Genomic DNA, 72,089 nt, shown 5'->3' on the forward strand with positions numbered 1-72,089 from the left:
ATAACAATCTCCTCTGAAGCCACCTTCGGGTGGAATACCAATCTCCTCCGAAGCCACCTTTGGGTGGAATACCTATCTCCTCCGAAGCCACCTTTGGGTGGAATACCAATCTCCTCCGAAGCCACCTTTGGGTAGAATACCTATCTCCCCTGAAACCACCTTTGGGTGGAATACCAATCTCGTCCGAAGCTACCTTTGGGTGGAATACCTATCTCCTCCGAAGCCACCTTTGGGTGGAATACCAATCTCCTCCGAAGCCACCTTTGGGTGGAATACCAATCTCCTCCGAAGCCACCTTTGGGTGGAATACCTATCTCCTCCGAAGCCACCTTTGGGTAGAATACCAATCTCCTCCAAAGCCACCTTTGGGTGGAATACCAATCTCCCCAGTAAAATATCTTGAAAACATGGGCAGTTAAAGAAAACCATTAGGGGCTCCCCTCACAGGCAACTGGTTCTTAAGGAACAATAATATTAGGAGTACAAAGGGCCAGTGTATGTAGATGACATACTACTACTGGGTGTGGCATAGGCCACTGGTCACCAATACAAAGAGCGTGATATAATGGCAGGAGGTCACGAAAAAAGAGCGCAAAGGAATTTTACAGTAGGGCCATGAGACATGTAGTTATGTTTATACAGAAGGAGAACATTTTTGAAAATAGATATGCTGGCAGGGCTACTACCAGTTTTTTCTTTGTCCATAAAAATAAACCCAAAACTGGAAAAAAACACTTTTATTTACAGGTTTATTGCACCATTGTGAAGCATGTATTAAAATAGTTTAACACACGTCCAGGAATTCAGACTCCAGCCCCGAAGTTAATTTAGCTAATATATAGTCTAGAATTTTTTCCGCTCCCAGACTTTGTAAAGGCCGGGAAATTGTCACAGATTCATGCATTCTGCTATGTTTGCTGGGCATGTTCCTGAGGCCATGCTTGTGAATCTGGGTGGCAGACTCCATCTTGTTTGCAGGTGTGATAAAATGCGTTGAGGTGGTTCAGGATTAGGACAGGATTCTACAGATCCCCACAGTGAGCAGGAGATGATGCAGGATCACTAAAGAAATAAAGATCAATAAAAGTGTTTAAGGGAAATGAAAACATTATATTCACAACCACGTACAGTATGTCTACAGCAGGAGTCTCCAAACGTTTCCATGCAGGGGGTCACACTCACATCGCATATTTTACAAATATTCACGGGCTGATAAAAAAAAAAGTATACGTAAACATGCATTATATTGCAGCTTTCTAAATCTTAGATGTGATGGCTGCATTCGTTTTCTTTTTTAGGAATCAGAATCCCGCCTTACCACAGAGGGCCGGATAAAATATTAATGTGGGCCAGATTTGCCCCATGAGCCTTAGGTTGGACTCTGGAGACCCCTGGTCCACAGTTTTCTCATTAGACTGCATACGCTACATGGTATTTATTTAAATTGAAACTCCAGTTTGGTTGAGAGGAAAATAATCCCCTCCAGTTTATTTATACACAATGAGGGTTATTTACGAAAGACAACTCCACATTGCACTACAAGTTCAAACTACAAGTGCAAAGTGCACTTGAAATTGCATTGAAAGTGCACTTAGAAGTGCAGTCACTGTAGATCCGAAGGGGACATGCAAGGAAAATAAAAAACAGCATTTTACCTTGCACATGATTGGATGATAAAATCAGCAGAGCTTCCCCTCATTTCAAATCTACCCCTCAGATTTACAGTGACTGCACTTCCAAGTGCACTTTCAGTGCAATTTCAAGTGCACCTTGCACTTGTAGGCCCAGATTCACAAAGCACTTACGCCGACGTATAACACGTTATGTGTGCGGCAGACCCACGAACCAACATGCGCCTAAAAACAGGCTACACCCCGCCGACGTAGCTTGCACACGCCGGCGTAGGGTGGGCGCACATATGGGCTGGGCGCATGTTGCTGCTCCCATTGATTAGCCATTCAAACATGCAAATGAGGGAAATAAGCCGATTCACGAACGTGCGTGTGCCCGGCGCATGCTACGTGAGATGCGCGTAAGTTGTACGTCCGGCGTAAAGTTATTCCCCATAAATGACGTGCAAACCGGCAACAGACATGCACAGGTCTGCACCAGGGAACACAAGCCGGCGTATTGTGCGCTGGACGTGTGTCTGGCTGGGCGTACGTTATGTTCATGGCGTACACGGTGATCCGACGTAGCTTAGGCAGTTGTGCCGGCGTGGTTGTGAGCAGGCGCAGGGGGGTGCTGTGTATGCGTCCACGTCACGGCGCATGCGCAGTTCGTGATACGTACCTGCCTTGCGCTTGGCCCATTATTTGCTTGGGGTCACGCCCACTTCCACCTACGCCAGCGTGCGCCTTCGAAACCTACAGTACACCACTCTGGCGCAGCGTTGGGAGCGCTGGCTTGCTGAATGCAATGCTTGCCTCTCCGCGCTACGTTGGCGTGGCGTACAGTGTTTGCTCTACGGCGGCGTAATGTGCGCCGTATTCTTTGTGAATCGGGGGCCTTAGTTTGCACTTGTCGTGCAAAGTGGATTTGCCTTTCGTAAATAACCCAGTCAAAGAAACTTGAACCCCTGGCACCTCCTTAAGACTTTTAGTGTTCCTTTGCAAGTATCTTATCCTAAAAGGAACTCACGGCTCCATAATTAACCTAAGAATATTGCTGGGAATACCACCTGTTTTATAACCATATGTGCATATGTGCAGATATTTTTGGCTTTGTAACTCTTTACAGTGTCTTGAAAAAGTATTCATACCCCTTGAAATTCTCCACATTTTTGTCATGTTACAACCAAAAATGTAAATGTGTTTTATTGGGATTTTATGTGATAGACCAACACAAAGTGGTACATAATTGTGAAGTCAAAGGAAAATAATAAATGGTTTTCATTTTTTTTTTTTTTTTTTACAAATACATATGTGAAAAGTGTGGTGCATTTGTATTCAGCCCCCTTCTTTGTAGAACCACATTTCACTGCAATTACAGCTGCAAGTCTTTTTGGGGATGTCTCTACCAGCTTTACACATCTAGAGAGTGATTTTGTTTGCCCATTCTTCTTTGCAATATAGCTCAAGCTTTGTCAGATTGGATGGAGAGCATCTGAACAGCAATTTTTAAGTCTTGCAACAGATTCTCAATTGGATTTAGGTCTGGACTTTGACTGGGCCATTCTAACACATGAATATGCTTTGATCTAAACCATTTCATTGTAGCTCTGGCTGTATGTTTAGGGTCATTGTGCTCAAGTCTTTTGTAGACTCTAAGGCCTCGTACACACGACCAAGTTTCTCGGCAAAAAACAGCAAGAAACTTGCTGGGAGATATTTTTGCAGAGGAAACCGGTCGTGTGTACATTTTCGTCGAGGAAACTGTCAAGAAACTCGACGAGCCAAAAAGAGAGCAAGTTCTCTATTTCCTCAACGGGAATGGAGAAACTTGCCTTGTAGAGTTCCTCGACAGCCTGACAAGGAACTCGACAAAGAAAACGATGTGTTTCGCCCGTCGAGTTCCTCGGTCGTGTGTACGAGGCTTCACAGGTCTTCTTCTAAGATTTGCCTGTACTTGGCTTCATCCAGCTTCCTATCAACTCTGACCAGCTTCCCTGTCCCTGCTGCTGAAAGGCATCCCCACAACATGATGCTGCCACCACCATGTTTCACGGTGGGGATGGTGTGTTCAGGGTGATTTGCAGTGTTAGTTTTCAGCCACACATAGGCCTCGTACACACGGCCGAGGAACTCGACGTGCCAAACACATCGAGTTCCTCGGCCAGTTCAGCCCTGAAGCCGCCGAGGAGCTCGGCGGGACGAGAGCTCCCATAGAACAACGAGGAAATAGAGAACATGTTCTCTATTTCCTCGCCGAGGTCCTCGTCGGCTTCCTCGGCCGAAAGTGTACACACGGCCGGGTTTCTCGGCAGAATTCAGCCAGAAACTCGGTCGGAAGCTGAATTCTGCCGAGGAAACTGGTCGTGTGTACGAGGCCATAGCGTTTTGCTTCTATTTTGGTCTCATCTGACCAGAGCAGCTTCCTCCACATATTTGCTGTGTCCCCCACATGGCTTCTCACAAACTGCAAAAGGGACTTCTTATGGTTTTATTTCAACAATGGCTTTCATCTTGCCACTCTTCCATAAAGGTCAGATTTGTGGAGTGAATGACTAATGCCGCGTACACACCATCACTTTATGTGATGAAAAAAAATGACGTTTTTAAAAACGTCACTTTAATTGACCGTGTGTGGGGGAAAACTTCGTTTTATGTCTTCTAAAAAACGACCAAAAAAAATTGAAGCATGCTTAAATTTTATGTGTCGTTTTTCAAAACGTCAACTTTTACTTCACAGAAATTGACCGTGTGTAGCAAAAACGTCGTTTAAAACGACGTTTTTTCATCCGCGCATGCCCAGAAGCTACTTATGAAGCAAGCTTCAATGGAAAAACGTGGTGGAACGTAACCTCGCTTTGCTAGAACATTGTGAGAAAACGATGGTGTGTAGGCAACTTCGTCTTTGAAAATTGAAGTTTCAAAAACGTCGTTTTTTACTTCACAGAAAATGTCGTTTTTTTTCATCACATAAAGTGATGGTGTGTATGCGGCATAAAAGTTGTCCTGCGGACAGATTCTCCCACCTGAGCTGTGGATCTCTGCAGTTCCTCCAGAGTTACCATGGACCTCTTGTCTGCTTCTCTGATAAATGCTCTCCTTATCCGGCCTGGCGTTTTAGGTGGACAGTTATGTCTTAGTAGTTTTGCAGTTGTGCCATACTCTTTCCATTTTCGGATGACTCTGCTCACCCCATATAATGAACAACAATGCTATTGCCATTTTTTATGTGGGTCTAACTAGGCCCTTGCGGGAGGGGCTATTCACGGAGTCTGTCCTCAGCCCCTCTTTACAGCACAGTCCCCCCTTCTGTATCAGTATCCTTATGCCCCGTACACACCATCACTTTATGTGATGAAAAAAATGACGTTTTTAAAAACGTCACTTTAATTGACCGTGTGTGGGGGAAAACGTCGTTTTATGTCTTCTAAAAAACGACCAAAAAAAATTGAAGCATGCTTCAATTTTATGTGTCGTTTTTCAAAACGTCAACTTTTACTTCACAGAAATTGACCGTGTGTAGCAAAAACATCGTTTAAAACGACGTTTTTTCACCCGCGCATGCCCAGAAGCTACTTGTGAAGCGAGCTTCAATGGAAAAACGTGGTGAACGTAACCTCGCTTTGCTAGAACATTGTGAGAAAAACGATGGTGTGTATGCAACTTCGTCTTTGAAAATTGAAGTTTCAAAAACGTCGTTTTTTACTTCACATGAAATGTCGTTTTTTTTCATCACATAAAGTGATGGTGTGTACGCGGCATTAGTTCCCCTTCACATCACAGCCCCCTTTACATTAGATTGCTCCTTTACAGTGCAGTCCCCTTTACATCACAGTGTCCCTTTACAATAATGTAATCACTATAATGTAAAGGGGGCACCGTGATGTAAAGGGGACTGCTCTGTAAGGGGGGCACTGTAATGTAAATGGGGGCTGTGAAGTAAAAGGGACACACTGTGCTATAAAGGGGACTGCACTGTAAAGGTACACAGCAATGATTACAGCGCCCCTTTACAGCGCAGTCCCCTTTATAATACAGTGCCCCTAGCAATCACAACCTCCTCATCACAGTGCACCTGAAGTCTGCCTACCCCCCCACCCCCACCTTTCCTCTCTAACATCACACTTCACAATCTAATCTCTGCCTCCCTTGCTCAGGACTTCTACCTTTGGCAGGGCAGAGGCTGTGACCAGTCTGTGTTGCACACCCGATGATGTCATCCTCTCAGTAGGGCAGGGGGTGGGAGGAGCTCTCCATTCTGATCTGCAGTTTCTCCCGCCCCCTGCCCTGCTTATAGGATGACATCATCAGCTGGGTGGGCAGAGGAGCCGGGAGAGGACACATAGACATGGCCCCATTGCACAGCAGGGGGTGAGTGGCGACCGCGGTCTGTGATAGCTCTTTGCGGACTGCGGTTATTACTCATCTCCTGCTGTACGGCGCGGTAATTAACAGGTCGAGGACCGGCAATGGAGAATGGGGACCCCTGCCCTAGATGATCCTACACTACAGATATACAGTACAGTACATACTTTCTGAGATGGGAATGAGGGACACCTATTAGCAAAAGTATGTAGGCAAAGGACACGCCATGTCCCCTAAAGGAGAATTGTACACAAAAATAATTGGTTGAACCCACAAGTACTTTTTTTTACCATTATTATTCCTTTATACTGGCTTTTGAAACGTACAAATGGAGCAATTTAGAATTTGGATGAAAGGTTTAGATCTGTAAAACACTCTTTGATAGATAAATAGTGCACTTTATATACAACTATATAGATCAGACCAAAATGAGGGACACATAAGTAGGGAAGAGGGACAGAGGGACCTTGGGCCAGATTCACAGAATAGATACGACGGCGTATCCCCTAATACGCCGTCGTATCTCTTGTCGTATCTATGCGGCTGATTCATAGAATCAGTTCCGCATAGATAGCCCTGAGATCTGACAGGTGTAATTGACTTACACCATCGGATCTTAGGATGCAGTACCTCGGCCGCCGCTGGGTGGAGTTTGCGTCGTTTTCCAGCGTCGGGTATGCAAATTAGCAGTTACGGCGATCCACGAAGGTTTTCGCGTTCGTTATGTCGGCGCAAGTCTTTTTTTCCCATCGCAAAGTTAAGTGTGCTATTAACATAGTGTAAAATTACTCCACCATGTTAAAGTATGGCCGTCATTCCCGGACGGGTTTACGTTACACCGCTGCAAGTTTACAGGTAAGTGCTTTGTGAATCAGGCACTTACACTGAAAACTTGTGGCGGTGTAACGTAAACGGGTTACGTTTGCGCCGCCGCAATTGTACCTGAATCTGGCTCCTTGTTCTGAATGAAGGACAGTCCCTCAAAATCACGGACAGTTGGGAGCTATAGATATACAACTATGAGGCTGTACATACAGGCGTGCCTAGGCACCTCCATATGCCAAGCTGTGCACTGCTATCAGGAATTCCAGACAAGAGCTCAATTTTTCAAGGTACTGCTCGGGCATAATTAACATTTCTAGATGCTCCCTATAAGATAGTAAATCTTCATTTTTTTAGTTCAGTTCCCCTTGAATTGGACATCTGTTTGAAAATCTGTCTTATCTTGATGAAAATGTGTCTAATTTCCAGGGGTAATTCTGTTGCAGAGCTTTGCAAATACATCTCAGTTGGCTGCCCAGGACTGCAGGTACAGGGGTCGCAAATATACAGAATACACACGTCACATACTTTGCAGCCTGATTTGTATCTAATGTTATCAATATGCTTGACAACTGTCCCTCAGAATTTGCATGGAATAAGCATGTCTACATTACCTGCAAGTCCGGCGTTAAATAAAGACGCAGCACCTAGAGACAAGAAGACATCGTCCAGTTTGTACTAGTTTTGTATAAAGTGTGTCTCTTTTTTTTCTTTAACATTAGCATTTCAACAATTTATTCATGAATATATATATTTATATACTGTATATTATAATACATAATAGTAATAAAATATATATATATATATATATATATATATATATATATATATATATATATATATATATATATATATATATATATATATAAAAAATACAAATATATATATATATATATATATATATATATATATATATATATAAAAAATACAAATTAAAAATATAGCTACAACAACCATAGAAGTAGATTTATATATTAGGGCTGCGGAAATTAGCGATTAATTCCTCGATTAATCATTCATTTCTTTGATTAATCAAAATAATTTTGATCGGTACGATCCGCAGATTGAGCTCCGCTGTCTCGCCCATAGGAATGGTCGCGGCTTCGGCCTAGCTCTGGAGCGGCGGCCATCTTGGTACACCCAGCGGCGTCCTACAGTATGGGGGGAGATGTGGACATTACAGTATGGGGGGAGATGTGGACATTACAGTATGGGGGAGAGATGTGGATATTACAGTATGGGGGAGAGATGTGGATATTACAGTATCGGGGGGAGACATGGATATTACAGTGGGGGGAGATGTAGACATTACAGTATGGGGGGGGATGTGGACATTACAGTAGGGGGGGGGGTGTGGACATTACAGTATGGGGGGGGAGATGTGGACATTACAGTATGGGGGGAGATGTGGACATTACAGTATGGGGGGGAGATGTGGATATTACTGTATGGGGGGGGGATGTGGACATTACAGTATGGGGGGGGAGATGTGGACATTACAGTATGGGGGGAGATGTGGACATTACAGTATGGGGGGGGGATGTGGATATTACAGTATGGGGGGGAGATGTGGATATTACAGTATGGGGGGGGGAGATGTGGACATTACAGTATGGGGGGGGGAGATGTGGACATTACAGTATGGGGGGAGATGTGGACATTACAGTATGGGGGGGAGATGTGGACATTACAGTATGGGGGGAGATGTGGATATTGCAGTATGGGGGAGAGATGTGGATATTACAGTATGGGGGGGGGATGTGGATGTTACAGTATGGGGGGGAGATGTGGACATTACAGTATGGGGGGAGATGTGGACATTACAGTATGGGGGGAGACATGGATATTACAGTGGGGGGAGATGTGGACATTACAGTATGGGGGGGGATGTGGACATTACAGTATCGGGGGGAGATGTGGATATTACAGTGGGGGAGATGTGGATATTACAGTGGGGACTATATATGGTGGTGATCCAAAAAATGTATGTGCGTTATAATTAATCGAAATTAGTCGATTAATCGATTAAAAAAAATCGATTAATCGAACACGAACATTTTAATCAGTAACAGCCCTAATATATATAAATATATATATATATATATATATATATATATATATATATATATATATATATAAATTAACTATTCTTCTATGGTTGTTGCTGCTATATTTTTCTTTAGTATTTTATAAATATATATATACCCTACTTTTATGGTTGCTGCTGCTATATTCTTCATATATATCTTAACATTTAATACTATTCATTGCCCTCTTTTTTCTAGCCTTTAGCAACCTATCGCTCTGTATTTTTCCTGCCCTGGAACACAATATAATTTTAAGGCTACAAAAATAAAAGATTTACACAATTTCCCATTTCCTCAATATCATTAGATTAGATAGCCACTTACATCCAAAGGGAGGATATGATGATCTTATTACAGTAAATATTAATTGGGGTGTCACCTTTTTTTTTTCTATTTTTATTTTCAGACTTGTATGTCTGCTCCCTTAGATACACAAAGATATAACGATACACAAGATATAAATGCAAAAAAAAAAGTAGAATTGTATTTATTTATTTTAAAATACTAACACATGCAAGGTTGAACTGCAGCTAACCAGCTAAAAACACAGTTGAATTTGTCAACCATTTTACCTGCAAAAACCATTCTGTTCAGCCAGTCTTGTGATTCAGATGCCCTTGCCCTTGCTCACTACAGGCTATGTAGTCCTAGAGGGAATACTTACTCCGCAGGACAAATTCAGCCACCAGGACCCCTCCTGTCTGCTCCTTCTGTTGCCTCCGCTTGTTGCAAGTCTGACAGTGATAAAAAGGAGATATTCACAGTCTATTAGGTTCAAGTCTATACATTTTCAGCAGTTTCTCAGCAGTATTTGTTGGAATGACTAAAGAAAGTAATAAATAGCTTGCAGGCCTTGTTTTTTATAAAGTGTTTATTTTCTGGATTAAATAGAAATTCACATTTAACACCAGTAATGGCACACAGAAACCTAAGGGGTGTATTATAAAATATTTGCAGAGCTATTCAGCCTTTAACTGTATAAATCCGTACTGTGCAAATGGAGACCAAATTGAATGCTTTGAAAATATATTCACACCCCTTGAAATTTTCCACATGTTACAGCCAAGAATGTAAATGTATTTTATTGGGATTTTATGTGATAGACCAACACAAAGTGGCACATAATTGTGAAGTGAAAGGAAAATGATAAATGGTTTTCCAATTTTTTTACAAGTAAATATGTGAAAAGTGTGGGGTGTCAATACTTTGTAGAACCTCCTTTCACTGCAATTACAGCTGCAACTTGCAAGTCTTTTTGGGGATGTCTCTACCAGCTTTGCACATCTAGAGAGTGACAGTTTTGCTTATTCTTCTTTGCAAAATATCTCAAGCTCTGTCAGATTGGATGGAGAGTCTGTGAACAGCAATTCTCAAGTCTTGCCACAGATTCTCAATTGGATTTAGGTCTGGACTTTGACTGGGCATATCTAACACATGACTGTGCTTTGATCTAAACCATTCTATTGTATCTCTGGCTGTATGTTTAGGGTCGTTGTCCTGCTGGAAGGTGAACCTCCACCCCAGTCTCAAGTCTTTTGCAGACTCTAATGCTGAGTACACACGACCGAGGAACTCGACGTGCCAAACACATCGAGTTCCTCGTCGAGTTCAGTGTGGAAGCCGCCGAGGAACTCGGCGGGCCGACTTTTGCCATTGAACAACGAGGAAATAGAGAACATGTTCTCTATTTCCTCGCCGAGGTCCTCGTCGGCTTCCTCGGCCGAAAGTGTACACACGGCCGGGTTTCTCGGCAGAATTCAGCTCTGAACCGAGTTTCTGGCTGAATTCTGCCGAGAAACTCGGTCGTGTGTACGGGGCCTAACAGGTTTTCTTCTAAGATTGCCCTGTGTGTTCAGGGTTAGTTTTCCGCCACACACAGCGTTTTGCTTTTAGGTAAAAAAAAATCTAACCAGAGCACCTTCTTCCCCACATTTGCTGTGTTCCCCACATGGCTTCTCGCAAACTGCAAACAGGTTTTATTTCAACAATGGCTTTCTTCTTACCACTCTTCTATAAAGGGCAGATTTGTGGAGAGCACGACTAAGGCCCCGTACACACGAGAGGATCTATCCGCTGGAATTTATCCGCGGACCGGTTTCAGCGGATAGATCCGCTGGTGTGTACAATCCAGCGGATATTTATCCGCGGATATTTTTCCGGGCGATGGATTTCCAGCGGATCAAAATTTCTTAGCATGCTAAGAAATCTATCCGCTGGAATCCAGTCCAGCGGATTGATCCGCTGGTCTGTACAGACTCAGCGGATCAATCCGTCCGATTCCCTCCCTCGCATGCGTCGTAATGATTCGACGCATGCGTGGAAGTCCTTATATTTCAGCGTTTCGCACGTCGCCACGTCATCATCGCGGCGACGGCGCGACACGTCACCGCGGAGGGAATTCCGCGCGGATTTTGATCTGATGGTTAGTACAACCAGCAGATCAAAATCCGCCAGAGGATTTATCCCCGGAAACGGTCCGGAGCCGTTTCCGCGGATAAATCCTCTCGTGTGTACTAGGCATAAGGCCTCGTACACACGACCGAGTTTTTCGGCAAAAACCAGCAAGAAACTTGCTGTTTGTTTTTTTTTTTGCCGAGGAAACCGGTCGTGTGTACACTTTGAGGAGGAAACTGTTGAGGATCCCGTCGAGCCAAAAAGAGAGCATGTCTTATTTTTCCTCGACGGGAATGGAGAAATTTGGCTCGCCGAGATTCTCGACAGCCTAACAAAAAACTCGACGAGCAAAACGATGTGTTTCGCCCGTCGAGTTTCTCGGTTGTGTGTATACGAGGCTTAATAGTTGTCCTGTGGCCAGATTCTCAAATCTGAGCTGTGGATCTCTGCGGCTCCTCCAGAGTTACCATGGGCCTCTTTTATGATTCTCTGATTAATGATCTCCTTGCCCGGCCTGTCAGTTTAGGTGGACGGCCATGTCTTGGTAGGTTTGCAGTTGAGCCATACTCTTTCCATTTTCAGATGATGGATTGAACAGAGCTCTGTGAGATGTTCAAAGCTTGGGATATTATTTTATAACCTAACCCTGCTTTAACCCCCCTGGCGGTATTCCCGAGTCTGACTCGGGGTTAGATTTCTGTGCTACGATCGGTAACCCCAAGTCAGACTCGGGCTTGCCTCGCAGCATCCACAGGCTTGGTTTACTTACCTTGTCCCTGGATCCAGCGATGCCACCGCGCTGTGTGAGCGAGCGGGTGCTCGCTCGATTCACACAGCGTCCTCCTGTGCCGCCGATCTCCGTTCCCTGCGACGTTACGACGCACGGGAGCGGAGATCGGCGCCAAATTCAAAAAGGTAAACAAACACTTTACATACAGTATACTGTAATCTTATAAATTACAGTACTGTATGTAAAAAAAACACACCCCCCTTGTCCCTAGTGGTCTGCCCTGTGTCATGCATGTCATTTTATATAATAAAAACCTTTTTTTCTGCCTGAAAACTGTAGATTGTCCATAGCAACCAAAGGTGTCTTTTTATATCAAAAATGGTTTTAGATCAGCTAGAAAACAGCGATAATAAATTATAATCACTTGCAGAATTGTGCGATAGCGATTTGTGGGGAAATCCATCATAAAAAAATAAAAGTAATGACAGCGACAATTCTGCAACTGAGCAAATTTCAGTGATTTTGAGTTGATTACATTATTGAATAATTGTTATTATAATTATATTATTATTTGTTATAATTATTTATAATTATTTATTATATTATAATTTATAATTTTGTTTTTAAAAAAAATGTCATACCCGGGATTCCTACAAGACTCTTGTTTGGTCAGATTTAAGTGAGTTATTCCTAAAAATTACAGGCCTACAATATAAAACGCCAAATTTCCTTGCAAATAATGGTACCGCTTTCAGCACCTTTTTTCTGAAAGAATCATACCGCCAGGGAGGTTAAACTTCTCCACAACTTTATCCCTGACCTGTCTGGTGTGTTCCATGGCCTTAAAGCGGTGGTTCACCCATAAAAACGACTTCCCCCTGTTACACTGCCCCCCCGCATTACAATACGATTATGCCTTTAATTTTTTTTTGGCTGCTGTACATACCTGGGTACAGCTATTCACCCGTGTCCTCCGGGTTGCGAGTCCCGCGGGAGTGGGCGTTCCTAACATGGCGGTGATTGACGTTTTGACTAAAAAATGAGCTCCCCCCCGTCGCGTAAGCCACGTCACGACTGGCGAAAGGAGCCGAACTGCGATGCGCAGGCGCAGTATAGCGCCGACTCGCCGTTCGGCTCCTTCCGCCAGTCGTGACGTGGCTTACGCGACGGGGGGAGCTCGTTTTTTAGTTAAAACGTCAATCACCGCCATGTTAGGAACGCCCAATCCCGCGGGACTCGCAACCCGGAGGACACGGGTGAATAGCTGTACCCAGGTATGTACAGCAGCCAAAAAAAAATTAAAGGCATAATCGTATTGTAATGCGGGGGGGCAGTGTAATAGGGGGAAGTCGTTTTTATGGGTGAACCACCGCTTTAATGATGCTGATGTTTTCACTAAGGTTCTCTAACAAACCTCTGAGGGCTTCACAGAACAGCTGTATTTATACTGAGATTAAATTAAACACAAGTGGACTCTACTTACTAATTAGATGACTTCTGAAGGCAGTTGGGTCCACTAGATTTTAATTAGGGGTATCAGAGCAAAGGGGGTTGAATACAAATGCACGCCACATTTTTCAGATATTTATTTTTGAAAAATGTGAAAACCATTTATCATTTTCCTTCCACTTCACAATTATGTGCCACTTTGTGTTGGTCTATCACATGAGATTTCAATAAAATACATTTACGTTTTTGGTTGTAACATGACAAAATGTGGAAAATTTTCAAGGGATGTGAATACCTTTTCAATGCACTGTATCAGGCAATTTGACCTGGGGAAAAAACTGCCTCATACCATTTGAATTTGTCCACCTGTACATGCGGTTTCGCAGGACGAACAGCTCTGCAATTTTCTTTTATAAATACACCCCTAAGTGTCAGTTACAGAGAATAAAACTCACCACCGGGCAGGAAAACTTTTCGCTGTCACACAGGAAGGTCTCGCAGTGCAGCCAGACCTTGGATAGTTTGGGGACATTCTGGAAGCGAAACGCGTTAAACTGAAACGTGGCTCGGCTGTTCTTCCCGTTTTCATGCACAATAATTGAGTCATCTGAGGGGCACCTGGTACCAGAGAATGTCATTTATAAAATAAACACAGCCAGACAGGAAGAGCTGCACACTGCGATATAATGCATGAGTAGGAGAAGCTGATTGGCTGTGTGGGCAATGCCATGAATGAGGTCCATTCTGTGGTTTACATTGAAGATACTTACCCTTTACTAATGAGCTGCCACTGAATGTGGAAGGCGTAGTCCAGAGCTGGAGTGGCCCAGCAATAATTCAGGACCACCTTGAACCTGCAAAATACACAGAGAATAGGTTATAGTGGGATATTTATTATTTTTAAAATAATTTTATTGGGTTTCGATACAAGAATTCAAGAACAAAATTAATACAATGAAAATGCAACATTAAAGCGGAGGTTCACCCTAAAAAGCAAGTTTCTACCATGAAATCCAGCATACTAGCGTGAGCTACAGTATGCCTTTATTTTTATTTTTTGCGCCGTACTCACTGTTTAATCCCGTAGTCAAGTTTCAGACTCCCCGCGGGGAATGGGCGTTCCTATGCAGAGGGGAACATGATTGACGGCCGGCTATGGTGCGTCACGCTTCCCGAGTAGGACTCGGCTCTTCACGGCGCTATACGGCGCCTGCGCACAGACTAGGAGCTGACTGCGCAGGTGCCATGAAGAGCCAAGTCCTATTTCGGCTATTTCTGGGAAGCGTGACGCGCCATAGCCGGCCGTCAATCATGTTCCCCTCTGCATAGGAACGCCTACTAGTCTGAAACTTAACTACGGGATTAAACAGTGAGTACGGTGCAAAAAAATAAAACAAAGGCATAATGTAGCTCACGCTAGTATGCTGGATGGCATGTTAGGAAAAAAAAAAAAAATTTTAGGGTGAACCCCCGCTTTAAGACCGCTAGATGGAGATGACTATTATAGGAAATAAAACACATTAGGCAAATTACATGGACTATTCTTGACAGCTGTTTGAAGGCTTGAGACATTCACGCAGTGATTTGTTTTTTTCATAAACAGATCAGATGGTGTACTAAGATTTACTAATTGTAGATAATGGCAGTACAGTGATTATCATCATCAGAATTAGGGCTGCCACAGCTTAAACATGGAAATGCAATTATTTTAGTAAATATAAACTGCTAAATACCTTTTTTCATCAGCCGTATATATCAGTCTTGTGACTTCTATCAGTGTCCTGCCGAGCACTTGTTAAAGCTTGTAGGAGGGGTTTTCATTCTCCTGTCCTATGATGCTGCATGACCCCTGACCCTCTGTCTGGACAGTGCTGATTGACCCTCCCAAGAAAAAAAAACTCTCTAGCAATACACACCAAACTGAGCATGGGCAGAGTGTCCCCAAAGCTCTGTACTTTCAGGAGATGGATTGAGGACAGTAAAAGAAGGGGAGGATCATAGAAGACACAGGGCCAGATTCTCAGAAGAGTTACGCCGGTGTATCTACTGATACACCGGCGTAATTCGAATTTCCCGCCGGCGTATCATTGTTTTGTATTCACAAAACAAGATACGCCGGAATTAGGCTAGGATCCGACTGGTGTAAATCACTTACACCGTCGGATCCTAAATGCAATACAACGCTGACGGCTAGGTGGCATTTACGTTCAGGTCTCATTTGTTTATGCAAATGAGCCTGATACGCCTATTCCCGAACGAATTAGCGTCGCGTAGCCGTCGCTTACGTCGTTTCCGTAAGCGTAAGGTTACCCCTGCTATATGAGGGGTAACCTTACGCCAGTCCGCCGTATGCCATGTTAAGTATGGCGTCGGGTCCGCGTCGGCTTGTTCCGTCGGTTACGTCGTTTTCCTAAGTCGTCCGCGAATACGACTTTACGTCAATGACGCCCACGTCGGCGTCATTGACGTTTTCCGTCGAGAACTGGAGCATGCGCACTGGGCTATTTTAAGCCCGGCGCATGCGCAGTTCGATCGGCACGGGGGTACGCTTAATTTAAATACAAGCCGCCCCCTTTGAATTACGCAGGGATACGCCGGGCCAATTACACTACGCCGCCGCAAATTACGGAGCAAGTGTTTAGGGAATACGGCACTTGCTCCTGTAAGTTGTGGCGGCGTAGTGTAAATGGCCGCCGCAGGATCTACCAGAATCTGGCCCACAATGACACAATGCAGAGGATTAACCCCCTAGGTTCCACAATGAGTATAACAAGCATGCTTTACTGCATATACAGACTTATGGAGCATAACGTGTTTTTTGTATTTACATGATAGATTTTAAAGCTTAACTCAAGCAAGTATTAAAATCATGACATATGTTCCTCCTCACCTGATAATGTGTCTATTTTTATAGGGTGATGAGATAAAACAATATATTACTTATCCTAATCCAAAGCTTGAATGTCTACCTTGTAGCCATTTCTAGCAGTGACAGTCACCCCCCAAGCTGTTCTATTTGCTGGTCCTTGGCTGGTCTTGTAAGCATCTCTCTTGCTGACATATTCATGTACAATGCAGGACCAGTGGCAAAGCCCCATCCTGGTGATATGGACAAAGGTCCTGCATTGTGCATAATGTTATAGGAGTACTTGCCCATATTCTGGCACTGGAGAAAAGATGACCAGACCATGTATTACTGTATATCAGGGGTCTCCAAACTTTTGAAACAAAGGGCCGGTTCAATGCACTCCAAAGTTTAGGGGGGACGGACTGTGGCTATTGGGAGTTAAAAATGGCCTGACATCGGTGGGAGTAAAAAATACCATAGGCTTGGTGGTCAGTGAGTGTAAAGAAATTACATCATTGGTGTCGGTGTGAGGAATAGCGCCACATCACTGATGTCAGTGGTCAGATAGGGGCAAGCAAAGGGCCACATGTGGCCCACGGGCCGCAGTTTGGAGACCTCTGCTGTATATCATCCTCAAAATGAACAACAGATCAGACATCATATTTGATGATTTTATTACTGCACAAAAGTGAGTACACCCCTAAGTGAAAATGTCCAAATTGGGCCCAAAGTGTCAATATTTTGTGTGGCCAACATTTTTTCCAGCACTGCCTTAACCCTCTTGGGCATGGAAGTCACCAGAGCTTTACAGGTTGCCACTGGAGTTCTCTTTTACTCCTCCATGGGGATCACGGAGCTGGTGGATGTTAGAGATCTTGCGCTCCTCCATCTTCTGTTTGAGGATGCCCCACAGATACTAAATAGGGTTTAGGGAGGCATGCTTGGCCAGTCCATCACCTTTACCCTCAGCTGTTTTAGCAAGGCAGCGGTCGTCTTGGGGGTGTGTTTGGGGTCGTTATCATGTTGGAATATTGCCCTGCGGTCCAGTCTCCAAAGGGAGGGGATCATGCTATGCTTCAGTATGTCACAGTACATGTTGGCATTCATGGTTCCCTCAATGAACTGTAGCTCCCCAGTTCCGGCAGCACTCATGCAGCCCCAGACCATGGCAATCCCACCACTATGCTTGACTGTAGGCAAGACACTCTTGTCTTTGTACTCCGCACCTGGTTTACGCCACACACACTTGACACCATCTGAACCAAATAGATTTATCTTGGTCTCATCAGACCCCAGGACATGGTTCCAGTAATCCATGTCCTTAGTCTGCTTGTCTTCAGCAAACTGTTTGCAGACTTTCTTGTGCATCATCTTTAGAAGATGACAGCCATGCAGACCAATTTGATGCAGTGTGCGGTGTATGGTCTGAGCACTGACAGGCTGACCCCCACCCCTTCAACCTCTGCAGCAATGCTGGCAGCACTCATACGTCTATTTCTTACAGACAACCTCTGAATATGACGCTGAGCACGTGCATCCAACTACCTTGGTCTACCATGGCGAGGCCTGTTCTGAGTGGAAACTGTCCTGTTAAACCGATGTATGGTCTTGGTCAATGTGCTGCAGCTCAGTTTCAGGGTCTTGGCAATCTTCTTATAGCCTAGGCCATCTGTATGTAGAGCAACACATTTTTTTTTCAGATCCTCAAAGAGTTCTTTGCCATGAGGTGCCATGTTGAACGTTCAGTGACCAGTATGAGAGAGTGAGAGCGATAACACCAAATTTAACACACCTGCTCCCCATTCACACCTGAGACCTTGTAACACTAATGAGTCACACGATACAGGGGAGAGAAAATAGCTAATTGGGCCCAATTTGGACATTTTTACTTAAAAGGTGTACTCATTTTTGTTGCCAGTGGTTTAGGCATTAATGGCTATTTTGAGGGGACAGCAAATTTACATTGTTATACAAGCTGTACACTCACTACTTTACATTGTAGCAAAGTGTCATTTCTTCAGTGTTGTCACATGAAAAAATATCTAAAAAATTATTTACAAAAATGTGAGGGGTGTACTCACTTTTGTGAGATACTTTAATTAAAGTTAATCACACAGCTGAATTATCAGTAAAGTGACAACAGTTTCAGTCAAGCTCATGTGTTTTTTACATTTCCTATTCCCAAAAAGACAACAGTGGGTTGCTGTACCTGCTGCTGATTCCTTTGGCTTCGACTCCAGCGTAGACATCGGTGCCAATGTCTGATGTGTCCACAATAAACGGAGCTTCTTTTTGGGTGGAAAACTTGGCATTCTTTCCAGGAAAATAAAAGCAACCAAACACATGCAATAAAATTTAACATTATACCAAAACTATAATTATAGTAAATGTACAAGTTCTTTGTATAGGCTGCTAAAATATCAGTTTGGTTTGGATATTTAACTGGTATACAGGGCAACAACATACCAACTGGGGGATTCTGATAATAAGATCATATTTATACTATACTTGATAAGGGTCCGACCCCTGGGAAGAGATTATTCCCATGCCTTATGGACATTTTGGGAACAACATATGATGTTGTAACAAGACAAATATGCTATTCCATGTAAAGTATAATAGGCTGTGATTAGAAAAGACTGCTTAGAGCAGGGCACCAGCTAAAACTTTTCTCTAAGCTTAGGGCAGCCTTTCTCAAACTTTGTAATATGAAGGAACTCTTGAAGCATCTTTTTCATGGAACCCTTGCTAGTAAATTGCTGTATCTCACATTACATAAACATGGTGGTCAGTGGGATGAATGCTCTTTACATTGGTGGTCTGTGGGAAGAATGATCCTTACATTGGTGGTTGGTGGGAAGAATGTCCCTTACATTGAAGGTCAGTGGGAAGAATGTCCCTTACATTGAAGGTCAGTGGGAAGAATTCTCCTTACATTGGTGATCAGTGGAAAGAATGTTCCTTATATTGGTGATCAATTGAAAGAATGCCCCTTACATTGGTGATCAGTGGGAAGAATGTTCCTTGTATTGGTGATCAGTGGGAAGAATGTTCCTTATATTGGTGATCAATTGAAAGAATGCCCCTTACATTGGTGATCAGTGGGAAGAATGTTCCTTGTATTGGTGATCAGTGGGAAGAATGTTCCTTATATTGGTGATCAATTGGAAGAATGCTCCTTACATTGGTGATCAGTGGGAAGAATGTTCGTTACATTGGTGATCAGTGGGAAGAATGTTGCTTATATTGGTGATCAATTGGAAGAATGCCCCTTATATTGGTGATCAGTGGGAAGAATGTTCGTTACATTGGTGATCAGTGGGAAGAATGCTCCTTACATTGGTGATCAGTGGGAAGAATGCTCCTTACATTGGTGGTCTGTGGGAAGAATGTTCCTTACATTGGTGATCAGTGGGAAGAATGCTCCTTACATTGGTGATCAGTGGGAAGAATACTCTTTACATTGGTGGTCTGTGGGAAGAATGTTCCTTACATTGGTGATCAGTGGGAAGAATGTGTGTTACATTGGTGATCAGTGGGAAGAATGCTCCTTACATTGGTGATCAGTGGGAAGAATGCTCCTTACATTGGTGGTCTGTGGGAAGAATGTTCCTTGCATTGGAGGTCTGTGGTAAGATTGCTTCTCAGCTAAAAAGATGATGGGTGTCAGTGATTACTTATCTGAGAGGAAAATGCTGATTGTTGCTCACGGAAACCCTAGCAACCTTAAAAGGAACCCTAAGGTTCCATGGACCCTGGTTGGGAAAGGCTGATTCCTAGCATTAAAGGATTGGACTTTTTATTGTTCTCTTTGGGGAAATTTGTTTCATGTCTCAAAGTCATTGTAGGAGTTCAAATCTATATTAAGGGAGGAGAAACCCCAGTTTTAACTGTATCACAGTTTTCCCCATTCCCTTAACTTTTCAATCCCCTTGCTTTTTCTCCCAGTGTCAATGCTCACTATATCTAATATCAAGACATGGTGAAGCTTGGAATTAGAGACCCAGACAACACTAAATACCCAACAAAGGTTCTTGTCAATACCCACTTCATCTGAAACTAGAAAAAATGTGGCTGCAATTTTAATTGTGCTAGTAAAGCCAGTGGAACAATTACCATAAGCTGAATAAGGCCTTAATGGAGCACTTTGCACTCTCAACAATCAAGAATTTGGGTTTAATGATCTTTAATGCATGTTGGTTGAGCTAGTTTGGATAATATTATCTAGTGCCTTTTAATAATTTGTATTTGCCTGTAAAATAAGAAGTTTCCTACTAGTTCTTGGACTCCAACCAAACATAATCGTTACAGTCATGTTAACTTCTGCTATGTCTAAATGGCCATGCCATGACTAGACCTATTGTACAATGGAAAGCCTATCCCATCTAACTATGGCTGACAGAGGGGCTACAGGAGCAGATAAAATCTGAGTTCATGGAATTTGTTTTTGGCTTTTGTGTCGTGAAGCATTACAAAAGATTTGGGGTATTTTTCTCCATTTTGAAGCATACGAACTGAAGCATACATACTTTGACACCTGCAGAAAAAGCTGATACCCAAGGGTGGCCTACCTACAAATCTTGGCCTGACCCTCTTTATAAACATACCAATTTACCCAAAAGTCACTCAAAGTGATCCTTCTGATTGGCCAAAGAGCCAACTGGAAAGATCTTGCTCAATTTGCCCCCAAGAGAGGCCAAAATAGCAAAATGAAGATCAGAAGGAAAGGAAGTTTTGAAAAGACTTACAGCGTAGAAATTGAGAGACAGTTGGGTTTCAAAGGATCCTGAGCTCCCATTTTTCACATGAACTGTGGCTACTCTAGAAGTAGGAAAAAAATATGTAAGACTAAAACATACATGAGTGAGATGCGTCTGGCTAGTTCTGACTCAAAATGAGTTGTGCTCTAAGGATAAGACTTACCTTTGGTCAAAAGCTGCATGGCTGACCAAATAGTTGGACTGGTAGGTGCAGGTGAAGGAGTAGTTCACAGGCTGGTTTTTCACAACCAGGGTGCTGTCGTTGGACACTATTGAGTTGTAGAAATGGTAGATCGGGTTCTTGAACTGGGAAGCAAGTTCAAAGTGATACAATTAAAGCCCAAATTAGCTGAATGATTTAAGACTTTTAAGTCATGTTGCCATTATCTACACAGAACACGAATGTACAATGATGAGTCTCAATGTGTAAGTAGTTATAGAAATGTAATGAATGATCATTGATGGTAGGTGGTTTCCATTTGTATTAGATTTGTGATTTTAGAGAGTGCTGATCCCGTAGCAGACAAACCTTACACTTATCCAATCCCCTGCCAAAGTTGCATTTTGAGTAGAAATTCCATTCATTACTAAGGGAAAAACTAATTGGGGGATTATGCTTTGTCCTAATTTTGGGCAAATTCTGGACTTTTTGCTGAATCTTTGCTATTTCAGCAAAATGCATTGGAGTCAGTGAGAAATCAAAGTGGTTCTCAGTTGTGGAAACAGTGGACCACAATATGATTTTTTATGTCCAAAAAAACTAGGTATGTGCAACCGTGTGTTCCTAGTTCTCCGTTAAGTCAAGTTACCCAGATTATACCAAAGTGCCCAAGGCAGCTACCCCTCCTGCCCACCCTTTCCCTTGCCCTGGCTTTTCCCCCTGAAACCTTTAAACTTTATTAAGCTTTTTGGGACAAGAAATAAAAAAAAATTGTGCTGGGAGGGGGGAAATTGTTATTTTTTTTAGGGGGGTGGGGGATTTTGCTAGGGGCATATGGGGAGAATTTTAGTAGGGGGTGGATTTTTACTAAGAGGAGGCGGAATATATGCTTAGAGGGTAAGGAAACAGATTAATGCTTTTTGGGGTGTGGGATTTTTGCTGACATATTATCCTCATACTTCTTTGGGGAGGTGCGCAATTTGGCATGTTTGCCCTGGGCTGTAGATGATCGTGTCCTGGCACTCGTGAAAGCTACCACATATTGGCATGGATCTTTATAAATGTATGTATTTTGACAGTATTGTACTGCAACCCAGATTTCCTTAACCACTAGACGACCAGTCACCGTCAATAAACTGTGGCAGTTTGGCTCTCTCCTGCATTTCGACGTAGCTGTATGCCTGCCCTCTAAACAGCTATAGCAGGAGTGCACGCGCGCCGCTGGAGGCGTGCGCCCGCCCGCTACATGGCAGGGGACCCGATGCACGTGGCTGGCAGTTGTGATGACCGCTGGCCATGCACGATCGCGGTCACGAGAGCCAGAACGGGTAGCATTCTTATATGGTTTTTCAATAGAAGTTTGAACTTTGCAACAAGCTCTTAGGTGTGCCAATGAAAAAAAATTTCTTCACCCAAATCTGCCCACACTCGGTAAAGCAACCTGAACCTGCATGGTCTAGTTCAGGATGATCTGTAATAATCCCTGTAGTAGGGCATTAAAAGTGTCAGAGGTGCCATTCTTACATCAGACTGTGTTCCACAGTATGACTTATTTCTGGGCGACAGATCGGGAATGGAAAACTGATAGTAACCAGACTCAATAATGCCATTATAACACACTCCGCCCAGGGCCAGCTGGGTAATCTCCCATCCATAGGGGCACTCTGGAATTTTAGCCACAATAGACTTAGGATAGCAATGTACTATGATCACATCTGGAAAAAAAACAAAAATAGAAAAATATCAGTTTTCTGCAATGGAACAAAACTATTGAAACGCACTTTCCTTTAAAATACAGTGACACTTACATATGCGCAACTAACTCCCCTCAACCTAACCAACTAATGCAAAGGAGCAATGGTTTCCGTGTTCCAGTTTTAGTAAATCAAGTCAAAATTTTTTTTCCTGTTTCCTATGCTTTTCAAACAAGTTTTTCTGACCTCCAAAAGAGGGTTATTGTCTTTTTTAGGGGATATGACACAGGGATTGATTTACTAAAGGCAAATAGACTGTGCACTTAGCAAAGTGTAGTTACCCTCTGCAAGTGCAGTTGCTCCAGAGCTCAGTAAATAAGGTAAGGTTTCACTTTGCAAAGAGTACCCAATCACATGCAAGAAAAAGAAAAAAACAGCATTTTTGCTTGCATTTGATTGGATGATGGAAGTCAGCAGAGCTTCTGCTCTTATACTAAGTGCTGCACTTCCAGAATGCAACTGCGCTTTGCAAAGTGAACAGTCTTTTTGCCTTTAGTAAATCAACCCCATAGTTTCTCTTTAGGTACAGTGTAGTGCTATAGGGTAGAGTAGAGAGGAGTTAACTGGAGGAGAGTAGAATGGAGTAGAGCAGGAAAGATTGAAGTAAAGTAGAGCACTGTGGAGTACAATAAAGTAGAGGAGAGTGGAGTAGCGTAGTGCAGAGTAGAGTAGAGTAGAGTGGAAGGGGTAGATTTGAGTAGGGTGGGGTGAGGTGGAGTGGAGTGGAATGAAATAAAAAAGAGTGGAGACAGTAGAGTATAGTGTAGGGGAGTGAATTAGAGTAGATTGGAGTGGCAAAGAGTAGAGTAGAGTAGAGTAGAGTGAATAAGAGTGAAATGGAGTATAGTAAAGAAGAATGCAGTACAGTAGAGTGGAGTGATGTAGATTAGAGTATAATTAAGTAGGGTAGAGTGGGATGGACAAGAGTAGAGCAGAGTGGAATGGAGTAGAGTACAGTAGAGTAGAGTAGAGTAGAAGATAATATAGTGTAGTGGAGTACATTAGAGTAGAATGGAGTAGAGTAGAGTGAATAAGAGTGAAATGGAGTATAGTAAAGAAGAGTGGCGTAGATTAGAGTATAATTAAGTAGGGTAGAGTGGGATGGACAAGAGTAGAGCAGAGTGGAATGGAGTAGAGTACAGTAGAGTAGAGTAGAGTAGAAGATAATATAGTGTAGTGGAGTACATTAGAGTAGAATGGAGTAGAGTAGAGTGAACTGGACTGGAGAGTAAAGCGAGTAGAGTGGGGTGGAGTAGATTAGAGTAGGCTGGAGTGGCGAAGAGTAGAGTGGAATGCAGTAGCAAAGAGAAGAATGGAGGAGAGTAGAGTAGAGTAGAATAGAGTAGAATAGGGTTGGAGAACAGTGTCATAGAGGAGAGTAGAGTGGAATAGAGTAGAGAAGAATGGAGTAGAGAAGAGTAGAGAGGAGTGGTGCATATTTGAATAGAATGAAGTAGAGTGGAGAGGAGTGGACTAGAACGCCGTTTTTCAGTTCAAGGACCTCGACTATAGAACGCTTTACCAACTAATATCCGAATGGAAATTGATCACCTGGCCTTCAGAAAAAAACGAAAGACCCATCTATTCTGAGGGTAATACAGAAGGAAAATGGATGTCAAGCGCCTTAAGGCGATTTAGTTTGCATTTGTAGCGCTATATAAGTAATTCACTTACTCACTCAGAATAGCGTAAAATGGAGTAGAGTGGGGTGGACTAAAATAGAGTGGAGCAGATTAGAAAAGAATGGAGTAGAGAAGAGTGGAATAGAGTAGAGTAGAGTGGAATGGAGCAGTGTAACGCAGAGTGGAGTGAAATGGAGTAGATTACAGTGGAATGGATAAGAATGGAGTGGAGTGGAGTAGATTAGAATGAAATGGAGTGGAGTAGAGTGGATTGCAGTATATTAGTGTAGTGTAGAGAAGAGAAGAGTAAGGTAGAGTAGAGTGGAGTAGAGTGGATAAGAATGGAGTGGCGTGGAGTAGATTATAGTTCAATGGTGTGGAGTAGAGTGGATTGGAGTATATTAGAGTCGAATGGAGTAAAGGAGAATAAAGTAGAGTAGAAACGTGAAGAGGATAGAACACAGCTAAGTCCTATCCAAGAACAATAGGAAAACAACTGTGACTTAACAGAGGAATCTGTTGGAAGCCTAAAATACGGCGCAAAAGAAAGCCATTTTGATTAGTTAAAGCTGCATCATGGTTCCAGATGTTGATTTTATCTCTCAGACTTAAAAAATTATAGAAAATATTTGGAACATACAGACATATTTAAAACCGGTACATTGGCTGGAAAACAATACACGTCCATGGAGTACATCCAATAGAAATATAAATACACTGAAAACCGGCATCCTCAGAACCGTAAAAAGGCAGTTGATCCAGAGGTTACATGGTCCACATTTACTCCAAAAGGGAAACAATTGTGAACATTTCTGGGGGCAACGGCCTACAGTGTTAGTACTAATTCATACTAATTATGAATTAGTATGATTTTGGCATGTATAATAATTTTTCTATTAAGTTATTTATTTTATAGAAAGATTTTTTTGCATTAAAAAACATATCCAGCCTTTTTTATTTATTTTTAAACAGTCTACAGAGTTGGTTAGAACGAGCTCCTGTGGATGTCTGTCCAACATTTTCACAACTCTGGCTGAAATGAAGCCTTTCCATATACAGAGGTTCAGCCCCCCTTTTTCCAGTGGAGACTCAAGGGAACTAAGTTCTATGACAGTAAATAGAAAAGGATCAAATTGTAAGATCCCATTTAATGCATGAAAAAATGATCAAAATAGTCATATGGGTCTCATAGTTTGTAGGCACACCCCTGCATGATGGCACTATGTAATTAAAAGATATTAATAGGTACCGTCAGCCATCATGATAAAGGCATAACATTTAACCTTGGCTGCAATTTTTATTTTATTTTTGTTATCTTTAGTATTGTTTTTAAGATGATATGCACCATATTTTCTTTTAAAAGGACAAATCTTTCTGGGGTCATAAACAGGTAGAGATTTTGTCACCCACAAATTCAGATTTATGGCCAGTTTTAATTCCCAGGATGCCAATCAAGTCTGTCACTGCTTGCACCGCAATGACATGATTTGTCTTTTTCCCCAGACTGTAGGTTCTTTCTAAAAAAAAATCTAATAAATAATAATAATAAAATATATGGGCCAGATTCACGTAGAATCGCCCTATGCTGCGGCGGCGTAACGTATTACATTTACGTTACACCGCCGCAAGTTTTCAGCGTAAGTGCCTGATTCACAAAGCACTTGCCTGTAAACTTGCGGCGGCATAGCGTAAATCCGCCCGGCGCAAGCCTGCCTAATTCAAATGGGCCGGGGACCATTTAAATTAGGCGCGTTCCCACGCCGAACGTACTGCGCATGCTCCGTCCCTAAAATTTCCCGACGTGCATTGCGCTAAATAACGTCGCAAGGACGTCATTGGTTTCGACGTTAACGTTAATGGCGTCCAGAGCCATTCACAAACGATGTGAAATTTCAAATTTCGACGCGGGAACGACGGCCATACTTAACATTGGCTAGACCACCTAGAGGGCAGCTTTAGTTTTACGCGGCGTATCTCTACGGAAACTACGTAAATTTACAGCGACGGGCAAAGCGGACGTTCGTGAATCGGCGTGACTAGTCATTTGCATATTCTACCCTGACCGCAATGGAATCGCCACCTAGCGGCCGGCCTAGAATTGCAGCCTAAGATCCAACGGTGTAAGTCACTTACACCTGTCGGATCTTAGGGCTATCTATGCGTAACCTGATTCTATGAATCAGGCGCATAGATACGACAATCGTATCTCAGAGATACGACGGCGTATCAGGAGATACGCCGTCGTATCTCTTTTGTGAATCTGGCCCTTTATATATATATATATATATATTTGTATATCTGTTTATCACAAGCTGCATTTTAATCTGTTGCATCATTTGCAAAACTGTGGCAATACTTAATAGTTATAAGAGATGCACACGAGAATAAAATGTATTTATGTCTGTATTCCTCACCTTGTTTATTGGGGATACACTTTCCTGCAGTGCTTGCTATCAAAACAATAAGCACAATGAGGGTAAAAAGCACCATTTCTTCAAAGCAAAATAAAACATAAAAAAATTTCAGGAAGGCAATCACCACTCAGTATCTAGAAAAGCCCAACGTCTCAGAGATCCAGGAGTGTCCCCTTTATTGCCTCCATATTCTGTGCCTGGAAGAAGGGATAATAACAAAAAACGTTCCTAATTGTTACTCTGTAAAATATTGATCTCCAAAATCACAAATATTACTAATATGTAAACATACATTCATATTGGATATTATAAATCATCTGTAGAGACATCTGCAGTTGCCAAAATATTTATAATTTAAATTTACTTATTTAAATATAAATTATTTATTCATTACTCATATAACAAATATAAGTGGAAAAACTAAGCATTCAAATATGTTACAATTTATCAAGAAATATATAAATTAAATAAATTGATTATTTTTTAAGCATCCCTTCTTACATATACTAGAGATCATTCAATTTGAATACATTGTTCTATATTTTCCAGGCAAAATGCCAAGAAAAACTATTGTTTTTAATGATAACAGTTTACCATGTTATGAATGTAGCATTGAAGAAAAGTCCTGCATGCTAAATTTTGGGTGTGTAAACAAATCTTTCAAAAATACAATGCCCTCATATTTATTTTCCTCATATATATATATATATATATATATATATATATATATATATATATATATATATATATATATATATATATATATATATAATTATTATTAATTGACATTATTTTATTTTCTGAGGCTCTAAATGTTCTTATTCTTTTATCACATAGTTACAATTTATATATTGCTTTAATTTAATTTGTCTGCTCCATTGTATATTTTTTTTCCCTTTTCTTTTTGTTTTAAACATTTGTAAAATGTAAAATAATAATAATTAAAAAAAAAACACAAAAAATCTGTGGCAGCTAAAATCCTTGCACACTTTAGGGCTACAGTTGCACCTTTGCATTTATGGTGTGCTGCTGCAAAAAAAACATGTTTGTTGCATCTTTGGTGCAGTTTCCATCAAAGCACACTACCCATGAATTGTGGTGCATGTAAGACGCGTCGCACTAACACTGCACACGTTCTACTGGTTAAAATCATAACAAAAAAAGAGTAACAATATGTAATAGAAAATATAAAACTGTGTGGTCTCAAATAATGTCTAATGCCACTATTGTATAATACATTTACAGTGTATGATATATATATATATATATATATATATATATATATATATATATATATATATATATATATATATATATATATATATATTTCTATATAGTAAAATAATTGTGTATTTATTTTTATTTTTTATTTTGTTCCTTTTTTTTTCAAGATAAAAAGTAAATTCTGCTTACCTGCTTTATTCAAGGTTTGGCAATTTGGACAGTCATGTCTTGTCAGTCTTATATGACTGTATATAAGTATTTTTTCTCCCAGTGAGAACCATCTGAGTTGTACTGTACAGGTATCTTCCCTTTTATAGTCTAAAGGCTAAAGAGTAGTGATCCAGAGATAAGTGTCAGCTGCCAATAGAGGAGCAGTGTTCAGTCTGACACTGAAGACATTCTCCATGACCTGGCAATGCTCAGGAGCTGTCTGTGGCTTGGCAATACATTTACATAATGAGCATTCACATTGTAAATATCGTCCGCTTGTTTTATGTACGAATGTATGCGCTTAAAGGGAAACGACCGCGGTTTGGGCTCAATTTGATCAAAATAAGTCCATAGGCTTTAAGTGTAGAGCTGTGAATGATCAAATATTTCACTTTTATCCTCTTCCTGCCCAAGCCAATTTTCAGCAGTCAGAGCTGTCACACTTTGAATTACAATTGTGCAGTCATGCAACACTGTACCCATATGACATTTTTATAATTTTTACAAATAGAGCTTTCTTTTAGTGGTATTTATTTATTCTTTTAGTTCTTTTTATTCTTTTAGTGGTAAATTTATTTTTTTGCAAAAAAAAAAAAAATAAACATTAAAAAAAAAAAACATTTTTCATAGTTTGTTATAAAATGTTGCAAACAGGTAATTTTTCTCCTTCACTGATGTGCGCTGATGAGGCGGCACTGATGAAGCAGCACTGATGGGCACTGATGGGTGGCACTGATAAAGTGGCACTGGTGGGCACTGATGAGGCTGCACTGATAGGCGGCACTGATGGGCACTGATAAAGTGGTAATGGTGGGCACTTTGCTCCCCACCCAGTAGTAGTAGTAGTAGAGTAAGTCTTAACAGGCTGTGAGGCGGGCGGCAGCGGCGATGGGCAGAGAGTCGCTGATTGCAACTATTACTAGTAAAAAAAAAAATATGTCCCCAGATTTAATTTAAAAAATGTGGTCACTCTCTGGGGAGTTGGGAATCACCACGGGACTCTCCGGATTGTGTACCTGGATTACTTTTCTGGCTATGAGATCATCCATCTCTTTCTTTAGTGGTAACTAGCTGAATACCCGGCGTTGCCCGGTCTTCCTATCTTAGCCTTTTGGGGAGGAAAATCATAGTAATATAAATATACCCATCTTTTATATAAGGGTGTAGGTAAGGGTTAATTTAACTGTCATATATTTTTATTTGGCATATAAGTAATATGTGTAGCAGGTATTAGTGAAATATCTCCAGGCGTACAGAAGTTATGTGGGAACATACATTTCCCATTGATTTGCATGGGACTTTAAACAAAAACCCCGACCCTCACAAATGGGGGTAGTTAAGGGATAAATGAACTATCCTATAGTTTAAGTGGACATATAAGTAACATGTGACCAAGTGTTATCGAAATATCTACAGCCGTTTGGAAGTTATGAAGTAACATGTATTTCCCATAGAGTTGAATGGGACTTTAAAGGAAAACCCCGACCATGGCAAATGGGGGTGGGTAAGGGTTGAACCACCTATCCTATGTTTGTTGCTGACATATAAGTAACATGTGTGCCAAGTTTCATGTTAATATCTTTAGCCGTTTGGACGTGATGGTGGAACATACATACATACACACACACACACGTTGAGTTTTATATATATAGATTATCAGTGTTTCTATTTATAAATTCATTCAATGTATGTCTTGATATGTCTCAAGTTGCATATACTTTCTTTTCTATATATTTACAGCAAACTTTCCCCCTAAAGATGACCATAAAGGTCGAAACGCGCCGGGGATTCGTCATGCTATAAAAAAAATTGTATAACTGTTAATATTGGTGTTTTCACCCTGCACTATTGAACATCATGTTGTATGATATAGCCAGTATCCTTTGTTTTTTAATCATAACATGTTATCATTATTATATTAATAAATAACTATTTATTTAATCTCATACTGTTTACCTGATTACATTGCTGTTCAAAAGCCCCACAAGGGAAATTTTCCATTTTTCACCTTATGATAGGCGACACTGATAGGTGACATTGATGGGCACTGGTAGGTAGCATTGATAGGTGACACTGATGAGAAAGCACTGTTGGGACTGAACTGATAATCAGGACACTATAATTAGTGCCCTGATTATCAGTGTAGATGCCCCTTTCACACAAGCCAGTTACTGGGCTCTCCTCGTCATATGACACCCTCCCAGAACTGGTCGGCCATGCTACAGCCATCATTTGGCTATAGCACGGTCACTAAGCCCTTGCTGAACTCTGTAGCTGTAGCCACTGTTAAAGAATAACTTCTGTTAGTCCCCTTAAAAAGTCCCACAAATACCCATTGATTCTGCCAGTAGTCGACCTAATGCAGCTTCCTGTGATGGGGTGGTAACAATGATGCACGGCTCCTGAATTCAGAGCAGAGTTGCCACGCTCATGTAGGGGGTGCCTTCTTGCACTACCATGGAATGAGAAGATGTTGCTTGGAGTGTGGCTACCGTCTTTGCTGATTTACGAGCCTTTAGCTTGTCAATAAGCAGCTGGTCACACCTAGCTCCGCCCACTGCTTTCTGGATTGGCAGCAGGGTCGGGACAAGAGTGGCAGGAGGAGCGGCTGCCCTGGGCACTGTGGTATCATGTGAGGTGGGGGTGGACACCACACAGAGATTGGGGGGTGGGGTGATTTGTGTTGGGAGGAGGAATTTGGGGGGCAGCAGGGGTTAAGAACAGTTCAAAGAAGGGAAATTTGGGGAGGTGTGCTAGGAGTAGTGATTTTGAGGTATTTATGTTGGGGGGGGGGGGGGTAACAGGGTTTGTGCTAGGAGGGGGGTTTGGGCAGTTTGTGCTAGAAAATGTGATATGGTAGAGGGGGGAAGGAATTTGTGCTAGAAGGGATTATTGGGGGTATTTGTGGTAGGAGGGGAACTTTGGGGGGGGAGGGATTTGTGCTGGAAAGGAGGGGATTTCAATAGGGGGTGGATTTGTACTGGGAGGAGGGGAATATATGCTTAGGGGTAAGCATGCAGATTGGTGCTTTTTCAGGGGTGGGGGGATTTTTGCTGACGCATAATGCTCATACATCAGGGAGAACACAATTTGGCATGTTCACCCTGGGCTCTACATGATCTTGTGCTGGCACTGATTGGCAGAACTAATTGTGCTGCTGATACCCTCCAACTCTGACCAGCAGGGAGCCCACTTACACTCCCATAGCAGATGATGCAAGTTTAAAAAGGAGGGTCGCACACCACCGGTGTGTTTACAAGTGCTAGTGGTGAGCAAGGGGCAAAGGGCCTGAGCCAGAGGTGGTGGAACCGAGTTCCACCAAGTTCCAGCTGAAATAAAGCCCTGATCTTATTTAATCTTAGTTTCATCCATCCAAAGAACGCTTTTCTAGAACTGGTCTGGCTTTTTTAGATGTTTTTTGACAAAGTATAATCTGGCTTTTCTATTCTTCAGGCTTATGAATGGTTTGCACCTTTTGTGGTGAACCCTCTGTATTTGCTCTTATGAAGTCTTCTCTCGATTATAGACCTTGACAATGATACGCCCCCATACAGAGGAGAGTGTCCTTCACTTGTCTGGATGTTGTGAATGGGGTTTTCTTTACCCTAAAGAGGATCCTCTGATCATCCACCACTGTTGTCTTCCATAGACGTCCAGACCTTTTTATGTTGCCGAGCTCCCCAGTGCGTTCTTCTTTCCTCAGAATGTACCAAACTGTTGACTTGGCCATTCCTAATGTTGCTGCTATCTCTATGATGGATTTGTTTTGTTTTTGACGCCTTACAATGGCTTGTTTCACTTGCACGGACAGCTCCTTTGAACGCATAATGTAGGTTCACAGCAATAGATTTATAATGCAAATACCACACTTATGCCGCGTACACACGATCGGACATTCCGACAACAAAACCGTGGATTTTTTTTTCCCGACGGAATGTTGGCTCAAACTTGTGTTGTGCACACACGGTCACACAAATGTTGTCGTAAATTCCGAAAAGTCAAGAACGCGGTCACGTACAACACTACGACGAGCCGAGAAAAATTAAAGTCAATGATTCCGAGCATGTGTAGGATTGATTCCGAACATGCGTAGGATTTTTGTGTGTCGGAATTGCATACAGACGATCGTAATTTCCAAGAAGAACTTTTATTGTCGTAAAAAATGGAGAACCAGCTCTCAATCGAACATCGAACATTTGTTGTCGGAAATTCCGATCGTGTGTACACGGCATTGGATCAACTCCAGACTTTTTCCAGCTTAAAGCGGAGTTCCACCTAAAAATGGAACTTCCGCTTAACCCACTCCTCGCCCCCTTACATGCCACATTTGGCATGTCATTTTTTTTGGGGGGGGTGTGGGGGCTTCAGGAGAAGGGGACTTCCTGTCCCACTTCCTCCTTCCGCCGAGGGGCTGGTAAGGCGATTAGCTTAATCGCCTTATTGCAGCCCCTTCCTGTAGGCGAGCGCCTGTCCAATCGGACGGCGCCGGGCGCAGTGCCGCTCGCGCATGCGCAGTGCCGTTCGCGCATGCGCTGTGGGTGCCCGGCCGTGAAGCCGAAAGCTGTCACTGCCGGGTGCCCACACTAGGAATGAAGACGCCGGCCGGCGAGAGGGGGCGACGAGCGGAGCCCCGGCCGGCGCATCGCTGGAGCCGTGGAGCAGGTAAGTGTCTGTTTATTAAAAGCCAGCAGCTACACTTTTTGTAGCTGCTGACTTTTTTTTTTTTTAACAGATAGCTGCTGACTTTTAATAAACTTAAAAAAAGGCTGGAACTCCCCTTTAATTGATGAAGAAATAACGAAGGTGTAGCCCACACCTGGCCATGAAACCACTTTTGATTCAATTATACAATTACTTTTGGTCCCTTAAAAAAGGGGTGTTGGCTAATCTTAAGAGATGTAATTCCTAATACCTAAAGAACACAGAAAAAAAAAACTCCTGCGCACGAGTGGATTGTTCAATAGTCAGTGTTCCATGGGAAAAGTGCCAGAACCGGTAACAGTGGCCTTGCTGCCCTTCATGGATGGGGAATATCCTGGTAGCAAAAAAGAAAAGAAAGAAAAAAGGCGCACCAGCCTAGGGTGTTACCGTTGACAATTTAATGGAATAAAAATGTAATAGAAAACTATTTACAAGGAAAGCAACATAACAGGCTCATCGACAACGCTGTAGTAGATACCCCTCAAATCACACTCCAAATGGGGAGGATAAAGGTGTGTCACTGTCGGCTGACGCGTTTCGAGGTTACACAGACCTCTTCATCAGAGCCCAGCAGATGTAATTCCTAAACCCTTCCTCCAATTTGGATGTACATACCCTCAAATTAAACCTGAGAGTATGCACTTTCAGCCAATATGCATTATATAACTATAGCTTGAATATGTTTTGGTAAATACCCGATAAAAACAAAAATTGTGCCTGTAAATGTATATGGACCTAACTGTATATAATCTTACAGATACAACCCGCCCATTGTTTCCAACCATAATGCTGATGCAGCCTGCAATGAAAATTAGTTTGACACCCCTGCATTCAATCATCTAATGTATAGAGTGGGTCAAGTGGAGCAGAGCTAACCATGTTGCTTTCCAAGGCTGCAGAATACTTGTGTTGTACGAAGAAACATGATATAACCAGGGCCTCCCCTTTAACATTTTAATTGCCCAATATGCATCACCTGAAAAGACGTAAAGCTCCTAGCTAGAAGAAACCTGGATATTTGTATGCAGTAAATACGTGCAATCTCCTGAGATGATCTCATTGAAAGATTCAGCGTCTCACTGTGGCCCGAAAGCCGATCTCGCTATTCAGAACGCGCGCACAAAAGGCGCAGCCTAATCAGGGCAGTGGCAGCATTCCGGGGAGCGGACAGCAGTTTATGTTACACAGCTGTCTGTCTATACGTGTAATCTGCATCAGAATGACGGACGAATAGAATCATCCCAGTCAAAACAGTGGGAGATACTGGCCCTGATAACAGCGCCGCGTCTCTCACATGCTAAATCCAGCTATTGTACAGACAATTTATTAAGTGTATGTAAACCCTAACAATGAACTTCTGTTATTTGCTACCTTTAGGTTTGTTAAATATCCCATTGGAGCTGTTTTTTATATCTGTTTAATTACTGAAAAAATCTGTTGATCCTGCCAGAAATCATGTGAGCTAATACATTCCTGTGCTGCATTCTTTGTCAGTTACATTGTTGATATTTATTTCTGAGGACTGCAGAACCTAGAGGGCCAGATTCAGATAGATCAGCGGATCTTTAGATCCGCGTAATCTATCTGATTTAAGATCCGCCGCCGCAAGTTTTAGAGGCAAGTGGGTAATTCACAAAACACTTACCTCCAAACTTGCGGTGGCGGATCGTAAATCTCCCGGCAGAATTCAAATTCTGCGGCTAGGGGGAGTGTAGTATTTAAATTAGGCACGTCCCCGCGCCGATTTAAATGCGCATGCGCCGTCTGAGAATTTTGCCGGCATGCATTGCTCCCAATGACGTCGCTAGGACGTCATTGGTTTCGGCATGAGCGTAACTTGCGACGAGCGGTTTTGTGAATCGGCGTACGCAAACCACGTAAAAAAAAAATTTAACGCGGGAACGACGGCCATACTTAACATTGGCTGCGCCTCATAGAAGCAGGGGTAACTATGCGCCGGGAAAACCCTTACGTAAACGTCGTAAAAACACTGCGTCGGGCCCGCGTACGTTCGTGAATTGGCGTATCTCGCTGATTTACATATTCTGGGCGTAAATAAGCGAGAACGCCCCCAGCGGCCATTTTTAAATTGCAGTTAAGATCCGACGGTGTAACACAGTTACACCTGTCGGATCTTAGGCATATCTATGCGTAACTGATTCTATGAATCCGTCGCATAGATACGACCGGCCTAACTCTGGCCCTTACTCTTTATGCCATAGGTGTCAAACACAAGGCCCATGGGCCGAACCCGGCCCACCAGGCCATTTCATGTGGCCCTCGCACCACACCTGCAGCTGCAGCCCTCCTCTGGTACTCCTCATGACCCTATACTTTCTGCTTTTAAGCAATGCATCCAGCTTCTTCCCAGTAGCAGCATGAGGAAAGGGGGTGCACTGTGATGTAAGGGAGAGTGGGGGACTCAACTTCTGATGGTGGGGTGGCTCTTAACGTCTAATGTAAGGGGAGGGGATGCGCTGGACATCTAAGCTTACAGATACAACCGGCCCTTTTGAGGGCAATCATAATGCGAATGCGGCCCAAAATGAAATTGAGTTTGACACCCCTGCTCTATGCTATTGAGAAAACAAGGGGGTTGCTCTGTAGGTCTGCCCTAGGGTGCTTCTCGTACATAAATACATTACAGTGAGTGTTGTCATCCTAGAACAGGAAATGTTTTATTGGCAGAATCACCAGGTGACAGTAAACAAAAAAAAAGTGTCCTGCCACTGGCCAATTTTTATACACCTATATCTGACAATTTGATAAAATTTAGCCAGAAGAGGAGAGGGGAAGCATTCTGTAGTCCTGCTCTAGGCTGACACTGATTCTCCGTATACAGTGCCTTGCAAAAGTATTCACCCCTTTGGCTTTTTACCTATTTTGTTACATTACAGCCTTTAGTTTTTTTAAATCTAAATGATATGTGATGGATCAGAACACAATAGTCTAAGCTAGTGAAGTAAAATTAGAAAAATATATACATAAAACAATTTTTCAGAAATCAAAATCTGATAATTGGCATGTGTGTATGTATTCTTTTTTTTTTTTTCACAATCAAAGTTTATTCAAAGAAAATTGTAACAAATAGTTGACAATAGGTATTGAGGGATAAAGGAGCAAAGAAAGCGCAATACAACAAACTCTTGCCAAATATAAGTAATATACAATTGTAAGACAAAGGGATGTTTTCCATTTTGAGTTTGATGCTGCGTACACACGGTCGAGTAGCGGTAGGCCTGCTTGCCCTATGGGAAATGGGGCTGCTATAGGTAAAAAACACAGTAGCCAGCTATATTGTCTGGCCACCTACGTTAGGAATATGCGTGACACTCAGCCCCTCTGACACACCAGTTTGTGTGAACAAATATAAAATATCACAGGAAATAGCTGAAAGTAATACTTAAAGGAGAAGTCCAGCCTGAGCTTGTTTGGATGGGCTTCTCCTATGGGTCACCGGAGTGCAATTAGTTTTCCACTGCTGTGTCTCGTTTTCAGCGGAGATCGGTCTGAAGTCTGCTCTGCTGGTGTCACTGGAATCAGTCCAGGCAGGTCTTCATTCCGACTTAGGAAGCCTGGATCCGCCAGGTGCCTGGACTGATGGCAGTCTCAGCCTCTCAGCGAGCCGCTGAAACAACTGTTCCCTGCCCCTCCACAGCTCATCGCTCCAGTGAGCATGGAGGAGCAGAGCAGGAGAGCTGCTGATTAACAGGCAGCAGCTCTCCGTTTGAGGAGGTGAAAGGTTTCTTATTTTAGCATTTAGGTTTTTAAAAAAGCTTAGGGATTTAAAGATGCATAGTATCTTGGGCAAAGATACCATTTTAAATGCTGCAATGTTATCTATCCAGGATAGTTGCGTTTTTTTAATGTTTTAATAATCTTTAGTAATCAAATCTAATAGGGCTGGAAAATGAGCTGCATGTCGTTTTTTGGTGGGGAAGGTAAGGTTGATTCCTAAATAGGCGAACGAAGACACGTCCCAGTTATAATTCTCCTTAAAGTGGTGGGTCACCCTCAGTGACACGATTTTATCATCGAGACAGGCATTGTAGCGCGAGCTACAGTATGCCTGTCCCGATTTTTTTACCCCCGTACTCACTGTGTACTCGTACATTATAGATTTCGGCTCCCGCGGGGAATGGGCGTGCCTATGGAGAGGGAGGATGATTGACGGCCGGCCCTGGCACGTCACTCTCCCCGAAGACAGCCGGAGTAGGTCTCGGCTCTTCACGGCGCCTGCTCACAGGCTATGCGCAGGCGCCGTGAAGAGCCAAGCCTATTTCGGCTATTTCCAGAGAAGCGTGACGCGCCAGAGCCGGCCGTCAATCATCCTCCGTCTCCATAGGCACGCCCATTCCCCGAGGGGAGTCGGTATCTTCGATGTACGAGTACACGGTGAGTACGGGGATAAAAAAAATCGGGACAGGCATACTGTAGCTCGCGCTACAATGCCTGATTTTATGGTAGAAGAATTTATTTTTATTTTTTTGGGGTTTATAGGGTGAACCCCCGCTTTAAGAATGGTAGCCATATCGGTGGATGTTCATAGGCACCCCCATTAAATCATTCTCCATAGCTATTACCTTTTGTACCACCACCCCCTCTCTTTAGAATGTAAGCTATATGAGCAAGACCCTCATGTACCTTCTGTATTGAACTGTACTGTAATTGTGCTTTCCACCCCTTACATTGTAAAGTGCTGTGTAAACTGTTGGCGTGTATAATAATAATAATAATAGGAAATGCAAAACTTTTACAGTTGTTAATTTTATAATAAGACATTTTACTGAAGGAGTCAAGTGCTGATTGTACCATATATAAGTGTAGCAGACTGCTCCTGTTGGGCAGGCGCTGCTTTAAATTTAGAGGGGGTCTGAGTGTTAGCTGACTCAGACATGTGTGTTTTCGGACAAATTTAGCCTCTGTTCCAGCCATGGCTGTGCTGGAAGTAACCACCATTGTTCGCCTGTGGGGGTGTTATTATCATCCCAGGCCAAAGGGGCAGCAGCAGAGTCAGGGTGTATTTTGTGTTCCCCTCAGCAGCGAATCAGGGGAGTGATTGTCCTGCTGTGCATGCTGGGGAGGGGTACTTAAGGGACAGACGCCATTGGACCGGGGTCGTTGGTCTGTCATCCCACCACCTCGTGGTGGGACGTGTCGTCCCACCACCACTTTTCAATTGAGGGAAATTAACCATTTCCTTCTGGGGTAAGATTTTCTCTAAGCCTAAGGGCTTAGCAATATTAGCCTCAATAAAGAAAAAAAAGACATGTGGCCTTATGAGAGCCGGTGAGCTTTAGGCATGGTTGAATTGCCCTTCTTGGGTGATTCATACCGTAAATGATTTCCTCTGTGGGCTGTCTTCATCCATGGGGACTAAGCCCCATTGTCCCAGTAATTTCAGATTGTCATCCAATGTGTGAATGTTGCAAACTTTGAGTATAGCCTCATCATCCAGATTTAGATAAGGAATTAAACCAATTGAACATATGGTGGCAGTTGCTGATGCTGCCTAACCAGTCTGTTATTACTTGGAAAGGGGAAGGTTTTGTTTGTTTGTTTCGGTACTGATAACATGGACACAATAAGTATCTTAAAAAATGTGTGAATTTTGTAGGAGACATAGACATCATTACGGTCAACAATCAGTTTGGTGGGGAAGCCCCATTTATACTTGATGTTATGGTTACGAGGTATCTTAGTAATTTAATTCAGAGTTCTGCTTATGATAGGTCTGAGTAGAAAAGAATACCTGTATATGGATCAGGTAATGGAACATGTTGGCATGTACTTTGCATCAGGAGGTCTTTAATATGATTGAAATTAATTTGCGCAATAACATCTCTTGGGAGCTTTTCTGGTATATGCAGAGGTTTTGGTAGTCTATGTGCTCTGTCAATTGTTAACTCTTGATGTGGGATCTTAGGGTCAGACATAAACCCCTCTAAATTTAATTATTGCGTCTGGACCCATCCTCAATATCTGCCATTTTCAGCCTAAGTTGTTTCATTTCTTCTACTAGCTCGAAATCGGAGTCCACCAGGTCGTTGTGCGCGTCAGTGAAGTCCTCCATTTTGTTTTTTATATCATCAACCTTTACTCCTAAACCTTTTATTACCACATTAGTTTTGTGCATATATGACTTCACATCTTGTTGAATTGCTCACCTCAGGGATAGAAACATTTTTTTAATATCTGTATCAAGTAAAGGCTGTCCTGATGTGGGGAAGGCAAAAAGTTTATCAGCACAGGGGTTATCAAAAGGCAGCTTGTCATGTTCAAGTACTGAACCATTGGCGAATTCTTCTGAGGGGCAAATCCTTCTTCTTTGCATTCCCAGACTGTGATATCTACCTTACCCTAATGAAAGTAAGAAAACGCTCTACCAACATAACTTACCACAAGGCATGGAGACATAATTTGGAATAAACCTTTTTTGAGGTTTTTCAACTCTTTCTGAATAAAAATAATGTGTTGGACTTCCTTCAGGGGGGTTTGAAAAAAGGACTCAGTTGGAACTCGCTGAAAGTTCTTGTCCTTACCACATCTACCATAACTGGCACTAAACAAAAAAGAAAATATTTGGACAGCCGCACTTCTGGAAAAGATTCCTGAATTGTCCTTCAGGAATCTTTTCCAGGAGTGCGGCTGTCCAAATATTTTCTTTTTGTTTTCTGCAATATGCGCTGCCAGCACCCGTGGTCTCCAGGAGGCGATTGATTAACCAAGCATTTCCATCTGGAGCGGTAATTCCCTTTCTTCCCATAACTGGCACTAGATGGGGCCAAAAATCCCCTTGTAGTTCAGTTTTTCAGGCTATATTTGAAGATACATCCTGCCAGGAAACCAACCTTTCCACAATGGGGCCTATCATTAGTTCCATCAGTCCTATCTTCAGCACCTTTTCCTGCAGCTCAGGCCTGTTTTTTAAGGAACCTGATTCTTAAAACAGTCTTCCTTCTAGCGATCATGTCTGCTCCAGGAGTTGGCTTTCTACTCATCATTGCCATTTTTTTGGACAGACTAGTTTTAAGATTGCTACTCCATTTCCTACTAAAAGGTAAGTGCCGCTTTCCATCTAAATAAGCACACAGCCCTTCTAACATTTTCAGAGGAATCAGGTCAACCTCATGTATTAGATGTCAGAAGCAAGATAAAATCACACATCTAAACAGCTATAGAGTTCAGATCATCAGAAGGAGTCTTTCTCATTCTTCACAGAGGCAGAAAAAGGCCAGCTGTTCTCATATAGAATGGTAGCCTCTTGGCTAGGTAAGTTTAGAGCCCCTCCCACACTACATGAGGTCCAGGCACACTCAACAAGAGGGGGTAGCAACATCGTGGGAACCACTATCTAAGGTCTCAGTTGAGACCATCTGTAAGGTACTGAGTACTAAGATTTGTAGGTAAAGTTGATCCAGGGTAAATCCGATTGCCTCTCGGGGGGATCAGGAAGGAATTTTTTCCCCTGCTGTAGCAAATTGGATCATGCTCTGCTAAGGTTTTGCCTTCCTCTGGATCAACTGTGGGTATGGAGTTGGGTGTATGGGATTGTACTGTGTTTTTTATTTTGTTTATTTTTTTGTGGTTGAACTGGATGGACTTGTGTCTTTTTTTCAACCTGACTAACTAACTATGGGGTGGATTCAGGTAGGGGCGCGCAAAACTGCGGCGGCGTAACGTATGACATTTACGTTAAGCGGCCGCAAGTTTTACGGGCAAGTGCTTGATTCACAAAGCACTTGCCTGTAAAGTTGCGGCGGTGTAGCGTAAAAGGGGCCGGCGTAAGCGCGCGTAATTCAAATGATCCCATAGGGGGTGTGGATCATTTAAATTAGGCGCGTTCCCAGATGCCAGTCGTATCTTAGGCTACAGTCGGCGTATCTAGCTTTCTGAATACAGAAAGTAGATACGCCGGCGCTACTTAGCAATTACGCGGCGTATCTATGGATACGCCGGCGTAATTGCTCTCTGAATCCACCCCTATGTTACTTGGTCCTCAAGAGGTACCTTTTTAAAGTATTATAGAAGTCATCCAGCGGCTCTAACAGTGTAGTTTAGAAGGAGAATAATTTATTGATATGCCTGGCTGGTGATTGCGCAGTACTAGGCTATGAAATCAAGCAAAGTACTACACGCCCTGTGTGCAGCATTAAGGTAGCTGGTGCTTTGACTGTCCAATACATGAGCAATAGAGGCCACTGCTCCTGTCTGGCCTGCTCATGCTCAATAGGGGCTTGTTTTTGAGCTTCCACTTTCAGATACAACACCATATCTCAGGAAGACAGGAGCCCTCTACTGCACATGCACTGGCAAGACAGCGCAAGTTGCTGCTATTGGGCATGTACTGCCCAGGCACAACACCAGATTTCAGAAAGACAAGGGCCCCTACTGCACATGCACTGGGCAGACAATGCCAGCTGTGCTTATAACACAGTACAGGGGCGCTGAAATGCAGTGGCCCCTACTGTGCATGAGGTGGGAGCATGCAGATCAGGGTGTCCCCAGGGAGACACTGGAGACAAAGGAGACACCCTGTAGATGGAAACTCAGCAGAGGACTCTGTCAAAGGCTGGTAATGCTGTAAAGACTGCACAAAACTGTGAAGAGGAAACAATGGAGACATCAGGTGCACATATACATTTTTTAATTTATTTTTGTCTAGCAGTGTTTAAAATCGCCTGCAGTGTTTTTTTTTTTCTTTTATCCTTCCCTCCTCTTGTGATCTGACACAAGTCTGGAGTAGTCGATTTTTCCTGCTAGATCCTTATCATAGTGAGACATGATATGATAAATGTCATCCTCATCCAGGATGATGTTGCAGAGCTTCACCACCGATCGGAACTCTGGGAGTAGGAGGTAACCCCAGCTGTTTGAGTCCAGTTTCTGGCAAGTTTGTAGAAGGTTCCTCCAATCTACTGCGGACAGCTGGAGGGAACAGGAAAAAGATGTGATTGCTAACTATCTTCATGGTCATCAAGTAGAATATTGATTATAGAAGATCAAAATGATAGGATCAGTCCATCTAAATGTGGTATTATAGTTGTGGGTTAAGCCTGGTGGGCTGTGACAGCCTCTAGCTTCTCGGCACAAAGATGTTGGGAGACCCTTGTAATGGGCACTGCAGATGTGCAAACCCGGGAACTCAACACAGAGATAGTCACAACGCTTTGTAATTTAATTTGTACTTCTGGGAACACAGCACAAAGATGGTGGGAACCCCTCATAATGGGCATCAGGGCTGCTGTTATAAATTACTGGGCCCCATACAGCCTACCTGACAGGGCCCCCTTCCGAAAATATGAAAAATTATATTTTCGCTAAAATGCCACAGCCACGATGCTGTGCTTCGCATCTATGGCAGAAATATTATACCTCCATCAAACAAGACCCATTCAAGTGCAAAGCATGCGGTTGTGGTACAAAAGTGCATGGTTAAATCAGGTAAATCTGCCTGTCAAATGCTCTCTGAAGAGTGATGCAACTGCTGACTGCTCTTCAGAGAGCAAAACACATTTGAACTGGTCCTTAATTTATTTTTATTTATTTTCATTTCGTTTTTTAGTTTTTAACTGTCCTGTTGGGAGCTCCGGTGAAATATCAGGGGTCTAAACAGACCCCTAATTTTTGACATTTGAGACTGAGAAAAAGACGTAGAGGACACAGATTCATCAGTCCCTTTCTCTGCAGCCTCAGCTGCACTGGATGAGAATGAATAGGAAGTGCTCTGGTCATTCACTAACTGAAGCATAGTAAACACAGCTTCAGTGATGACCGCTCCTCTGCTCTCCATGAAACAATCCTCCTGTGTGTGTCTGCAGCAGTAGCCAGCACGAGAGGAGAGCAGTGAAGCCGGAAGAGCTGCAGGGGGGGGGGGGGGCACACACAGGGAGGTACCTATGGTATCCTATAGTTATGATATTATTTTAACAATATTATATCCTATTATTATAAATCATATTGTATCATATAGTTATGATATTATCATAACACCATGATATCCTTGTATTAATTCTATTATAACTTATTATATCCTATAATTATGATAACACTATGATATCCTATAATTATGATATTATTATATTTTATTATATCCTAAAATTGTGATATTATTATATCCTATATATATTATAGGATATTCTATCCTATAACTGTATTATTATAACACTATGATATCCTATAAATAGGGATGAGCTTCGAGTTCGAGTAAACAGTGAACAATTTGGGGTGTTCATGGCAAATTCGAAAAGCAGCGGAACACCCTGTAAAAGTATATAGGAGAAATCTAAAGTGCTAATTTTAAAGGCTTATATGCAAGTTATTGTCATAAAAAGTGTTTGGGGACCTGGGTCCTGCCCCAGGGGATATCTATCAATGCAACATTTTTTTTTTTTAAACTGCTGTTTTTTCTGGAACAGTGTTTTTAATAATGCTTAAAGTGAAACAATAAAAGTGAAATATTTCTTTAAATTTCGTACCTAGGGGTGTCTATAGTATGCCTGTAAAGTAGCGCTTGTTTCCCGTGTTTAGAACTGTCCCTGCACAAAATGTCATTTCTGAGAGGAGATCATCCAACGCAGGATACCGACAGCGTTGGAGTGGAGACCGAGAGTGGATTACTACCGCTGGAATCGTTTTTTTTATTTTAGTTTTTTTAATTTTTAATAAAGGACTTATCCCAACGGTGTCTGTGTGTTTTTATTTTTTATTTTTTTACACTTTCTTTGTGAAATGGTAGGGGTACAATGGGGGTACCCCTTACCAATTCACAAAGGGGGGGGCGGGATCTGGGGGTCCCCTTTGTTAAAGGGGTCTTCCAGATTCCGATAAGCCTCCTGCCCGCAGACCCCCACAACCATCGGACAAGGGATGTGGGGATGAGGACCTTGTCCCCATAAACATGGGGACATGGTGCTTGGAGGGGTCACAGACCCCCAAAGCAACCTCCCCATGTTGAGGGGATGTGGCCTGGTACGGTTCGGGGGGGGCGCTCTCTCATCCTGCCAGGTTGCATGCTTGGATAAAGGGTCTAGTATGGAGTTTTGGGGGGGAACTCCATGTTTTTTTTTTATTATTTCATTTGACGCAGGGTTCCCCATAGTATCCATACCAGACCTGAAGGGTCTGGTATGGATATTTAGGGGGAACCCCATGTCATTGTTTTTATTTCATTTGACGCAGGGTTCCTCTTAGTAGCCATACAAGACCTGAAGGGCCTGGTAATTAAATTTGGGGGGACCCCCACACATTTTTGTTTTTATCAATGACTTTCAATTACTTTTCTCTGTATTGCCAGGAGCCAACAATTCATTATAGCCGCGAGTGATTTTAAATTACTTTTTTTCCTTTCCGAAATTACAATTTGTGCAGGGACAGTTCTAAACACGGGAAACAAGCGCTACTTTACAGGCATACTATACACACCCCCTAGGTATGGAATTAAAAGGAATATTTCATTTTTATTGTTTCACTTTAAGCATTATTAAAATCACTGCTCCCAAAAAAACTGCCGTTTCCCCGGGTCCCCAAACACTTTTTATGACAATAACTTGCATATAAGCCTTTAAAATTAGCACTTTCTATTTTTCATGTTCGAATCACATAGACTTTACCGGTGTTCGGATGTTTGAACAAATGTATTGCCTGTTCGCATGTTCTGATGCGAACCGAACTAGGCGGTGTTCGGCTCATCCCTACCTATAAATATTATATTATTATATCCTATTAAATCCTATACAGTTTATATTATTATAGCACTATTATATGTTAGAATGTATTACATAATTTTAACCTATCATATCCTATCATTTAGAAACGTATTTATTACCTTGTGTCGTAGTTTGGCAGAGATGACATTTAGACTGTGATCCATGGTCCCTCTCGGAGGGGTCACCGGTTTGACTTTCACTCCATTCTGTCTGATTGCGGAGGTTTCGGTCTGGTAGGGCTGAAGGAACTTCACATAGGAAATTCTGCAATGACAGAATGAAGAATTTGTAGATGATTGGGTCAATATTCCACCAATCACATGACAGTGTCTGCTTACTTATCTGGCCCATGTCCGAATTTGGCAGCTAGGGTGTCACACTGGTGTTTAGTGAGGTCTGGGCTCAGCTCCTGCAAGATGTCAAGAAATTCTTCTTTGGTGACACATCCCGAATTCTGGGAGTCCAATTCCCGGAACTGTCGACTGAGGTCAGGCAGGAGGAGCTTGACCTAAAACACAGAAATACCGAAATAAATTCAGACGTCCTATGCCATCAGTACCCGCTGTACCTCCCTGGTGAGGAAGCAGTACAGTAACCTGGATTTTATAACAGATTAGATATTATGATTTCCAGCCAGAGCCAGGAATAAGAACACATTAAAAATGCTTATTAAGCACATCAGAAACTTAAAGCAAAACTATAGGTGTTTTTTTTTTCATTTTGGATAGAGTAAGGAAGAGTTATAACACCTGTCAAGTTTTTTTGCCATCTGTGTCCCATTGGGGAGATTTCCATTCACTTCCTTTCCCAAAGCCAAAACAGGGAGTGCAAGGAAATCCCTGCAAATCATGTATAGGGTAGCCCATTTGTTTGAATAGACTGCCCTATGTGCGACAAATGCGTAAAAAAGGTCCTGACCCTTTTGCAAAATTGCGCACTAATCACTTTCTGTTGTCACCAGGACTAATAAAGAGAATGAATCTCCCCAGTGGGCAGTCAGATAAAGCCCAACTAATTTTCTGGCTGGGGGACATTCAGCATTATCTAGTCCACATATATCAAACATAAGGCCAAATCCAGCCCACCAGGCCTTGTCATGTGGCCCTCCCACCTAGTTTTGCGGCTGTAACATGGAGGAATGCTATTCTACCACCTCCGGCTCTCACACTCCACTGCCGATCCCCGCTATCATTTGCAAATTAGCAGTCGCAATCTTTAGCGCACATTACGTACCCCTAAAATATTCACTCTGTATGTAGTACACCCCTTTACCCTGCATGTAGCACAGCCCTTTACCCTGTATTCTGTGCATAGGGCACTCCTGAAGCCTGCACTCTGTACGTAATGCACTCCTGAACTCTGTGCTTTGTACGTAGTGTACTCCGGAATTCTGCACTCTATGCATAGGGCAACCCTGAACCCTGCACTCTGTACGTAATGCACTCCTGAACTCTGTGCTCTGTACGTAGTGTACACTCTATGCATAGGACACCCCTGAACTCTGCTCTCTACATAACGCACATATGTCATAGCATACTAGCATAGCATACTTCTGAATTCTGCACTCTGCAGATAGGGTGACCATGTGTCCCGGATTGCCCGGGACAGTCCCCACATTTTGCAGGTCTGTCCCGGGCACCTTCATTCCAGGACAATACAGTGTCCCGGAATGAAACTGACACAGCCACCCCCCTGGCCAATCTGATGCCCCCAAAAAAGGTCGCCACATCACTGCTTTACTCACTGACATTACTTGTCTTGGCCGGGATTGTCTGGAGGAGCACAATCCCGCCCCCTGCTTGTGATTGGAGAAATTATAAATCCTGCCTCTTTTGTCCAATCACTGTGCTGCGATTCGTTACAGCACAAGCTGATTTTTGGGAAGGGAGGGTGTCCCTGAGTGGTAGTTTGAAATTGTGGTCACCCTATCTGTAGATAACTTAATCTTGAACCCTGCACTCTGTACGTAGTGGACACCTGAATGCTGCACTCTGTAGGTAGTGCACTCCTGAACTCTGCACCCTGTGGAAAGGGCACTCCTGAACTCTGCACCCTGTGGAAAGGGCACTCCTGAACTCTGCACCCTGTGGAAAGGGCACTTCTGAACTCTGCACCCTGTGGAAAGGGCACTCCTGAACTCTGCACTCTGTGGAAAGAGCACTCCTGAACTCTGATCTCTGTGGAAAGTGCACTCCTGAATAGGGTTGTCCCGATACCACTTTTTTAGGACTGAGTACAAGTACCGATACTTTTTTTCAAGTAGTCGCCGATACCGAATACCGATACTTTTTTTAAAATGTGTCCCCAAATGCAGCGATGTCCCCCCACAGATGCAGCCATGTATCCCCCCATCCAGCCATTGTCTCCCCCCATCCAGCCATTGTCTCCCCCCATGCAGCCATTGTCACCCCCCATGCAGCCAGCATCACCCCCCATGCAGCCAGCGTCACCCCCCATCCAGCCAGCGTCACCCCCCATCCAGCCAGCGTCACCCCCCATCCAGCCAGCGTCACCCCCCATCCAGCAATGTATTCCCCCAGCCATTGTCACCCCCCATGCAGCCATTGTCACCCCCCATGCAGCCATTGTCACCCCCCATCCAGCCAGCGTCACCCCCCATCCAGCCAGCGTCACCCCCCATCCAGCCAGCGTCACCCCCCATCCAGCCAGCGTCACCCCCCATCCAGCCAGCGTCACCCCCCATCCAGCAATGTATTCCCCCAGCCATTGTCACCCCCCATGCAGCCATTGTCACCCCCCATCCAGCCAGCGTCACCCCCCCATCCAACCAGCGTCACCCCCCATCCAGCCAGCGTCACCCCCCATCCAGCCAGCGTCACCCCCCATCCAGCCAGCGTCACCCCCCATCCAGCCAGCGTCTCCCCCCAACCAGCCATTGTCACCCCCCATCCAGCAATGTATTCCCCCAGCCATTGTCACCCCCCATGCAGCCATTGTCACCCCCCATCCAGCCATTGTCACCCCCCATCCAGCAATGTATTCCCCCAGCCAGCGTCACCCCCCATGCAGCCAGCGTCACCCCCCATGCAGCCAGCGTCACCCCCCATGCAGCCAGCGTCACCCCCCATGCAGCCAGCGTCACCCCCCATCCAGCCAGCGTCACCCCCCATCCAGCCAGCGTCACCCCCCATCCAGCAATGTATCCCCCCATCCAGCCATTGTCACCCCCCATCCAGCAATGTATTCCCCCAGCCATTGTCACCCCCCATGCAGCCATTGTCACCCTCCATGCAGCCATTGTCACCCCCCATGCAGCCAGCGTCACCCCCCATGCAGCCAGCGTCACCCCCCATGCAGCCAGCGTCACCCCCCATACAGCCAGCGTCACCCCCCATACAGCCAGCGTCCCCCCATCCAGCCAGCGTCTCCCCCCATCCAGCGTCTCCCCCCATCCAGCGTCTCCCCCCATCCAGCCATGTCACGCTTACCTGCATCCCCGCTGCCGCCGACTCTGTAATACGGGCGGGAACATTACAACTTTGAATCTCTGTTATGATTGGCGCCGCGCTGCGTATAGACACTCCCCCTCGCTCGGGATTGGACAGTTCACCCGAGCGAGGGGGAGTGTCTATGCGTGGTGCGAATCATTACAGCTATTCAAAGCTGTAATGTTCCCGCCCGTATTACACAGTCGGCGGCAGCGGGGATGCGGCGAATGGCGGCGGATTACGGCGTTTCGTGGCGGCGGGCGGCGTTCGGCGGCGGCGGCAAGTATTCTATTTATGTATCGGGGCGGGGTATCGGCGTCTGAGTACCGCCGAAAAAACTCGGAATCGGTCCCGATACCGATACTAGTATCGGTATCGGGACAACCCTACTCCTGAACTCTGCACTCTGTGGAAAGTGCACTCCTGAACTCTGCACTCTGTGGAAAGTGCACTCCTGAACTCTGCACTCTGTGGAAAGTGCACTCCTGAACTCTGCACTCTATGGAAAGTGCACTCCTGAACTCTGCACATAACGCACATCTTAAAGTGGTTGTAGAGCAGGCGTCTCAAACTGGCGACCCTCCAGCTGTTGCAAAACTACAAGTCCAATGAGGCATTGCAAGAATGACAGTTACCAGCATGACTCCCACAGGCAGAGGCATGATGGAACTTGTAGTTTTACAACAGCTGGAGGGCCACCAGTTTGAGACCCTTGTTGTAGAGTCTTTTTTTTTACTTTTACCTACAGGTAAGCCTATAATAAGGCTTACCTGGAGGTAAAAAAAATATCTCCTAAACCTTTACGGTTTAGGAGATATTCCCCTTGCAATGAGCGGCGCATGCGCACAGGGGATTATCCGCTAAAGGCCCGGCAGACGCCTGACCTTGCTGGAAAGAAGTCTCTCGTGCTCATGCGTGGGAGTGACGACATCACGGCTCCAGCCACTCACAGTGCTGGAGCCGCGATTCCCAGAAGACACGCCGAGGTAACATGTCAGCTACCTCAGCGTGGACCAGGTGAGTGTTGACGCCTTGTTCTAAGGTAAGAATTCTATAATCAGCTAGTATGCGGTGTATACTAGCTCATTATGCCTTTTGCCTTACAGGGGTAAAAAAAAATTGTGTCAGCGGGTATACAACCACTTTAACTCTGCACTCTGTATATAGTGTAATTCTGAACCCTGCACTCTGTATATAGAACACCACAGATACAACCGTCCGTTTGATGGCAACCTCACTGCTGATGAAATTGAGCTTGACACCCCTGATCTAGTCCTTTCCTCCTCAGGCTGACTGTCCCTGGGCCTCCCCTTTCATTCATTGGATTCTAATTTTTCCAATCATAGAGGCTCAACATCACATGTGGGAGTTAGCATAGCTTCATTGTGTGCATTAGAAGCTGCAGCAAATCAGACAGCATCCACCTAATTTCCTGGCTGAAGGGCGTCCAGCATCATTGAGCCCTTTCTGTCCCAGCTTGACTGTCCTTGGCCCACCCTGTTCATTTATTGGATATCTGTTATTTCAATCAGGGAGGCTTATCATTTCATGTGGGCTTTAACTAGGATGGTCTGCAAGCAAATACACCTGGGCTTAGGGATGCCCACTCCTCCAGATTGACATCCACCATCAAGGCATATTGAAATGTGCAAAACAGCCTCACAAGAGGCCACCCACTGCTTCAGAGCTGAGGCTCATGAGAGGAGTACTGAGGCAGGGTGCCGTGATGTTTTCAGAACGCTCTGTACAGCACCCGCCCACTAGCCATGATCTGCAGTGCAGAGGCGGCTCTAGGCTTTGTGAGGCCTTAGGCAAAACTTGACATAGGGCCCCACTCTCGCCCATAATGGGAAGAATTATTCAAGGACAAGAGCCTCTTCTCCACAACCCTGGCCGGTGGTTGTGGGGGTCTGCGTGCAGGGGGCTTATCGGAATCTGGAAGCCCCCCAGATCCTGCTCTTTAGGGGCGTGGGCCACCCAATGATTTTACCTGGTGAACCCGCCCCCTTGTGACATCATTGACTGAGGGCATGCTGGGTCATTGACGTCACAAGGGGTGGTGTCACCGATATTCACTGGTTGTTAGAGACACTGGCGCCCCCGATCCTGAGTCAGGGCTCTTAATGCAGCCTGAGCACAGCAGCCTTAGGCTGCATTCACACCTAGGCGTAGGCGATTTGTGGCGGTTTTTACCACGATTTGCCGCGACAAAACGCAGCATTTTTTACCGCGATTTACCGCGACAAAACGCAGCGTTTTTAACCGCGGTTTTGTATAGGTCATTGTCGGGTATGGAGAACGCCGAAGCTGCCTGATATGCCGCGACAAAAAAGGGTCCGGGACTTGTTTGAGCTTCAGGCGTTCGGCGTTTCGGCGTTCGGCGTGGAGATGTGAACCATCTCCATAGAGAATCATGTTATTTCTCCCCTCCAGCGTATTGTAGCGTCGCGCTTCAGGCGTTTTGTTGCCTAGGTGTGAATGCAGCCTTTGGCCCCGTACACACGAGAGGATCCATCCGCTGGAATTGATCCGCGGACCGGCTCCAGCGGATAGATCCCCTGGTGTGTACAATCCAGCGGATCTGTTTCCGTGGATTTTTATCCCCTGGGATGGATTTCAAGCGGATAAAAATTTGAAGACATGCTTTAAAATCTATCCACTTGAATCCATCCCAACGGATTGATCCGCTGGTCTGTACAGACTCACCGGATCAATCCGTCCGAATGGATCCCCCGCATGCGTCGTAATGATTCGACGCATGCGTGGAATTCCTTATATGACAGCGTCGCGCACGTCGCCGCGTCATCATCGCGGCGACGGCGCGACACGTCATCGCAATGGGATTTCGGCGCGGATTTCGATCCGATGGTGAGTACACTCCATCGGATCCAAATCCACGGAAATCCTCGAGAGGATTTATCCGCGGAAACGGTCCGGTGGACCGTATCCGCGGATAAATCCTCTCGTGTGTACTAGGCCTTAAGGTCCCCTGTCCCTCAAAACTGGGGTAATGCATTGGGCAAGTTAGGCGGCCGCGAGGCCCCTGTGACCACGAGGCCTTAGGCGACCGCCTAATTTGCCTAATTAAAGAACCGCCTCTGCTGCAGTGCATAGAGAAGCACAGAGAGCCAGTGATGACATCAATGGACATAACAAGGTATCTAATGAAATGGAAAGTTTTATTTAAACGTTTCATTAGCATGTCGATGAGGAGGGGGAAACCAGGGAAGCCAAAATATAAGCGATTTAATTTCAGCTTTATATATTTTTTGACTCCCAACATTTTGTACACAAGTGCCAGCGGATTTCCTGTCTAAACAGTTTTATTGGATCTGACTGGGAGTTTAAGAGTTAACATATCTCTGAGCGATCCCGCATTTACAGGACAAAGCGCCGCAGCGGCCCACTTACAAACATGATTAGCCCCGCAGTCCGCTCCATTGAGTCCTGACGCTCATTATATAACATTGGGGTCTATAACATCTCCTTCTCCGATTTCCCACCTTAACCCGTACAGACAAATAAAAGCTCTCCCCGATTAGGATCGGGGCCCTTTATTCTCCGCTCCATTAGCCGGCCCGTCAATGTCTTCCTCGCACACTGGGCCCATTGTCCTCCTATGTCCTCTTTCTTTGGAGCAGACTAATTGTGGATGAAATGGGAACAGTGTCTCGGAAGATACAAAGTTTCTATCAATTTATGGATGGGCTCTCCCTTTATCTTGGGAACGCTGGCAGTCTATGGACAGGTAATATTGTATATTTGCCTTACACAGGGACTGATTTAGTGCTCGGGGGAAAAAAAGAACGGAGAGCCGGATTTATTATTTTCCTATAAATGTGGAATTTATGGTTAGCGATATTGCAGAGAAATACATTGAAACTGACTTTTAAAGCTGAACTCCAAAGATTTATATTTTTGTCCATGCAGTCTTGTGATTTACACAGTTCTGTCACAAGTACAGTCAGGGAACCTGATTTATATCCACTGCTGGTAGAGGAATTTATATTAAAGGATAACTACAGCCAGCCGGTCCAGGCTCAGTAAACAGGCATGTACTGGCCATTGGGACTACAGGGAGTTTCCCGGTGGGCCGATGGCTCAGCGGGCCGGTTTCGGTGACATCCTGTCAAAGTAATTGCTGCTCGGCCCAATAATTTGAGCACCGCTGTACTGCCTATAAGAGAAATAAAGTAGAACTGCTAATGGCCAGTGTATAGGGGGGGCTTGGGTGGCCATCGAGGTTGGCTGGCCAGGGGGGTGGGTTTGTCTGGCCGGCCGGGAAATAGGAGAGACCTTTCATCCGCACTGGCCGTCACCTCACTTTATAGTGCGCAACCCAGGTCAGCTTCAGCGTCGCTGCATTGCTGAAAGGCAGCCAATGGCTGTGCAGCATAGGCGTGCGCACAGGGTGTGCCCAGGCACACCCTAATCACCCCTGTGCAGCACAGATTTGCCCTGTGGCCTTGCCCCCTTTCCCCTTCACTCCACAGCGCTGCAGGCTTCCCACCTCTCCTCTTCCTAATGGAAGCAGCAGGCTACAAAAAATTGGCGCTGGCGCAGAGAAAATGGCGGCAAAATGCTGTTGCTGCCAGGATGTTTTAGGATGAGCGGGGGAAGGGGTCATTAAATATGTAATTTACCGGTCCCTTCCCTTTCTGAATGAACATTGAGACTGATCAGCAGGGTGTGTTTGAGCTTTGGGGTGCACACCCTAATGCAATAGGCTGTGCACATCTATGCTGTGCAGCAATGGCGTTTTCTGAAATTCCAGCCAATGAGGCTGAAGCAATGGTCCTGCATGTCGTTAGCCCTCCCACTTCACTTGTTTTTGTGTGTGTTTGCAAAATTAAAGTGGGCTGATCCGGATGAAGTTCAGGGCCACATTTTTGTCCCAGTCCAGCCCTGTCAGTAAAGATTGTGACCATATGATCGGGATCTGCCCACATGCCTGGACCGGCATCCAGCTCAGCCTCTCAGCGAGCCACTGAGAGCCTAAGCTCCCGCCCCCTCCACAGCCCAGCACTCCAGTGAGCACGGGAGGGGGCAGAGCAGAGAGCGGTGACTGACAGTCAACAGCTTTCAGTTCAGGGAGCTGTGAGAACCCGAACGATCAGCTGTGTTTGATCGCTCGGTTCTTAAGCCTCGTACCCGGCAGGAAAACTGGCAGGAAAGCATTTGGCCAGGAATCCCGGCCGTGTGTATGCTCCCTAGCAGTTTTCCCCCCAGGAAAACAGCCCGGAATCCCAACGGGAAAATAGAGAACCCTGCTCTCTATTTTCTCATCAGGATTCCCGGCAGAGTGTTTCCTGCCGAGAAAACCGGTCGTCTGTATGCTTACATGAGTGGAGAAAAACCGTGCATGCTCGATAACACTTTGACGCATGCGCGGTAGCATACAAAGTTAGTGTACGGTGTTACAAGATGGCGGCGACGGAATCGAATGTGACGAGACACCGGCTCGTCGTAGTCGATGACGTCACCACGTTCTTGCCATTCAAAAGAACGGCGATTCTTTTGAGTGGCTGTCTGTATACAAGGCAAGGTTGCCAGAAATCCAGTCAGGAAAGCCAACGTTTTTTTTCCTGACGGGATACCCGGCCCTGTGTACAGGGCTTCAGTCTTAGGGCCGGCAGGAGGACAGATGCTGCATCCACCTAGGTAAGATGATTTTGAACGATATTTCTAACTCTAAGGCCCCGTACACACGACCAAACATGTATGCTGAAACTGGTCCGCAGGCCAGTTTCAGCAGACATGTTTGGTCGTGTGTGGGCGCGAGCGGGCCGAATTCCAGCAAACATTTGCCCGCCGGGCCTTTTCCCAGCGGGCAAATATTCCTGGACGTGTTTTAAAACCGTCCGCTGGAATCCTGCCCGCTCGGACATGTACGGTCGTCAGTACAGACCTACCGTACATGTCCAGGCGCCCGCCGTCCCTCGCATGCGTCGAATGACTTCGACGCATGCGTGGAAGCATTTTAAAGGCGGGCCGCCCACGTCGCTGCGTCATTGTCGCGGCGACACCGCGTCATCGACGCGGCGACACCGCGGACACACCCCGCGTATTGTTTACGCGCGGACTTCTGTACGATGGTGTGTACAACCATCGTACAGAAGCCCTCTGGCAGACATGTACGGTGAAAACGGTCCGACGGACCGCTTTCACCGTACATGTTTGTTCGTGTGTACCCGGCCTCATTCTTAGATGTGATGGCTGCATTTGTTTTCTTTTTTAGTCTTTCTTTCTTATATTTCAGTCTAGTGTTTTTCAAAAGCACAAGCTCTCTTCCAGATGTATCAGTTTACATGGATGAGACAAACCATTTACCATTGGCAGGGGTGCTTACAATGATCAGTTTTTATTTATGCAAAATCTTTATTTCAAAAGGAAAAACTAAGTGCTGTAAATGATTATAAAGTGTGAGCTGGAGTTTGGCTTAAATTCGTTAGTGGATTTAAATTTGCTAGTACGTCTAACACTCCCCTCCCCCCAGACTGACAATGCTGCTGTCTAAAGATGCCCCCGGTGCTCCTTCATCCAGAGTGGAGGTGCTCTAATACAGGAAGTGTGTTACTGGCCAGATCACCAGATAAAAACAGAGGGGGGCAAAAGGCCTAAAAAAAACAAATACAGCCACCACATCTAATATCACATATCATTTCCTGTCACTCCGGTCCGCAGCTTCTGACAGATGGAGAAGCGGGACGAGTAGGCTCAAGAACATGAAGCCTGCAGATGTCCCGCTCTCCTATTTTATCGTGCCTGCCGCTTGGGACGGGGAGGGGGGGATATCGGCTGCACCCGCTACTCTGGGAAAACTGCGGGCAACGCAGGGCTTAAGCAATGACAGGGCCCAGGGCAGCTTCTCCCTTTTGCCCTGCGTTAGAGACGGCCCTGAATGGGTGGCTGATCCAGCCAATCAGCAGTGAGACAAATACTGTTCCCACAAAGTTGGGAGCATAAAATTGTCCAAAATGTCTTGGTATGCTGACACCTTAAGAGTTCCCTTCACTGGAACTAAGGGGCCAACCCAACCCCTGAAAAACAACCCCACACCATAATCCCCCCTCCACCCAATGATTTGGACTAGTGCCCAAAGCAATGTCCATAAAGACATGAATGAGCGAGTTTGGGGTGGAGGAACTCTTAAGGCGTCAGCATACCAAGACATTTTGGACAATTTCATGCTCCCAACTTTGTGGGAACAGTTTGGGGGATGGCCCCTTCCTGTTCCATCATGACTGCGCACCAGTGCACAAAGCAAGGTCCATAAAGACATGGAAAAACGAGTTTGGGGTGGAGTTACTTGACTGGCCTGCACAACCTGATAGAACACCTTTGGATGAATTAGAGCGGAAACTGCGAGCCAGGCCTTCTCATCCAACATCAGTGCCTGACCTCACAAATGCGATTCTGGAAGAACGGTCAAACATTCCCATAGACACACTCCTAAAACTTGTGGACGGCCTTCTCAGAAGAGTTGAAGCTCTTATAGCTGCAAAGGGTGGGCCAACTCAATACGACTGGGATGACTCTAAAGTTCATGTGCGTGTAAAGGCAGGTGTCCCAATACTTTTGACAATATAGTGTAAGGTGGAAAATAAGCCCAAACACTATAAACTAAATCCAGACATAGGTGGCATTTAAGACATCACATGACCCTATCTCATACATTTCTGCTGCTTGAGGGGAGGGGGTTGGCAGTTGACCATAAATTGGTCCTGATGCTTTCACTCTATATCAGTAAGTCCTGCCTGCTACTCATTATCACACTTCCAAATGACAATGACCAATTTTTGCAAACAGACTGTAAACAGCTTACATTCTATAACAGAAAGTCCAGAAACAATTGTGCTGAGAGCACCGATGCTGGGCTTAGCTCTCCTACCTTGGTCTGCAGGAAATTGGCGATGATCTTGGTGTCGGAATTCAGTTTCAGAGAGCGGATCAGGCAATCGCAGTCACCTCTGACTGGTGGAGAGATTTTAGCGTTGGGAAAACAGGAGGACTTGATGGAAAAGCCAAAGTGTCTGACGAACTGGAAGTAATCCACCGTCTGGTCCTGGTTCTGCATCAAAGTTTTCCAGACTTTTCCAACCTCTTCTCTGGACATTTCTGGGTGAATATCACATCTAGAACGGGAATAACACAGGCGTTTTGTTGTATCTCCTTGGTACCAGTTAGGTAATGGGCATGAGATTTCATTTTGGGTCAGACGTGGGTTTGGGGTAAACCCAGAACTTTCTTTGTTTGCAGAGCCTCCAAATTAATGTGGCAGTTTGGACCCTCGAAATTCCGGCAGGTATTTTTTTGTATCCTGACCCCCGAGGGCAGGTATTTTTTGTATCCTGACCCCCGAGGGCAGGTATTTTTTGTATCCTGACCCCCGAGGGCAGGTATTTTTTTATATCCTGACCCCCGAGGGCAGGTATTTTTTTATATCCTGACCCCCGAGGGCAGGTATTTTTTGTATCCTGACTCCCGAGGGCAGGTATGTTTTTGTATCCTGACCCCCGAGGGCAGGTATTTTTTGTATCCTGACCCCCGAGGGCAGGTATTTTTTTGTATCCTGACCCCCGAGGGCAGGTATTTTTTTGTATCCTGACCCCCGAAGGCAGGTATTTTTTTATACCCTGACCCCCGAGGGCAGGTATTTTTGTATACCCTGACCCCCGAGGGCAGGTATTTTTTTATACCCTGACCCCCGAGGGCAGGTATTTTTTTATATCTTGACCCCCGAGGGCAGGTATGTTTTTTATATCCTGACCCCTGAGGGCAGGGATTTTTTTTTTATACCTCACAAGAATGTCAGCCCTGACCAGGCTATGAATCTTTCATAATGCATGGGACATTAGGACAAGGTTTCTCAATGCGCTGTTTATATGTTATTTTTTCATACCATGATCCCTATTCTGACTCTGATTGTTGTAAAGCGATATATCTCTTGTGAGACCTCTCACAATCCTCATCAGATAGCTTGAACTCACCAATATCGCAGAGGTTGCTTTAATCCGAAACATCATGATACAGCAGATGACAGGTTACAGAAGTTGAATAGGTTGTGGTATTGTGTGGTCAAAAGATGATACTGTCTGTAGCTTACTATGCAGAATACATGTGCCCATGTTACATGTGACCTGTTAGCTGTCTCCATTACACAGGAAGTACAAAACTCAGGAAGAAGGGTGGGGCATTACATAGAAAGGAAGTGTGTCATAAATCAGACAAATAAACATTGGCAGCATGTGAACTAATCATAACGTCCACAGAAAATGGTTCAGAAAAACAATCTATATAACAATTTTATGCCCCATTGGTGGCGGCACAATCCCAATGGCAGGTATTTTTTAATACCATGATCCGTTTCATAGCACGTATTTTTAATTACTTGATATATCCATGACAAATATTTTTTAATACCATGATCCCGAAGCCAGGTATTTTTTCATACAGTGATTCCCATGGCAAGTATTTTATTTTTTTCATACAGTGATCCTGAGGGCAAGTATTTTTTCATACCGTAATCCCCATGGCTGGTATTTCTTAATACTATGAACCCTATCATGGCACATATTTTTAATTACCATGATACCTATGGCAGATATTTTTTAATACCATGATCCCGAAGGCAGGTATTTTTTCATACTTTGATCCTCATGGCAGGTATTTTTTTTAATACCATGATCCTGAGGGCAGGTATTTTTTCACACTGTGATCCACATAGCAGGTATTTTTTCATACAGTGAGCCCCATGGCAGGTATTTTTTAATACCATAATCCCTATTATGGTAGGTATTTTTTATTACCTTGATCCCCCTGGTAGGTATTTTTTAATACCATGTACACCATGGCAGGTATTTTTAAATACCATAAACTCTTGGGAAGGTATTTTTTAACAACATGTTTTTAATGGCTGGCATTTTTTAATACCATGTCCCCCAGCCATGGCAAGTATATGTCGGTACTACTATCCCCATGGCAGGTATTTTTTAATACCATGTCCCTCACAATAGTGCAGTGAAACCAGTCATCACCTTTATCACTATAGACAGGGCAGTCTTATTAGTATTATATATTCACAACATTTTTAATTTACTTTTTTTTAAATCAGATCATTTTTATTGAAGACGAAAGGGTGATATTTTCATTTTACAACAAACATATTTAATGAACTTTAAGTAATAGGCATACAATATAAAGCCCAACGTCAGCTAAGATTTTTAAACAGTTACAGCGACATTTTATTTATTCTTTTTGAAAAAATAAAGTTCAAATCATATGAATAAAAGATGACCATTATAAGTACCCCCAGAATTTTTATATGCTTTGTTCCAAGCAACTCTCACTATTCTTGGACAGAGTGGCCTTTTACAGGAAGTGGAAAAATAAGGGATCTACTGGAAGGATCAACAGGCAATCTGTATCACCATAATTTCTACCGAATACTGACTGCATGGTGGATTTACCTTTTCAGCAGCTGGTACAGGCTCTCTGTTGTCATCCTCCTGGTATTCATGGGATCCATCTCATTGAAATTCCTTTCCAGAAATTCATAATTATTCTTAACGAGATGTTTGATGACTCCAGTAAGCTGAAAAATTATAATGTTTTATGCTGAAGTTGCAACTTTACTGTTATAATCTGTGCGATCTTCCAAATTATACTGAGTTTTTGTATTTCGATAATGATGCATTTTTCCCATGGCTACACAACAAAAGAACTGAGCGAGGAAAGGAAAATCGATTCCGCTGGTGACTGGACAGAGTGGAGTCCATTATATGCTCCGCCAGTGTATATGTGAACTGGTAGTTGCAGAGGTCCCATATAGTGAATTCTGCTAGGTTCCCCCTCTTAGGCTATGCCGGGTCAGGTATAGGATTCAATGGGGATCCTACTTAAAGGCACAGTCCACCTTTCACAACATAGCCACGTCATCTTTATTAATAGAGATTGGTGAATGGAGAAACTACAAGTCCCATCTGCCACTGTAGTTCTTAATGGAGCACAAATACGATGATGCCACTGCACTTGTAGTGCAATGATATCTCCTCAAACTCCATAACTGAAGGTTCATTCCTCAGTACAAACCTAGGGCTGGAGGATGAGCATTCTGAAGCCTGTGACTTGTACCTCCAATCCACTGATCACGGTTGCCATGCTTTTCAGGTTTGAATGCAAAAAAATATTAAATGCATGTTTTTCCTCTTATCACTGTGCTTTTATTGTTTTTAAATGGGTTGCACATGCCTTTAAATGAGTTGTAAAGGAAAAAAAATGTCACCTTAATGCAATCTATGCATTAAGGTGAAAAAACATCTAATGAGGCCGGCCCTCCCTGAGCCCCCGTTTTACTTACCTGACCCCTCGAAAGTCCAGAGATCTTCTTCGCCGCTCAGCCTGGCCGCTGTTTGGCTAGAGTGGATGGATTGAGAGCAGCGCAGCCATTGGCTGGAAGCTGCTGTCAATCACATCCAGTGACGCGGCGTGCCGAGGGGCGGGGGCGAGTGATACAGTGAGCGGCTGTGGCCGTTTGCTGTATCACGGGAGCGTGCCCACAAGGACTCATCACCATGCGAGCTCTATCGCATGACTGTGGTGACTAATTGCGGGGAGGACCAGAGACAGCCGAAGGACCCCAGAAGACGTGAATCTTGTTCCAAATCAGGGACAGTTGGGAGGTATGTTATAAGGACAGTCAGGGCCGCTGATAAGGCAGTACAGCTGGCCCTCCTGCACCAGGCCTAAGCCCCATCAGTTCAAAAGGGCACCTGCCGAGCTGAAGATTAGATCAGAGTTCATAGAAAAGGCCCACAGAACCTTCAAGAATTTAAGACTGTGTGGAAGAACGGGCCAAAATCACACCTGAGCAATGCATGGGACTAGTTTTTCCATACAGGAGGCGTCTCAAAGCCGTCATTACTAACAAAGGATTTTGTATGAGGTATTGAATACATTTCAGTTAGCGTGTTCAATACTTTTTTCCTGTGTCATTCCATTTTATTACACATAAAAACTTAATTTCCGAACTTATTTGTTTTGGTTTCTTTGTATGTATGGGTTGTTACCGACATGTGGTCAAAAACAGTTAACATCTTTATTTACCTGCTCCACACTCTTCCCTTGCGCTTTGTCGCTCTTCCCTTTATCGCTGACTTTATTGATTTTTTGGGGTTTTTGGCTGCAGTCGGTCAGAATTGTTTTGTTTCCACCCCACAGACTCACATTCTCATCCCTGTATTTCGAGAAAAGTAACTTTATTTCTGTTTGTGGTATACGGATGTGAATGCAGACACATTTAATGATCACACATAAATTATTCTCCACTTAGTCAATATGACCCCACATCTATCTTCCAGGCTGGAAAATCTGAGATTAAAAAAAAAAAAAAAAACAGGATGATCTCGGCTTTTCAGCCGAGTACACGGCAGTATTTACAACTGTAAGGCCTCGTACACACGACCGAACATGTCTGCTGAAACTGGTCCACGGACCGCGGACCAGACATGTCCGACCGTGGGTACGGCCTAGCGGACCGGATTCCTGGCCGAGCGGACAGGTTTCCAGCGGACAAAAGTTTCTTAGCATGCTAAGAAACTTGTCCGCTGGAAAGCTGTCCGTCGGACATGTCCGATGGTCAGTATGACTCATCGGACATGTCCGCTGGTTATGACGTATAACCAGCGGCCCAAAATCCCCCGCATGCGTCGAAATGATTCGAGGCATGCGTGGAAGCATTGAACTTCCGCGTCAGAGAACGTCGGTGTCATATACGTCACCGCGTTCTCTGTCCGCTGGGATTTTGGTCTGATGGTGTGTACACACATCAGACCAAAATCTCCGAGCGGACATGACATGTTCGCTCGTCTGTACAAGGCCTCAGGCTGGACGTGATGTCATAACGTTGCGCCTGGACCTCCGAGAGTCATAGAGATGACCGGGAAATGTCTGTTCCTCAGAAATCTCTATGGTCAACTTCCGGCACAGGCAAATGCGAGCCGGTAGAAGCCCCGGAGGATGTCAGGGAGGGGTGGGGGGGTGTCCCTGCCAGCCGCCTGTAAGAACAATCAAGCGGCTGAACTGCCGCCATGATTGTTTTTACGGTACAGAAAATCGCCAGCTGAAAAGAAGAATACCAGGTTGATGCCTGTGGGTGCAGACATCATCCCTATATAACCAGTGAAACGGGAGGACGTCCATGTACGCCTTCCCGGCGGGAAGTGGTTAAAGATGCAGGTTTAAAAAAATATTAGAAATTACTTTGGAATTTACAATAAAGTGTTACTAAACCCAGGAGCCTGCATCCACTATGTGATAGATTCACTAAACCTGGAGCACTCAGAATCTGGTGAAGCTGTACATGGTAGCCAATCAGCTTCTAAAGTTAGTTTGTTCAATTAAGCTTTGGCAATAAAACCTGGACGTTGATTGGTTTCTACAGAGTTGCACCAGATTTTGCACTTTCCAGTTTTAGTAAATAAACCCCTGTGGCTGGTCTTCCACAGTACACAGAACATGGAAATGAAATTATTTTAGTACATATAAACTGCTAAATACTTTTTTTCGTCAGCAGTATATAGCAGTCTTGTGATTTCTATCAGGCTGGGTTCACACTAGTGGGAATTGGATGCGTGTTTCCCTCTAAACACTGTTTCTGGGTTCCACCCACTACCCACCTCCCAGCAGCACCCCTTTTGGAGAATACAGAGCCAAGGATCACTTTGTGGGGCGTAATTTGTATAGAATTTGTTAATAACAAGAAATGTAGATCCCCCACAGCCAACAGCTGATTCCCCCCCCCCCCCCGAAACAATAGATTTTCCCTAAAACATTGGACCACCCAGCAACAATGAACCCCCACAACAAAATACCACCCAGGCAGCAACAAAAGTTCTCCCAGCAGCTAGAAACAATAGACCCCCTCCCTCAACAGTAGATCTCTTCCAGCAACAACTGACCCCCAAGGAACAATAGATCCAGTAACAATAGACCTCCCCATCAACAATAGATCCCCCAGCAGCCAGCATTAATAGGCTCTCCAGCACACCCCAGCTTCCCTTGCCATTACAAACATTCTGTGCTGGAGGGGCCGGAACTGCATTCTCCCACATTCCATCTGCAAAAAAAGTCCTGCCCACCAGAGGGTGCATTGTAACTTCATTTGGTAAAAACATTTACCATGGAAGAAATGATAGGATGCTGTATGACAGGGATATGCAATTAGCGAACCTCCAGCTGTTGCAGAACTACAAGTCCCATGAGGCATAGCAAGACTCTGACAGCCACAAGCATGACACCCAGAGGCAGAGGCATGATGGGACTCAGGGCCGGTGCTACCACTAGGCAAACGAGGCAGCCGCTTGGGGTGCCCTGCTGCCTAGGGGTGCCCGGCCACTGGTGTACCTACTCTTCTCTCTGCAGCAAGCAACTAAGCCTCAGCATCAGTGCCGCCACACAGTGTCAGAGGCGCATCAGCGGCGGAGGACTGTGTCTGTGTCCCGACTCCCAAATGAATGGAAGCAAGCAAACATTCATTGATGGGCACTGGTGGGGCTGCATTTAATGGGCGCTGATGAGGCTGCATTTGATGGGCGTTGCTGAGGCTGCATTTGATGGGGGCTGGTGGGGTTGCATTTGATGGGCGTTGCTGAGGCTGCATTCAATGGGCGCTGGTGGGGCTGCATTCGATGGGCGCTGGTGAGGCTGCATTCGATGGGCGCTGGTGGGGCTGCATTCAATGGGCGCCGGTGGGGCTGCATTTGATGGGCGCCGGTGGGGCTGCATTTGATGGGAGCCGGTGGGGCTGCATTTGATGGGAGCCGGTGGGGCTGCATTTGATGGGCGCCGGTGGGGCTGCATTTGATGGGCGCCGGTGGGGCTGCATTTGATGGGCGCTGGTGGGGCTGCATTTGATGGGCGCCGGTGGGGCTGCATTTGATGGGCGCCGGTGGGGCTGCATTTGATGGGCGCCGGTGGGGCTGCATTTGATGGGCGCCGGTGGGGCTGCATTTGATGGGCGCCGGTGGGGCTGCATTTGATAGGCGCTTCATTAAAATGGTGGGGTTTACATTGACAGAGATGGAACCAGGGATGGAACCAAGGGGGCGGCAAAAGTAGGATTTTGCCTAGGGCGTCAAAAATCCTTGCACCAGCCCTGATGGGACTTGTCGTTTTGCAACAGCTGGAGGTCCGCCAATTGCATATCCCTGCTGTATGGTGTCCCATGTATGACACGAAGAGGGGCAGGTTATGAATTTTGGGGAGGTATTGCACCCTATGGCTTCCCTGTGACACAGACTCTGTTAGTAAGGAAAAGTATATCCTAATAAGGGAATAAAGTGCCACCTTATAAGGACAGTCAGGGCCGCTGATAAGGCAGTACAGCTGGCCCTCCTGCACCAGACCTGGGTCCCCTGATTGTCCTTTGAGGCTGCAGGACCCCTGACCCTCTGTCTGGACATTGCTGATTGGCCCTGTGCTGATCTAGAAAAAAAATCTCTAGCAATACACACCAATCTGAGCATGTGCAGAGTGCCCCCAAAAGCTCTGTTCTATCAGGAGATGGATTTTTAACTGTAGAAGAAAGGGAGGATCAGAGAAGAATGGATCATATATCTTTTTTACACAATGCAAAGGAATAACCCCTTAGGTTCCACAGTGAGTATAAGAAGAATGCTTTACTGCATTTACACACTGACTGATTGTACTGTTGTGGGTTTAGTAACACTTTAAGGTTTTGGAGCTTTTCTGAGAATTGAGTAATCATCTTCACATCTACATTAAAGGCCTGGGCTGTGGGGCTGCAATACAGATCCTAGCTTTTCTACATAGTGATTTGGCACAAAGCATGATGATGCAGCCAGTGAAAAGTATGTGCGCTTTATCTGGGTCAGAGATTCAGCGAGTAGTGAAGCTGGATGAAGATGACAGCCCTGAGCCCCTGACATTGTCTATTGCAGACAGATCAGTATTACAGAAATGGGTCTTTCGAGATTTTACACAGTAAAAAAAGTTGGACTGTCATTCTTGAATATGACCAGGGGAGGGCAGTGTCTCACCATTCTCTAAATACACAATACTGTAACAATGGATACTTTGTATCAATCTTCATAAATATAAATCCTGTAGATAAAATATTTTTCATCTGCCAATCAAAAGCTTCATCTGCTGACAGCGATCTCTTATCTCTCAGAGATGGTTTGCCATTTCATTCTTTACCCGCTATCAAACTTGGCCATGAAGTCCAGGTATCTGATGGCTCCATGATGATCGACCGGAATTCTCTCCAGTAAGTGTGCGAATTCTTCATCTGTCACCTTGATACAGAACCTGGGGGGGAAGGAGAAGCAGAGCGTGAGGTCTTCTGGATCTGAGCCGTGATCAGCCTGGAGTGAACTTGGCCTAGAGGTATACTGTATACAATACAACTACTAAGTAGTTGTATTGATTATTTTATTTCTATTTATTGGGCACACATCAATAATTAGAAGACTAGCATTGCCATTATATGGCGGGTTCCCTTAAAGCAGCCTCAGCATTTTTTAGCTTATCACATTGGGAGCACAACAAAATGTTATTAATTAATCATAACATAAATGGAATGGTATGTAAAGAGAGGGGTGTCTTCTAAAACAGCTAAACCAGCTTTATATCAAGAGTTCATCAACCCAGACAAAGCAGTCAAACAAAAAAAGGGGGCAAAAAGCAATGGGCATTGAACGACGGCCTCTTAATATATAAAATTACAGTAAAACCTTGGTATGAGAGCGTTTTGCAAGACAAGCAAAATGTTTTAATACATTTTGCCTTGATATACAAGCGATGTCTTGATATAAGAGTAGCGTCATGTCACAACTGGGTATTAAAAGAAGAGAGGAGCCTCTAAGTGTAGCAATATGGTTACATTTAACCACTTGCCGACCAGCCGCCGTCGTTTTACGGCGGCAGGTCGACTCCCCTGCGGGAGAGCACGTAATATAACGTTGGCTCTCGCGCAGGCCACTAGGGGCGCGAGAGCCCCGCTCGCCCCCGACTCCCGTGCGCGTGCCCGGCGGGCGCGATCGCCGCCGGGCACATGCAAATGCTCGTTACAGAGCGGGAACCGGGAGCTGTGTGTGTAAACACACAGCTCCCGGTCCTGTCAGGGAGAGAAATGCAGATCTTCTGTTGATACAATGTATGAACAGCGATCTGTCATTTCCCCTAGTGAGGCCACCCCCCCTACAGTTAGAACACACCCAGGGAACATACTTAACCCCTTCCCCTTCACTGCCAGTGGCATTTTTTTAGTAATCCAATGCAATTTTTATAGCACTGATCGATATAAAAATGACAATGGTCCCAAAAATGTGTCAAAAGTGTCCAAAGTGTCCGCCATAATGTCGCAGTACCGAAAAAAAACGCTGATCACCGCCATTAAAATATTAATAAAAATGCCATAAAAATACCCCCTATTTTGTAAACGCTATAACTTTTGCGCAAACCAATCAATAAACGCTTATTGCGATTTTTTTTTACGAAAAATTTGTAGAAGAATACGTATCGGCCTAAACTGAGGGAAAAAAGTGTTTTTTTATATATTTTTGGAGGATATTTATTATAGCAAAAAGTAAAAAATATTCATTTTTTTCGAAATTGTCGCTCTATTTTTGTTTATAGCGCAAAAACGTAAAACCGCAGAGGGGATCAAATACCACCAAAAGAAAGCTCTATTTGTGGGGAAAAAAGGACGCCAATTTTGTTGGACCGCACAATTGTCAGTTAAAGCGACGCAGTGCCGAATCGCAAAAAGTGCTCTGATCTTTGACCAGCAATATGGTCCGGGGGTTAAGTGGCTAATGAAGGTACAACATTTAGCAACTTATTGCTACACTTAGAGGTGCCTCTCTTCTCTTTTATACCCTGTAAAAAAATGCTTTGATATACAAGTGCTTTGGATTACAAGCATGTTTCTGGAACGAATTATGACCGCAAACCAAGGTTTTACTGTACATTGGATTTACAAGTCATCTAAAATGTGACAGCTTTAATACACAAAGGTTAAAGTGATACTAAAAGTTCAAATAAATAAAATAAAAAACAACAAACATGTCATACTTGCCTCCACTGTGCAGTTCGTTTTGCACAGAGTGGCCCCGAACGCCATCTTCTGGGGTCCCTCTGCTGCTCCCGCGGCTCCTCCCTGCATCAGATAACCCCCTAGGAGAAGCGCTCCCCCAGGGAGTGACCTCCCATGTCCAGCATTTGGCGTCCATAGCCACCAAATGCAGGACTCGGCCCCGCCCCTCGGCACACGCATCATTGGATCTGATTGACAGCAGCGGGAGCCAATGGCTGCGCTGCTATCAATCTATCCAATCAAGGGCCGGGAACCCCAGGCAGAGAGATGGCATGTCCTCGCCATGGGACATTCCAGGGCTCAGGTAAGTAAAACGGGGGGGGGGGGGGGGCGGTGACTTCAAAAGTTTTTTTACCTTAATGAATCTTATAAAACAGGAGGGTTTACAACCCATTTAAGAAGACATTCTATATCAAATAGACATTATAGAATGCCTAATATAACAGGCAGAATGTTTGTAGCATCTTCAAAACGCGTTTTGCAGTCACAGCTGCTTCTTCAAGGCTTTAATTTCTCATCATCTGATCAAGTATCTTATAAGACCATCATATCTGTTTGGGCTACAGCGAGACACAAAGGCAAAACCCAGGGATAGAAACACAAACCATCAATATGGAAGCCCCTCCGGGGAACACCCAAGTTAAACTTCATCCATACAGAGTACAGAGGCAACGGTTCAAGAGTATCTCTCAGCAATAGGGAATAATAGTATCTCCAGTTAGAGCAAAAGATGTATAAACAATCCACAGAGAAAACAAAGGGGGAAGAAGTCCAAAACAAAGTGGGTAAAGATCGCCTGGAGCCCTTCTGCCATAAACCCAACAGGTGTAAGGTATCCTCATGGGGGCCTGTGTCTCCCTGGGATCTCTGTGTGAAAGGATATGCAGGGTCGTGGCTTGGGAGCGAGCCTGCTTGGGTGCCCCCATTGCAAACTGCTTGCTCTGGGGGCATAAGGGAGGGGCCAAAAGCACCGGGATGGGACCCGAGAAGAGGAGGATCGGAGCTGCTCTGTGCAAAACAATTAAACAGAGCAGGTAAGTATTACATGTTATTTTGTTTTTTAAAGGAAGCCTTTTAACCGCTTGGGACCCGCGCTATAGTCAAATGACGGCTACAGCGCGGATCCCAAAATCCAACTAGACGTCAATTGACGTCCGCCCCTTTGGGCGTTCCCCGCGCGCGCTCCAGAGCGCGCAGCGGGGAAACTCTGTGTTGGCCGTGTCCCTTGGACACAGCCAATTACAGATCGCCGCGAACGGCCAATCAGAATGGCCGTTTGCGATGCGATCTGTGCGGCCAATGAGAGATGATCTCATATGTAAACATATGAGATCATCTCTCATTGCCGTTTTACACAGAGACAGCGGTGCTGTCTCTGGAGAGGAGACCGATCTGTGTCCCTTGTACATAGAGACACAGATCGGTCACCTCCCCAGTCACCCCCCCTCCCCCACAGTTAGAACACAATGCAGGGATACATTTAACCCCTTCATCACCCCCTAGTGTTAACCCCTTCAATGCCAGTCACATTTATACTGTAATTAGTGCATATTTATAGCACTGATCGCATTATAAATGTGAATGGCGCCAAAAATGTGTCAAAAGTGTCCAATGTGTCCACCATAACGTCGCAGTCCCAATAAAAATCGCAGATCGCCGCCATTTCTAGTAAAAAAAAATAATAATAAAAAATAATAATTCTGTCCCCTATTTTGTAGGTGCTATAACTTTTGCGCAAACCAGTCGCTTATTGCGATTTATTTTTTTACCAAAAATATGTAGAAGAATACGTATCGGCCTAAACTGAGAAAAAAAAATGTGTTTTTTTTTTTTAATTGGGATATTTATTATAGCAACAAGTATTGTGTTATATTGTGTTTTTTTCAAAATTGTCGCTCTTTTTTGTTTATAGCGCAAAAAATAAAAACCGCACAGGCGATCAAATACCACCAAAAGAAAGCTCTATTTGTGGGGAAAAAAGGACGTCAATTTTGTTTGGGAGCCACGTCGCACGACCGCGCAATTGTTAGTTAAAGCGACGCAGTGCCGGAAGCTGAAATTTCACCTGGGCAGGAGGGGGGTATATGTGCCCAGTAAGCAAGTGGTTAAATCACTTTAAATCAGCTGCTGAAAGTGTTTAAATAACTGAAGGCTTAATATAACTTTAATTTGCTATAAATCCATTTCACCATATACATTACCTCGTCTCCAGGATTCCTCTGAGGTCTTGCTGACTGATTACATTCATTTTATTGGTATCGGCCTTCCTGGGGAAACAAAACACATTGCATTGGGAGATGAATTGGGACCGTCAATTGTATCAGCCTGGCCTAGTCCGAAAAACACCTGTATAGTAGAGCTGCACGATTCTGGTCAAAATGAGAATCACGATTCTTTTGCTTAGACTAAAGATCACGATTCTCTCACGATTCTCAAAAACTGAATGCCAGAACCCCCACAAATAAATAAATAAATAAACCTGTGATTCATCTGAAAATATGAATATATAAAAAACAGCCCAGTGATATGTCTATAATGTTAAAATCCATATAACTCCTATGAAAAAAGCAGAATCAAACTTTGATTCTGCTTTTTTCATAGGAGTTATATGGTCTATAGACATATCACTGGTCTCTTTTTTTATACATCAGAAGCAGTACCGCCAGCAACCAGTGGGTGGCGCATGGATACACACAGTTGTACAGAACTGTGAGAAAGATTAATACATCAGAAGCAGTACCGCCGGCAACCACTGGGTGGCGCATGGATACACACTACAGTTGTACAGATCTGCAAGAGAAGCCCATGCATCCATCCAGCGGCGCAGGCTGCTGACGTCAGTTCCGATATCGGCGGCATTTGCGTTCCACGCTGGTTACGTGGAACCGGCCGTGAAACAGAAGAATCGTGGGTCATCCCGCGGGGAGATCGCGGGCGGGGAGAATCGAGATTGCGATTCTCTCCCTGATTAATCGTGCAGCTCTACTGTATAGCCATTATTCTCCACTTCTCGGGTCCCCTGGCCCCTCCCTTCTGTCGAGTGCCCCCACAGCAGGCAGCTTGCAATGGGGGCACCCAAGCAGGCATGCTCCTGAGCTGCTGCTCTGCATGTCCATTCAGACACCGGGCCACATCTTGACCCCACCGTTCTCACTCTTCATTGGCTGTGATTGACAGCAGCGGGAGCCAATGGCTCCACTGCTGTCTCAGCCAATGAAGAGGGAGATTACCCGGAGAGCCAATGCTCTTGTGCACATCACTGGATGAGAGGGGGCTCAGGTTAGTATTAGGGGGTGTTGGGGGGCTGCTGAACACAGAAGTTGTTTTACCTTCATACATTTTATGGAATTCTATGCATTTAAAAAAATCTTCTGTTTCGATCCAGCAATGTGCCCAAGAGCAGAGCCTCTTTTGGCTCTCTCCCGCCTTATTGGCCAATGGCTCCCACTGCTGTCAATCACAGCCAAGGAGGAGGGAGTGAGGAGTGGGGCCAAGCCGCACTCTGTATGTCAATAGCCACACAGAGCGTGGCTTGGGAGTGAGCCTGCACAAGAGCCCCCATAGCAAGTGTATCAATATGGGGACACACGTCAGGGGAAGGAGCCGAGAGAACCTGTGTGGGACCAGAGAGGAAGTCGATCAGGTCTACTCTGTGCAAAACTATTGCACAGAGCAGGTAAGTATATATATATAAAAAAATATTTGATCCTTCCCCATCATGTTAATGATCACAGAGCTGTAATAATCTGTATTTTACATCTGTCTGGAGTTTAATTTTTTATCAGACTTTGGAGAGGTCGGACATCTCAGACACTTACCTGAACTCTTCAAGGAGGGCACTGAAGTCAGCGTGGAAATATTGCAGCAGTTTCTCCTTTAGGGCCCCGGTAGTGGATTCCGAGTTTACAGACCGTCTGTGGCTGTGCACCGACCTGAGCATATCAGAACAGCTTCATCAGTTTACAATCCATTTACTAAAATGTTTCAGAATTTCATTCTGAATGTGGAGCAAAAAGGACAAGAACTGCGTCAAAAAATGAAATCTTTACCCCTTATTCAAAATGTGGCTTCCACCATCCCTGTTCTGTGGTCCCAAGTCTGCTGGGCCCATTATGAGGGGCTCCTACCACTCCTGCACTTAGTTCCTGGGTGTGCACACCTGCTGTGCCCATTATGAGGGGCTCCTACCACTCCTGCACTTAGTTCCTGGGTGTGTACACCTGCTGTGCCCATTATGAGGGGCTCCTACCACTCCTGCACTTAGTTCCTGGGTGTGCACACCTGCTGTGCCCATTACGAGGGGCTCCTACCACTCCTGCACTTAGTTCCTGGGTGTGCACACCTGCTGTGCCCATTATGAGGGGCTCCTACCACTCCTGCACTTAGATCCTGGGTGTGCACACCTGCTGTGCCCATTATGAGGGGCTCCTACCACTCCTGAACTTAGTTCCCGGGTCTGCACACCTGCTGTGCCCATTATGAGGGGTTCCCATCATCCCTGTGCTATGGTTCCAGATCTGCTGAGCCCATTATGAGGGCTTCCCACCATTCCTGCACTTAGTTCCTAGGCCTGCACACCTGCTGTGCCCATTATGAGGGGCTCCTACCATCCCTGTGCTGTTTTCTTGGCTCTGCACACCCGCTAGAGTTTCTCCACTAGGGCCCCTGTAGTGAACACAGAGTTTACAGACAGTCTGTGCACTGACCTGAGCATATAAGAACAGCTTCATCAATTTAAAATCCATTTACTAAAATGTTTGATAATTTAATTCTGAATGTGGAGAGAAAAATTACAAGAACTGCTTCAAAAAATGAGCCCCATTATGAGGGGCTCCCACCACCCTGCTCTTAGTTCCTGGGTCTGCACACCTGTGGTGCCCATTATGAGGGGTTCCCACCATCCATGTGCTGTGGTACCATATCTGCTGGGCCCATTTTGAGGGGCTCCCACCACCATAGCTCCCAACTGTCCCTGATTTTGAGGGACTGTCCCCCTGTCCCTCATTTTGGTCTGATCCATATAGTTGTATAGAAAATGCACTTTTTATCTATCAAAAAGTGTTTCCCAGTGCTAAACCTTTCATCTGATTTCTAAATTTCTGCATTTGTAAATTCTAAAAGCCAATATAGAGGAATAGTAGTGGTTAAAAAAGCACTTGTGGGTTTAACCAATCTTGTTTTTGTACAATTCTCCTTTAAGGGGGCGTGGCAAGGGGTGTGTCCTATGCCTGCATACTTTTGCTGATAGGTGTCCCTCATTCCCATCTCAAAAAGTTGGGAGGTATGCCCACCACCCCTGCACTTCCATGGCCTGCACACCTGCTATGCCCATTATGAGTGGCTCCCATCACCCTTGCTGGATTTATCTTTATTTTAAACCAGTGGTTTTCACACTGTGGCCTGTGGCCCAGATGCAGTCTTTTGAATGCCTTTATCCAGCCCTTGGGAATCCCTCCCACAGATATGAAGCACTATTCCTCTTACTGGTACAGACGATGGGGCAATATTCCTTCCACTGACACCGATGATGGGGCACTTTTTCTCCCACTGACACCAACAATGGGGCATGATTCCTCCCACTGATACCGACGATGGGGCACTATTTCTTCCAATGACACCAATGATGAGACACTTTTCCTCCCACTGACACCAATGATAAGACAT

General features: G+C 44.5%; 2 protein-coding genes across 3 annotated transcripts in view; both read right to left on the reverse strand.

The window, feature by feature from the left end:
• Window positions 1–722: 722 nt before the first annotated feature.
• On the reverse strand, window positions 723–28,579 carry TECTB (tectorin beta). Its single transcript, XM_040361627.1, has 11 exons — window positions 28,429–28,579; window positions 27,016–27,212; window positions 22,750–22,940; window positions 21,229–21,371; window positions 21,054–21,126; window positions 18,515–18,618; window positions 14,228–14,311; window positions 13,913–14,075; window positions 9,549–9,618; window positions 7,412–7,444; window positions 723–1,062 (listed from the first exon to the last, which is right to left on the reverse strand). The coding sequence occupies exons 2-11, from the start codon at window positions 27,089–27,091 to the stop codon at window positions 1,010–1,012; spliced, it is 990 nt and encodes a 329-aa protein (XP_040217561.1). The 5' UTR covers window positions 27,092–27,212; window positions 28,429–28,579; the 3' UTR covers window positions 723–1,009.
• A 13,250-nt stretch (window positions 28,580–41,829) lies between these two features.
• LOC120946843 (EF-hand calcium-binding domain-containing protein 6-like) overlaps window positions 41,830–72,089 on the reverse strand; it is a 69,445-nt gene continuing 39,185 nt past the window's right edge. For both annotated transcript variants that reach the window (XM_040361629.1, XM_040361628.1), the window contains 9 exons: window positions 70,244–70,357; window positions 68,627–68,692; window positions 64,526–64,636; window positions 60,413–60,542; window positions 58,777–58,901; window positions 56,199–56,442; window positions 45,197–45,366; window positions 44,978–45,122; window positions 41,830–42,078 (listed from right to left, as the gene is read on the reverse strand). In XM_040361629.1, the coding sequence (XP_040217563.1) occupies window positions 41,854–42,078; window positions 44,978–45,122; window positions 45,197–45,366; window positions 56,199–56,442; window positions 58,777–58,901; window positions 60,413–60,542; window positions 64,526–64,636; window positions 68,627–68,692; window positions 70,244–70,357 (1,330 nt within the window). In that variant the 3' untranslated portion in view covers window positions 41,830–41,853. The remainder of the gene's footprint in view (window positions 42,079–44,977; window positions 45,123–45,196; window positions 45,367–56,198; window positions 56,443–58,776; window positions 58,902–60,412; window positions 60,543–64,525; window positions 64,637–68,626; window positions 68,693–70,243; window positions 70,358–72,089) is intronic.

This window comes from Rana temporaria, chromosome 8, assembly GCF_905171775.1.
Source record: "Rana temporaria chromosome 8, aRanTem1.1, whole genome shotgun sequence".
Classification (NCBI taxonomy): domain Eukaryota; kingdom Metazoa; phylum Chordata; class Amphibia; order Anura; family Ranidae; genus Rana; species Rana temporaria.

Excerpts from the sequence above, each read along its gene's own strand:
- TECTB (XM_040361627.1), bottom strand. The coding sequence starts at position 27,091 with ATGGTGCTTTTTACCCTCATTGTGCTTATTGTTTTGATAGCAAGCACT. Across the intron at positions 21,372-22,749 it reads ACTGTGGAACACAGTCTGAT|TTCAAGAACCCGATCTACCA; the intron begins GTAAGAATGGCA and ends CTTGCTTCCCAG. Across the intron at positions 7,445-9,548 it reads GGCTGAATTTGTCCTGCGGA|GTGCTGCGTCTTTATTTAAC; the intron begins GTAAGTATTCCC and ends TCTTGTCTCTAG.